Source organism: Toxotes jaculatrix, chromosome 21, assembly GCF_017976425.1.
Source record: "Toxotes jaculatrix isolate fToxJac2 chromosome 21, fToxJac2.pri, whole genome shotgun sequence".
In the NCBI taxonomy this organism is placed as follows: domain Eukaryota; kingdom Metazoa; phylum Chordata; class Actinopteri; family Toxotidae; genus Toxotes; species Toxotes jaculatrix.
In genome coordinates, this window is record NC_054414.1 from 9,681,132 (window position 1) to 9,753,220 (window position 72,089).

General features: G+C 43.9%; 2 protein-coding genes across 4 annotated transcripts; both read right to left on the reverse strand.

Annotated features, from left to right (window-relative positions):
* Positions 1-3,472: 3,472 nt before the first annotated feature.
* Positions 3,473-45,510, reverse strand: ntn2 (netrin 2). 3 transcript variants are annotated; one of them, XM_041029456.1, is made up of 7 exons: positions 45,487-45,510; positions 30,956-32,242; positions 19,480-19,668; positions 13,973-14,122; positions 11,459-11,512; positions 7,464-7,538; positions 3,473-7,322 (listed from the first exon to the last, which is right to left on the reverse strand). In XM_041029456.1, the coding sequence occupies exons 2-7, from the start codon at positions 32,004-32,006 to the stop codon at positions 6,937-6,939; spliced, it is 1,905 nt and encodes a 634-aa protein (XP_040885390.1). In that variant the 5' UTR covers positions 32,007-32,242; positions 45,487-45,510; the 3' UTR covers positions 3,473-6,936. The 3 variants fall into 3 exon arrangements, with proteins under 3 accessions (XP_040885390.1, XP_040885389.1, XP_040885388.1); XM_041029455.1 differs by lacking the exon at positions 45,487-45,510 and adding an exon at positions 44,236-44,312; XM_041029454.1 differs by lacking the exon at positions 45,487-45,510 and adding an exon at positions 42,667-42,896.
* A 12,517-nt stretch (positions 45,511-58,027) lies between these two features.
* Positions 58,028-60,412, reverse strand: nog2 (noggin 2). Its single transcript, XM_041066463.1, has one exon. The coding sequence runs from the start codon at positions 59,139-59,141 to the stop codon at positions 58,512-58,514; it is 630 nt and encodes a 209-aa protein (XP_040922397.1). The 5' UTR covers positions 59,142-60,412; the 3' UTR covers positions 58,028-58,511.
* Positions 60,413-72,089: the final 11,677 nt, after the last annotated feature.

Genomic DNA, 72,089 nt, shown 5'->3' on the forward strand with positions numbered 1-72,089 from the left:
CTTCAGCAACGAAGGATGTGTCTTTGTGTCCATTTGTAAAGTCCTTTGTATACAGTATATATTCCAAAAAATGAGTCAGATTTATTTTAAACACTGCCCCCTAGTTCATCACTGAATTATGCATATTTCATCAAATGTTTGGCTGAGACAACCGATGCAACTCAAAGCCAATTCAGCATGGATACTCCTCAAATGGCAAATTTTCACCAATCAATCTGTCATCACTTGTAAAATATAAATGAATAATGCTCTCTGAAATCCATTAATTCAGAATACATTTCTCCTGTAAAATGTGGGACTCATCATATGCTGTTCTTTGATTATTCTCCAGTTAATATTGATTTGATGAAGTGAATGTCCTGTAACGATGATTATTTGGATCTAACCAGTGCAAACAAAGTCTTCTCTATCTGTTATCCAGTCCAACCAAACTGTCTCTCAAAGAGTGTGAAGACAATGATCTTTTTGACTTTCCTTTCTCCACAGGCCTTGGCAAAATCAAAACCAAGACACTCTGATGTCTGCAGCCAGACTTCATCTCAAACCAAAATGCGTGCCCCAGGCTCGATCCTGAAGTAGCTCACCAGGATCAGATGGAGTGTTCACGGCCAAACACAACACTGCGACACACTGAAAGTGTTTTTTATGCATCACTCAAAGCGTTTGTGTGCATGTTGAAGTAAAAGTTTAATAATTACTCAGGCCTAAAGCCAGATTTGTAATTCTTGAAGCAAAGCTATAAAAATGTGGTGTAATAAGCGAGACCACTCACATAGGGGCTTATGCAGAATTTATCAGTGTAATTTCTATTTGTCCATCTGCACACAATCCGCTTTTTGTGATCGCATTGATACATGGGCAGCACATGCACACAAAAACACACACACATTCCTCTTATGTTACAGGCTTTGAAGAGGCAGACTCATCCCCATTTTCAACAGTACCCAATCAAACACAAAGCTGAGGGGCGGATTAGGAGCGGGCTTGTGCTTCAAAATGCTCCTATCAGGGACCACACTGGTTTTAAATTACCCCCTATTCCTCACTCATTTTCAATCACTCACTGGCCCAATAAAGTTTGTTTCTCCAATAAAGAAGACCAACAAAGGAACACTGAATTCTAGTTTTGTGCAACACCAGTCCCTTACAATCCCCGACACTGTGCGTTTGTGTCTGGAAAATTGTCCACGAGTATCATGGATGCAATTGGCCCCGTTTTGTGAGCTAAAAGACTGGATGAGTTGAAAATGAGAAGAAGACATTTCCTTTGCAGGAATGAAACATGTGTTTTTTAAAAGTCAAATGGAAAGATGGAGAGATTGAAGGATGACAGATGTGTGAGCGGAGGTGTGGTCATTGTCACGCATGTTGTCAGTTCCAGAGGGAGTGGTGTGTCTTCAGACGACAGCTGGTTTCACTCAGGGAAAAGACATGCAGCAGAGAGAGAAAGAGAGACAGATCAGACCTTCACCACTGAATATTTATGATCTCGGTCCACACAGATTTCTCGCCACATTTTTTGCGGTTTTCAAGGGGGTTAGTACTTGCTGACCCACACACACACTCACAAACACACAGACAAGCGTACATGAGTGTTCACAGATACATTCAAATATTCACACAAGCGTTCACAGTCTTTGAAGGAAAGAGTTGGGGAGAAAAAATAATTAAAAAAGGGAAATAAGGCATAGAGATCATTAGAATGGAAAGTCGTGAATGTGGCAAAAAATAAAAGAACATTAGGGAAAAAAGATTTAGGAAACAGATCTATACACACAGAGAGAGGGACCCTATGCTGGAAAATACCGTTGTTGAGCTTTGAAGCACAGTGGTAATGAGGCTCCATTTAAAGCCAATGAAGCCGCTTTGGCAGCTTATGAAAGCATGACTGGTAAGCCCCCCCTTCGTCTGCCGCTGGGTGGTGTGTGTGTGTGTGGGTGGGGGGGGGGAGTGTGTGTGAGATAGCATACGGAGGGTGGAAGAATGGACAGTCTTTGGCTGGATCTGCTTTGCTCTTTTCCAGCACTTTAAACAGCAGCTCTCTCCCAGACCAGTCACTCTCCAGAGCTCTGTTTTCTCTACAAACACTGAAGTGGTTTCCTAAACACGCTTCAAAAGTTAGAATTTTACTGAGTTGTAGAACAGAGACATCAACTGATATGACTCTTTCTTCATCAGTTTCATTATGAAGAAATAGTTATAACTGGCAACCAATCCAGGGAGAAGCCCTCCAATCTACACACAGCACGTTACCATTAAATATCCATTTATCAAGGTGGAAAGTGGGATAGTACAGCTTCAGTAGGCAGAGCCAGAAAGAAAAAGAAACTTTAGGTGTGTATTTGAGATTTTCCATGTCTGAGAACATCCTCAGGGGCAAAGTGCATCATTTGCCACTTGATTTCGTCCAATATCTCAGTCCTGTGACAAGCAGTACAGGAGATGGACAGAGAGGGAGACAGAAAGAGAGATGCAGAGGGTCTCTGATGGTTCAGATACTCACAGAGTTCAATCAGTCTTGCAATCTTCATCAAGGGGAGTGGAATCTCACTTAGACTGAGCCCTGAGGTCGACTCTGTTTCTGTAGCTGAATCTCTCATTGGACCATAAATCTGGATTTCCACTGTCTATTTGGTTGTAGGCCATTTAAACTGTTTCAGTGTAATGGGAACTGGACAGGAATGGCAAGCTGATGGGAGGCCAGGATGTCTAGGATGGATGGGCTTGATGCAGAAATATATGTCATGCTGTATGTGTGTGTGTGTGTAACCTCTATTCTCAAAGCCTTGATGGCCATGCTTGGGGAGAGTGATGATAAATGGTTGCTTTCCTGTAATTTACCTTCAGGAGGATGGATGGAGTTGGCCTGTTTGGTTAGAGTGTGGGGAGATGAGGAGAGAGGAGAGTAGATGAGGGAGGGTGGGGGGAGAAGGGAAAAGGAGAAAGAGAGTAAGGAGTTTCCTGCTTTGGACCTGACTCGGGAGTTGGGTTTCCTCAGAGGTGAGGTACATATTCAAGTGTGTGCGCCTCACTGTTTATTTACAGAGCTTTAGCTCTTGCTCTGTTCATACAGGAGAGGACCCGATATACCCGGGACTCTCCCCCCTTCAAACCCCACTCCAGTCCTTGTGAGTGGAAACACACCAGAGCAGTGGCCACTCCATGTGAGCATACTTTCCAATAAGAAACACACACATATCAATTGATATCATTTCCGCAGCTCAAGCTAATGACCGCCATTAGAGAGACAGATGATCAACACAACCCACAGCTCATTAACTAATAATTTATTTTTTTTTATCATTTAGATTAAAAAGTCAGTGGTTCATTGCCTCAGAGGAAAATGTACAAGGAAGACTCTGACAGAAGTGAAGAGCAGGGCTGAACTAAGAGAAGAATCCTGTTGTTCCCAAAAGGTAGGTGGACAGTTTTTGTGAGAGCGAACCATTATTCCCAGGTCACTAACAGAAAGTTCCCGCCTGTACCTCTATGGAAAAAGCAAAGGGACCGATCAGCCCGTGTCACTTTTTTTTTTTTCTTTTTTTTTTTTTAAACTCGATCCTCCTCAAAGTCATTTACAATTGGGCGGCTGTTGTCTGGCAACAACATAAAACCTAAAAGGAATACATTCTGTGTAATATCTGAACCACATCTTTCTGGTCGTGATCACAAAAGCATATGTTTCTGGTTTCTACATCCATATAACATCATCTGGTTTGTACATCCATACACGTGAGCCATCCCAGGCCGAGTGACGCTTTACATAAAGACAACATAAATGGCAGAGGCAGTTCAGTACATATTTACAACATTAAAAATGTGTCAAGACTCTTTAAACAAGGCAAAGGCGTAGAAGGAAGTGAAACAGAGAAGAATGACAATCAGACCAGGAAAATGTAAATGATAATTCTTTATCATAGGCCATCCCCCTAAAACACTGCCCTTCAGATGAGAGTCATCTCACCTCCCTGCACTTATAGTTCATGTGCGTATCACTTGTTTACTTGGGTAGGTTAATTAGACACACACACACAGACACACCTGTGAATGCTATAAATGCTGCAAAGGGGGGAGGAAACAAAGCAAAGTGAGGCAGTTATGGCCTCAGTTCCACTGCCAAGCTGCTGGGCTTGTTAACGTAAAACAACAGGACGGCTCTCCCTATGAGGCTCACTAAATAGCTTTCACAAGACTACGTTTCTACCCCCAAACAACATCTGGCTCACTCTTACTTCTTATCTTTTATTCCAACATTGAGGGTGGGCACTTGAGAGGAGGAAAACAGAGAGCCAACAGGAAGTAAAGAAGGCTTTTGTACGATTCCATGTGAAATAAAGTCCAGATTCAAGGACGCTACAGTTCCTCCGTGAATGTGTTGGGCGCTTAAGGAGTTGAGCGCCAGAGAGGCCTCACGGGCACGTAATTTGACCATACATCATAATGTGTCACGCCATACTCACATATTAGGGCGAGGAGGCTGGTGCCACTAACGCCACCTGTCTGACACACAAATAACTGACCGCTTGGTTCTGCATTTTTCTGAAATTCCATCTGCGGGAATTGTGCCCTGTGCATAGAGCTGTCAAAACTTCAGAGTCTGTTTTGTCCTTCTTTGCATTTTCTGACACACACCAGAAATCACGGTGGGCGATAACTCATTTTGGTTATGGGTTGTTTTTGGATGGGATTATTAAAATGTCATCCTAAAACAGACAGACAAGCATGAAGATCCACGACCATTTGAACACAATCTAATTCATAGCCGCAGCTGTCATGGAGACCACATTCTTGGACTTGGTGACATTATTTCATAAACACTTAAAATCAGACCATACACTTGCGTGAGTGTGTTCTTCACAGTTTGACATACATTCTCGTAAGACGTGAAAACAAGAACTACAGTACAGTACAGTTTTGGCAGCCTCGTTCTGTGCTGTCACTTATCTAAGACACTGAATACAAAACATGCAAAATGGGTTAAAAAGGGAGTTTGGGGAGGGTGGTGGCTGACACAGAGAAGAGAGCGGAGGAGAGACACTTTTGGAAGAATGACAAACCAAACATACCGCTGCAACCAAAGGAGCGTAACCATTAGCTGGCATGACATGCCTGTCGGCACACTCACTGCTACGCTAGCTTGATGTGCCCCTCAAAACTGTGTGTTTATCTTGTACTCTTTTTAAATAAATTGTAATGTGCTTTACAGGCAGATAAAAAGTTTGAGAGCAACCAGACGGGTTTTTCTGTGGTTTTCGTTGGTCTTGACTTTCATAGTCTCTTAATTGAATTTAAAAACTGACTATGCTTATTTGGCAAAGGATGACAGGGACTGCGTTCGGGTAAGCAAGTTGGGGAAGATGACTTGGGAAGTTTTCCTTTGGATCGCGATGCTCATATTGGTTTAGTTCTTGCTCTGCTAACTGTAAGGTTTTGATGGACCAGCAAAAAACACAAACATGCAAACATAACAAAGCACATGAGGAATGAAATATGATCCTCTCATGTCATAATACAATCAGTGAGCACTAAAAACTTTCCAGCCTCATTCATTTTGTCAAAATATACTAGAGAAAAACACGACTATGTTGTTTATCCGACTTTGTTTTCTTTTTACTGCATGAAAAGGAACTCTCCTTTCAATCTCTTATTTTGGCAAACACAAGCCTGCCAGTCACTAGACACATCAGAAAAATATTCAGACATTTTAAAGACAAAGAAATGACAGTGGCCACACAGCAACATCTGGAAGGCCACTACCCAGCAGAAGACATTACCCATAAAGCAAAAAGTCTCCTTGGAAATATTGGTATTGTTCTGAAATTCCAGCCATTTGTCCACACCGCTTAATCTGTCTTCCAGAAAAAGTGACAAGCAATGAGTCATGATGGTGATGCATGACTTTATAAACCACTCATGAGAGGGACTAGACGCACAGCTCTAGAGGCCTGGAATGTGACTCACACAAGCCAACAGGCTTTGTTCTGCTTAAAAATTAAACAACCGGATATATCTCAAATAAGGATATGCCTGGTACATGGATGGATGAGATAACAAACAGCCACACAAAGAATATAAATTCTATTATGAGCAGTGGCATCAAATAGTTGATATAAGAGCCTATATGAGCAGTTTATTCTGTGAGGGCTGTCTGGTGGCAGCAGCAGTGGTGGTGAGACTGAGGTTTGCTGTGGAAAATGTCCCTGCAAAGGGAGCCCTTGGTTCCTCACGGGGCAAGAGTTTTCTTTTCTTTTTTTTTTTTTTAAGTTACTGTCTGTAGAAGTTACTGCAGAGACCTGGAGCAAGTAGGCCCCATTTTCATGAACATTTTAACAGCAAATGTTGAAAGGTTATCAGGTGCACCGGCTTGTGCTGATCCAAGTCGAGTTTGTTTCATCAGCAAAACGTGAGGCAGCCAAGCAGAGGACGCGCAGCTCGTCTTGTTGCTGATTTTAGTTGGTCTCTGAAGTGACGAACACTGTGGCATAAAATCCTCAGAGAAGTATGTGAAGTGTGAGCACTGGTAGTCATATATGTGAGTACTGAAACAAAGTGGCAGGAGACAGTCTTGACAGGAGAAGGAGACTGGGAGTCACGGGGTTGTAGTTGGGGGGGAGGAGTGGACACCGCTGTCGTCGCTGAAGGAGGGAATGGCGTCTGCTTTTGTCTACACTTCATACCCTTTTTAATGGTCCCTTTTTAAGGCAAACCAATGGACAAAAAGACAAAAAGTGACATAAAGACAAAACTTGAAAAATAAAAAGGAAAATAATTATACACAAAATGTGGTCCTTAAAACAGGGATGGTACATGCAGTCTTTGTAATGTGCAGTGTTCCTGTGATGGGGGAGGAGAAGGGATTCATGGGAAGGGGATCACTGGGTCAGGGTTCATGAGGGTGGGCGAGGAAGGGAGGTAGGGATGGACACTGCTTTCCCATCATGCTTTGCTGCACTTCCCCTTCTTCTCTTTGCGCTGGAACTTCCTCAGACGTCTCGTCCAAATGTCCCTCCACTGGATCACCAGGCTGTTTTTATCAGCCACCAGGCCCACACGCTCCGCCCCTGCACCGACGGCTCCACCCCCGGGTCCGACCCCCGGGCCCGACCCTGGGCCCGTTCCGCCGTCACTGCCCCCCATCACCAAGAATCGTTTGCTCATCTGGATCTTCGGACATTTGCAGGCTAGGTCCTTCATGTGTACCCACAGGATGTTGTCGCCTCTCTTCAAAGGCTCGCCACGGCTCTTGTACACAGACACCACACTAACTGAGAATTTGGCCCAGTCCCCCACCGTCTCCATGTCCAGTACGTTCACTTGTACCGCTGAGAACACATTCATTAAAAAAAAAAAAACATATATATATATATATATATTTATAAAGACACACACACACACTCAGGTCAAAACAAAACTCTCAGCAATGCATATTTATTACTTCAGGTTAATTAATTCTTTTCTCTCACCATAATCCTTCTTGCAATATTTCTTCATGTTGATCTTCAGGTTGCCCTTCACCGGTTTACAATATGACTCACAATCTGCAAAAAAAAAAAAGGACAACCAACATTCACTCCTGTAACGCTGAGGCTGTAACTCCATGGACCTTCTTGACAATAATGACACTCAAATCACACACATGGGACACTTAAACACTTGAAATTTGAATGATTGTCCTACAGTTGCATTTTAGGACTATTTCACAGCATTTCATAGTGCGTTATGTGGTGCTGTTATAGAACATAAATAGAGACCAGTACATCTGTAATGAAAAGGTACTGTGCCAAACACTGTAAAGTGTTATGTACTGCGAAAACCAGCAGTAAACACACTCAACAATATGGATATAAATCACCATGTGCTTGCTTCTGCACATGCACACAGGCCAAGCTTGTTATACAAATATATGAACACATTCATACGTTTGTATTAAAGCTACTATATCTACCTTTTCGGATACTTGTATTGTTTTATAACCTCGTGGTGAGTAGGCCTATATTCCCATTTATCTTTACAACAATATATATTCACTGACAGGGCCAAAGGCTCCAAGGGAAATTGGAGCAGGTTGGACAATGTTGAGCTTGGTTCGGTTTTTGTGTGTTAAAATACAATTTCTGACAAATTGCACATCAAACCCCTGCAACAGACGGGTTCTGGGAGGCAAGTGAAACATACCAGAAGAGTAAAAGTGTTCAGCTTGACATGTTTTCTGCAGTCTTGAGAAAAGACAGAGCGTTGTGGAAGCAGGTCATGGTTGGATGGATGTGAATAGGCCTTGGCTGCCAGCGTGACGACTGAGACCACACATTGGACTGATGACCTCTACTGACCATTCATAGGTAGAGTTGCCAGCGATGAGGTGTTACAATTATGTGACAGTTAAAATGGACCTCTTGGCTGAGTGATCAATCTCAGATCTCAAGACTTGGTTCGGAATTCCCCAGTCTAACATTTGAAGCAACTACGTCCTTTTACACAAAAACATTTCTGATGGCTCAAAGTTCACCTGCAGCCTGAGTTAAAAATGGCAATAATAATAATAACTGACTTTATTTTTCATTCAATGCTGAGAAATGACTGTGTACAACACTTTCTATGGACCAAGAAAGTTGGAGATAAGTTAATTCCCATACAGAGCCCTTTGAAGACATGAGAGCACATGCATGTAATTATTTCTCCTGGTTTGCTTTCTCAAGATCATGAAATATTTATTTTGTCATCTCAACATTAAAAGCTTTGCTTCTCTGTGATCACGAAATGCATTTTCCATGAGCTGAGAGCAGAGAGAATGGGGAACAAACAAGACATGCAAAATTGAATGAACTTTCAAAAACGGATGAAATCGCTCATGTTAGAAATATATGAAAACAATCCTTGATAAGATTTAAAGCATTGCTGTGTGTTTTTAAACAGTGCTCATGGTAACTGCTACTGGAGCTGTGACAAGAAAGAAAGAGACACTGTTGATCATTAGCGAGGCTCTACTGTACTTGACTGGATGCCACTGGATTTTATGAACCGTCGAATTTTGGATCCACTTATTTCATTTTATGAAAATATGAGAAGGACACAAAGTAAAGAAAAAACTATGAAACCGATGGACTGAAATTGCAGGGAATGCCATGAAGGTCGTTTAACCAGCATAGTTTTAGTCAGTTTTAGACAGGCGACACGAAAAGCTGACCATGCTGCTCACTTGGAATGTCAGGGCGTGAAACTGAAAAACCACATGCTGGTAACTGGACTGGTATCTGCGGTCAGGCCTCTCATTGCCTTCAAAAGGAAAACCATTCAGTCATGTAGCTTTCCAAAGCAAACCAAATAAAATTGTTGGACATGAAATGTCCCGATTAGAAAAAAAAAAAAAAACAGTCGTGAGAGAGGGAAATTACACTTTCTGGGTTGCATGAGAGTAGGGGTGCAGCATCGTGTATTTTGGGGGGGAAGGAAGGATGGAGCAATGGAAGGAGAGCGGGAGGACTAAACGGGGGACCAAAGAGCCCATAAAAATGTCCAGGAGGTTTGGCTGTATATCAGAGCGCTGGAGATTTTATTAGCCAGAGAGAGGAGAGAAAAGAAAGGGAGAAGGAGAGAGCAGACGGCAGCTTCCAATAACCTCAAGACAGGGTGACGTTAAAAAAAAAAAAAAGAAAAAAGAAAAAAGATGGGTTGAGGTGTAGATGTGGACTGATGAAGAGGTGTGCTTGTGGATGGGTGTGTGTATGTGTGGATGTGTGTGCTGTACATTGTTCACTTTAAATAAATTATGCTAAATATCATAGCTTGCTAAAGGTCTTTTTCATTATAAATGACCGTGTGGTTTCATGAGCAGATCATTATCATGTAAGTGTGCATGCAACTGTGACAGGCATGCATTTATATGAGATGTGTATGGATTTCATTAGATCACTGCCATTGTGTGCCTGTGTGTGCCTATGAGTGTGTGTCCTTGTGTATGCAGTATACAGTGGCTGGCCTGGAGGTATCAGTGGTGAATCACTGGCTGGGGGACAGTGTGTGTGTTTTCCCATGAAGAGTCACTCACTGCTGGGTGTTCACCTGGAAAAGCTCTCGGTGAATCGCCCACTGACCCAGAAGATCGGCCCACTGAAACCACGCACAATTGGCTCTGGGGCTCTCGATGCCCTCGTTCCCTTGAGCCCCTTTCACTGTGCCATGACAAGGACAAATTGCATCCACCGCCCCTTCCACAAAAACATTTTGGGGGCCTTAGGTTTCTGATGGTGACACTCGTTCTATGGTAGTTTAGGAAGGAGAAAGATGGGGGAAATGCTCTGGTCTGTTTAGCAAAGCCTGAGGTGAATTGGCGATCAATGACTCTTGTGTTCTTAGACCCTGCAACATTTTCCCAGGGAAGTATTAAACACAAGAATGGGCTGGACTGTGCATTTTGTTCCCCCCAAAAAGACTCAAGGGCCCAAGTAATGAGAGGAAAACAGGAAACAGAATGAGGAGAAGAAGAAGTCATAAATGAGGAAAGAATCTGCAAATATAAGAAAATTATTATCAGTATCTATTAAACTTTAAAAGAATACTTAGATCACTCTTTGTCATAAAGCAAATAATGTAAAACAATTTGTTTCATTTTATACCATTTGATTTAACTAGAGGTTTTGCTGTATGTTCACTGACTGTGTGACCACATTTAGCCTTCAACTTAAGCATCAGCCATTCTAAACATTTTTAACCCTTTCTGCCAGACCCTCAAACTGCACAGTATTTACGCTTTGAAAAAAAAGCCCATAAAAAGACAAAAGTCTAATTTACAGCAAGCTTTCTGACAGAATATATATATATTTGTAAAAGAGAAAGGATATAAACAATAAAAATATATGAGTTGAAGAATGCAGTAGAGTATGACTTTCAAAGTGGGGGGTATAATCTGCAGCCTGAGTGATGATGTATGTTATAAACTTACTAATGAATCAACATTTCCAAATCAACACCACCATTTAAATCAAACAGCCACAGAATGAAAAATAAGGGCAGGGTAATTGACCGGAGCCTAAATTGGAGAGTTAGAGGGAGAGACTGAACAAATTTCCCCCCAGTCACTTGCCAACACTCTTTTCACGCCTCAAAACTCGCCCTCACACTGTATCTCGCAGCTATACTGTAACTAATCACCTCTGCTGCCTATCTGCTGGCCTTGGCTTTGAGCTGCAGCTATACTTTGAGCACAGCGAGGCTCCACTAACTTGAGACTAGTGGTCAGGGAAACTGTGCCAAGGACACAGGTCTTTAAGACAATGGAAAAATTCTGCCGGCCCCAATGCACTCGCTCTCTTTGCTGAACTTCAAAAGAGGGGGGACCCGCCCTCCATTAATATTTATTCCACACCTTAAAACTCATGTCCAGAAATATTAAAAAATATGTTTTTGTTCCCCTCATAAAGCAGTGGTGCTTATGGGTGAGGTTCAGAGAGCGTATACTAACCTGCTGGTTCTTCTGTGCTGCTCACTACAGCTGTGGGGTCAATCACTGGGATTTCTGAAACACACACAAGAAATACAAACTTATTTCACTGGTTAAATGTAAATCCATACCTTTCAAGTACGGCCTAAGTGATTTGGCTGTATGCCTGCCTGGAGTGCATGTGTGGTCAAAGAAATGAAGTGTGTCTGAATTCATTTTGTGTATATACTAACATACCCACAACAAAATACAGAGGGTAAGTTTAGTATCCAGTAGAAGTAGAAAGTGTCTTTCTAAGGCCAATTAGAGAAAACATCAGGGTTGTCTAACAGTACATTTGTGACATATGTCGACAACGCACATGAAAACACGTGGGGAATTGCAGACAGACGTGCTAGATAAACACTGACAGAGTGACAGGGATACTTATTGGTGGTGAGAGGGAAGACAGGCTCAAATAAATCACGCATTCCACGGACTAATGTGGCCGTTTCACTGTCATTTTGGAAGAATACATTGAAACATCCTCACACAGTGTAAGTGGAAGAAATAACGGAGGTCAGAGGACCAAGTTTAAGTCTTCATTCAAACTAAGCAGATGCACCACAAATACGGCCAGTAATCCAGATTAGATAAGTCAATCCATTCGAAGTCGGCACACTTGATACATCTGAGACAGAAGTTGATTCTTTGAGGCACAATGGTTAAAATAGAAAGGTGGCTGCACTAGATTAGTCTTGTCCTCCCCCAACAGATGCTAGGTTAACACTGCTGTGTAATCTCCATGCAAGCATGTATAGACAGATGGACAGATGGCAAGGGGGCAGTTTTGGTTGGATCGTCTTGAGACAGATGCAGCCCTCCCTCGCTGTGCCCGCTGGCTACACTAAAAAGTGCCTCATGGAATTCCTCCAGGACCACTCTTCTAATCGTATGCAACTTTCCAATACAAATGCTAATGCTAACAACAGGCCCCTCTGCTTTTACCGTAAACACAGTTACGGGAACGCCGGCTTAGAATCCACCCGGAGGATCTGCTTTTGATTGGATTTGGAGATTGAGGGTTTGAACCAAGCGAGTGGGAGTGTGCTGGCGGGAGGTAGGAGGGGTTCTTGGAAGGCTGTTTTGAGGCAAAAGCAGCAGTTGTCTCTCTCAAATTATGGACACCCCGCCAACAAAAACAAACAAGGGCACGGAGCTTTGTGGAGGCAGGCGCAGCTGCTAGAAGCTACTTTGAGTCTGTGTGCCCTCATGGCCACATCTTGTGAAGACAGACAGATGATGAAAGGATCATTCAGATGAGGGTTGCTGCCATCATACTAATTGGCTGCTTAATGGTCTTGTCTTCTGTCTTGGGGTCCAAGAGCCTCAATAGGCAGTAAGATGCTTACCATGAGGCCATCTTGCCACACACACACACACACACACACACACACACACACACACACACACACACACACACACACACACACACACACACACACACACACACACACACACACACACACACACACAGTTGTCATTACTGCTATTTGTAATGGATCCAAATGTGCGCATGTACTTGAAAGCACATACACAATTCTTCTTGTTCTCACTGGATGGTTCAGTAGCATTCAAATGAGTAGGGTCTGCTATCCATGACCACAGTTGTTTCCTCTATCTCGCCCATTCACCATCTGCTCCGGAGCTGCATGTGAGAGAAAACACAACATGGCACCATGTGGCACAGTGTGGCAGAGCTTGGTGAGGCAGTGGGCGGCCCGGCACGGTTTGCCGTGGTGGAGGTTGTCTTGTGAGCGCGTGCAATGTGTGCCCGTACCGCCTGGCACACATCGCAGTGGAAAGTTGCCCTCTATTACGCATGCCTGCATGTGCCGGGGCACTGGCAAATTTCATAACCCACATGCACACACACATGCTTGTCACAGGAAATTAAAAACCTGTGTAGTCGGCATGCAAACTACAGCAACTGAAGTACTCTCGCACATATTACACATTGTTGACAGCAAGTGGAACAACAACAGCCCAATCTTGGGTTCGCTACCAGCTTTCCACTGACTTGCACCAAAAAAACAACCCTGCACATTTACAGTGGTCCTCTCTATGTCGGCATGAGTTACTTCTCCACCTCACTCTTCAACTTTTCTCTGTCCTTTTAACAAATGTGACAGTTCAGTTTAGCCCGACAATACATCTGGATCCATGTCTGCGCACGTTTTAGAGTGTTCGCAGAGAAACTATCATTGCATTTTCAGCGGCCACACAAACCCACAGAACACATGTACTGTATGTGCAGCGTAGAGATCAGGTTGGGTGTGCCTGTTAGACAGCCAGAATGACTTTAGGCTACAGAAAAGTGTGGTTTCAATTATGTTTTTCAACCTCAATATTTTGCGTTCTGTGCTGCTTTTAGTGTAGCTCACAATGGAGATCGGGTCAGTTTTTAGCAGTCTGACAAGATGATAAAATTACAAAACTGAGGAATGTAAGTTATCAGAGTGAGAATGTGTGTGTGTATCTGTTTGAGTCACTCACTGATGCAGGGGGCCACAGGAGAGCGGCTCTGTTGGTAGCCCTTGGCGCAGCGGTTGCAGGTGATGCCGGTGACGCCGTCCTTGCAGGGGCACTGGCCTGTGGTCTGGTTGCACGTCTTGCCCGCTGCGCCCACAGGGTGGCAGTCACAGGCTGGGGTGGGGGAGATGGGGAGGGAGAAAATATGTTCATTATATTGACTGATTAATCTTGATGCCAAAATGACACACAGTAGACTGCAGCTTATTCCCTGGATTTTACAGTCTGGGCAGGATACTGGGTTAAATCTTGTAAAACAAAAGGGAGATGGATGGGTGAGTGGGGTGATGCATGTAGTGCATCACCGTCAAGAGACCCAGAGAAGCACACTGTGCCCTCCTCTGTCCTCTCTGCTCATTTCCTCTTGTCCTAATGCTGTGTGCACTCTGGTGCCTGCCTGGTCACACACGCTCTGCTGTTTCATCACTTCCCGAAAGTTCAGTTGATGCCCAGCAAATGCCAATAACAACAAGCAATGCTCCGGTCACTTCGCACTTGCAAGACTTTTACGACTTTTGCTGGTTCGAGGTGATTTAGTCAAGCCACCTTAAGCAAGCCTTTTTTTTGTTTAGTTTAAAGAGCTGTTAAATACAAGAATTGGCACGTTAGTCTGAAACCTTCTTGACAGAGCTTTACAAGATGTTAGAGAGGATGAGAGGGAGAGTGAGAAATGAAGGAGAGGATGAGACAGAGAGAGGGAGAGAGTGAGAGAGACAGAGCTTCAGTATAGTCCAAACAGAGCCTCTGGTGTGTTTCACAGCATAAACACCAGTGAATGTAACCAAACTGTGGACACTCCAACGCTACTAAAAAAGAAGAAGAAGAAAAAAGCAAACATTTGTTCTTTAAGTAATAAACACATGCTTAACATTTTACAGCAAGCCAGCTAGTCAAAGACATCAGTGACACATAGAATAAAAACAAATTCAAGACTTTTACATATTCTTGAGGAGTCCACAGGAGTGTGAGTGATTGGTTTTCACTTTGACATTCTCTGTCCAGAATACAAGAAGCTAGAGTACAGACAAGTATCCGTTCCATTCTACTATCTACTTATCTGCTGACTTGCTGCCAAAAGATACAACAAACCACCATGAAATTTAAGGTGAACCTTCTGCCTTTTCCCCTCATTTTCAGTCTTAAGAAAACAGGCACAGCCTAGTGCAAAATTACTAAAGCAAACTTAAAGTGACTCGACTGTAACATGATAGCTGTAATTGTCCAAGCTTATCAAGAAAAGACAAGAAAGGCCAAAATTACACTTGGGGGGAAAAACCGTGTAACCCAACAGTTTGTTACAGGGCTTGCCAGAGAAAGGCAGCTGCTAACATGCCACGGTTTCTTCCCACCACTTGACGGAACTGTGAATGTGTTTATTTGCGCCGGATATTTTTTAGCTGCTACAACAGAAGAAAGCCAGAGGACCCCGCCACCTGTTGACTGGGCGAAGGGAGGGTTTAAACATCCAAAACTGACCCAAGAGTGATTGTGTGAGTCTGATGGTGGAGTGGGGAGGGATTAACTGCAGCTCAGATGTTCCGAAACATGTTTGCCTTTTCCGGCAAGGCCGACCGATCCACAGGTGTCAAAGTGGCTGCACTTTGTTTGAAGCTGTGCACAGAGACATAAATCTGATGCTTCAGCGTGCAAAATCCCCACCATTTGAGTCATGCAGGCCCAACCAGGAAACTCAAGCTTTGATGACACTTGGTAAGAGTTTGTTACTGACCTAAAGGGAATGCACATCTGCATATGGCAGGGTAGAGACGCAGGATTGAGTGGGATGCCGGAGGTCAAGTCAACAAGGGTCTCCGGACTGTCCGTCTGTTGCTCTGTGCCAACCATGTAACATATATCCTCGCCCCCATAACCCCACCCTCATTCATCAGGCAGAGCTAGGCTTCCTGCCACTGGTCCCAGGTGCTACAATGTCCACAGACCATTTGGGAATTTCTGGCATTCCTGGAGTTTGTGTCCTTAGACATGTTAATCAAACCCAGCTGATTAGTGCACTAACACACTGATATGAAACCCTGATCTATAGAAGGATCAGATCTTATATCATGTAAAGATCAACATATGCCATATACTTCAACTGAAATGTAAACATGCTAGCTTTATCATAACCCAACGCTGATTTGATTTGAGCTTTATTCTTGTCTGGGAGACGATGTGTCCAATGTCAAAGCACATCTGGGATAAACCCCCTGTTATTTGATCAGTCTGGTACAAGTCTGGTGTTGGTCTGTCATGCCTGTCAAGACATGTGGCACAGCAACAGGAGGGGCGACGAGCCATTGTTTCCCAGCTGATCCCTGAACCAAATCAACTCGATCCAGTCAGTATGAGAGAGATGTAAGTAACGTTAGACGTTCTCACTTCCCTTCTAAACAATCGTAGGCTGTTAAGACATCAGAGTTCAGTAAACAACCAGCAAATAACAGATCCGAATGGGCTGTGAGGGGCAGGAGGGTGGTGGTGGTGGTGGCGGGGAGTCCTGGAGTTTTATGTGCAGGGGCTCGGGCCAGTTAAGAAGCAGTAAAAACGTCCTCAGATGTTGATGACTTTTCAAGCCTGTGTGACTGCAGACGTGACAGGCACCGTGTTGGGATTTGTAGTCCTCTGACAGGCGTTTGCTCAGTTTAACTGATTCCTGTTGCCTTGTGCATGCGAGTGTGCGCATATGGGCTTAAGTACTTGAGGGGACTGCTCTTTGTCTGCAGTTATTTGGCAGTTCCCACATTTGGAGAAGATGGTGTTACTTGGACCTTTAGTTGGAAACAGTTAATTATGTTCTGCTGGCTAATTCGCTGTGAAAAATAAATACAAGTGTTGAAATGTGCACATTTTACTGGTTCTAAATTATGGTTCTGTGGATTTACTCTGTTCATGTTCACAGGTCCTGGCTAAACTAAAATTATGTAATTCGCTCTCAAGGATCACATTTTCATGCTGCTATAGGCAAGGCACTATATTATTCACTTTAAATTACCTTAGTAAATTAGCTTGCGTAATCTTTTTCTACCCACAGTGTTTTCTGACAGAAAATATCCTGCCTCAGAAATGACGATATTTGAGACATTAAACCAGTGTGGCTTATATTGGCTGGCGTTGCTTCACATGGACTGTGGCCTCATTTTAATGCCCTTTATCAATGTTCCTTGTGGTCCATGGATACCAGCTGCACAACCTCACATTAAAACCTCATATTTCGAAGACCTCCTATAATGCAGTCAGGCCATGTGGTGACTGCCATGTTTCTTTAATTTTGCTGACTGTTTTAATGCTTGTGACATTGTAAAGGGCTTGTGGAGAAACTGGTGCCTGGGTATTTGAGCCAGAGCCCAGTAGATTCACTTTGAATTGGGAGCTTATTACTTAACAAAGACGACACAGTGTGTGTTTGGTGCACATGGGAGGTAAGTGGTGGATGTGATGGAGGCAGGAGAGAGGTGGTTTCTCCTCTTCACATACTCCTCAGATTGTGCACTGACACCCATCAGGAGCGGGGCAGATTAAAAACAGACATGGCTCATTCATCCTCTCAGACCTGCACTGCCCCTCAGCCCTCGCCACTCCTGTCTCTGCTTTAGAAAACACCTGTATTTTATTGTTGTAACTCCATTTCAGAGGTGAAGCTCACCCCCTTCAGCCACACCACACCTCTGGCCTTTATCTTGACCCTGACACATGGAAATAAAACAGAGGCAAAAAAAAAAAAAAAAAAAACCAGGGAAGTCACAGTGAGCGAAAAAGTTAAAGGTTTTAAAAGTAGTGAGTCATGGTGGGAGAAGGCAGAAGTCGGGGAAGACGAGGAGATGGTGGTTATAAACGAATCATGGGAAATGGAGATGAAAAAAAAAGAGAGCAAGGGCTGAGGCAAAGGAAAATGACGGCTCCTAGAAGGCTGTGGAATTGCTCTGATCAATCATGGAGGCAGCGGCTCAGCAGAGGCTTTTTGGACGTTGACTTTCATTTCCGTCACATCTGGGGCCTTTGTGAGGGAGGGTGATAAACTGTTTACCACCTGATCACTAGGCTGTGATAAGAACAGATTGTCGTGTCAGGGGGGCTTGCGTATGTGTGTGAGAGCACTCCACCTCCAGGTATTGCAGGAAATGGAAGATGAGGGAACAATTTGCACAGAGGGACACACATCTCAGGACAGATCTCCTGTCAGGATTGAGGCAGATCTCTTTCTGTCAGTGTTTCGGTGCAGAAACAGGTCAAGTGACTTAAGTTTTAAGGTATGTGACCAAGTCATATTGCAGTTTTTGCCATTATATGATGAATGGCTCGACATCTCAGCACAGCTAACACGGGCAACTGCGGCTTGATACTCATGCCATACTCAAACCTCCTGGTGTTGGGTTACAGCTTGGGTCGGCTGCAGAGGGAAAACTGATCGGAAGCCAGTGGGAGATTCTCGCCATGAAATTTCAGGCAAAAGATCTTCACGGCTAAGAGCGTTGGCAGGTCTCACCAGTGCTGTTTTTTTTTTTGTTTTTTTTAATGTTCTGGAAGCGATTCTTTACCTTCATCAGGATCAACAGGATGAAAAACATTCCCTCTCTGCTATTGATTTGAATATTTTCCTGAGCAACAAGTACAGGAAACTGGTGTTATTTTTGAGTCCAGCGAGAGGAGAGAAATGCTTCCAGCGTAGTATCGGGCTGAAAAATATTCACTGCAAATGTGAAATAATAAAAGGGTAAAATACATTCTTCCATGAGAAATGCCTCGGTCAAGTGATAATATTATGTGGTGTGTGTGGTATGGGGAAACGTTTGGTGGAACGGCCACAAAAGCTTCGGGCATTGTATCAATTTGTTTCTCCCTGTTACGGTACGGCGACTCAGACATGCTGATATTTTTTATTGAAAGTTACCATGACCATGTATGTTTCCAATCATAACTTGTTACTCCTTTTACACTTTCTCAGAAATGACATGACTACATTTAGAGTAGTATTAGAAGGGTTAGAACATCTCAATCTGCTTTTGTTTGAACTTTTTGTAAACACAGCCTATTGCCAAGTGAAAAGTCAAAGTGAGCTTAAAGTAATAATCCGTGACATTTTCATATAAATAAATATTCATTTTGCTACTCTGTTGCTGATTTATGTAACACAAAAGTGATCCGTGTTCAAGAACACTTTTGCATTAGTTACTGTAAACACATAGCGGTTGGTAATTCTTTCCCAGAAAAATACTCGTGTTTTATGTTTCTGACAGCAGAAGAAGAACTGGGTTGTTAAAACAGTATGATCATGGACGGATAGACAAAGAAACAAGCGCCACCTAGAGACACTCAAACCTTATCAACAGGTTTCTGCTTGATTACAAAGTGATTTCTAGGAGGTATATAGCAAAACAAAAACAACTAAAGATTCTCATGAATACCACTTTGAAAAGTTACAAGTACTCATAAAACTCACTTCTCAACTGTGTGACTTCTTGTTGGACTCTTACCTTTGCAGGCTCGTCGGTGACTGATCGGTCTGGCCATGTCTCTGTAAAAGCCCTCCTTACAGTAGTGGCAGTGGCGTCCTGCGGTGTTGTGGCGGCAGTTCATGCAGACTCCTCCGCTCTTCCTCCCTGACAGTTTGTACAACTCCATGTTGAAGCGACAGCGACGGGCGTGTAGGTTACAGTTACACGCTGCAGAGGGAAGAGGAAAGTTGCATCAACACAGGTGTAAAGTAGGACAACTTTAAACGTTTTACACCATCTTCATAGCATTTATCCAACGAGTTTAAATGCAAGTTAGCCCAGATGAAATGTTCACATTCAGTGTGTATTGCAGTAAAACATGTGCTTACTACCAAACAGACAGAGCTGGGAGAGATTTTCCAGTAAGGCAGGATAATAGTGAGTGGTTTATAATCTACACTGCGGCTGTGTGCTTGGCTGCTATTCCAGAACTCATCAATCAAAAGTGATATTTGCAGAGCTCATTTTCTCCATTTCATAATTAATGAATTCAGCTCCTCTCGGCCCATTAGTTATTAATCACAGGAAAGAGAGACATTAATTTCATGAATCACTGATGAGTAAAGACTCCTAAGATCTATTAAAAGCAAGGCTGATTCAGATAAAGGAGTGGGCTCGAGCTAGCTGTCTTCTAAATGAGGCGAGCCAGAATATATGGGACATGTGAAGTGAGGTTATATCTCTTCACAGTCTCTCTAAGTTCCACTTGAAATCCAACTGGTCCCTTGATGTCGCTTCGGCTAATAAGTCTTTCCATTGACTCCTCCATATAAGACCACATTAACCAGCTCTGACATTATTGATAAACTCTGTTCACTCTCTACATGTGGGGTTTACATTTGAGAAGTATAATGAGAAACCAGCCCTTCTTGTTTGTGTAACAGAGTTTAATCCAGACCCCTTTCTGGTTAAATCAGAGTCAGACCTGGGACCTGAAGACTTGGCCGTGGCTTCAATGTCACAGAGCTCAGTTCCAGTTCAAAGTTACCCGCAGATAAATTACAAAAGGGTAAACAACAGCAGGGCTGTTTAACCAATAATGTCAACAGTTATGGCAAAGGAAGATTATTAGGGGATCACAACAGAAGGTGATATTAATTAACTTTAATCCAATGGGAGCGTGTTTGAGAAAATAGATTTCACTAACAATGGATGTTTAGAGTAGAATAAGACACAACAATGGGGAGTAAGTAAAGACAGACTGACTGAGAGACTGAGACAGAGGTTTTTATGTGTGTGTGTGTGGCTTTGTGTTTGGGGAGTTGGAAGTTACAGAAAATCAGAACTGAATACTGACTGAGATATTTTATCTACATACATTTTGCAGGACATATACACATATTTTAATTCGGCATCTTAAGTATTTTAGCTTTGAAGAGCCTCCTTTATAAAAGATTAACAGTTGCTGCATAGCAGGTTACAAAAATGTGTTTACTAGCAATATTTGAAAACCATTTGAAAAGCTCCTCTGTAGCTGACACATGCCTGTTTGGTGTTTTAAGGTCAAGGTCAGTTCCACAGTTACATGAAGCTCAATGATCTGTACAATGTTAAATGAGCTTTTTTGCAGGTGATCAAAAGTGACTGTTAATGGGGCTGTGATGGCTCTTTCACAGGAAGAGAATCACTTGAACGTCAAGTAATAAGTGCTATGTTAGCAGTGAACGATATATAATCTCCATCCTCACTGAAAGGGAAGCCTGGCACCAGGTTGGGAAAGAGGCCCGCTTTTCCCTGGTTGCAGCCCTGGAAAAAAAAAAAGAGGGGATGGGGGGGGGGGGGGGGGGGGGGGCACATTCCCAGACTGTTTCCCAATTCCATCCGGTTATTATGCAGCCCAATTTGTATGGAATTCTGCAGTTAATGAAATACTGTTTTATGTATGAATACATTGGGACAACGCTGGATGCTTTGGTGTGCTCTCATGAACTGTTCAATGAAGGTATGTAATGTGAGGATGGTGTGGCAACGTAGGATACTGAGTGAAGCCTGCAAACAGAGTGGGATAAAAGGTTTTAGTGGTAGTGACACGGTTTAACCCTGCTTTAACTGAAAAAGCTACATACACCAAATCGATGACATATTGACTAAGTAATTGTGTGTGTGTGTGTGTGTGTGTTTGTGTCTGTATGGAGTGTGTAGCTGCATGTGAACGCCTAAACAGCCTGTCCAACTTCTTCTAAGGGGAATGTGACAAAGAACACACCAGCTCTGGCAAGTGGCTGGAGCTGCTGGGGGAGGGGGGGCAGGATTGGGGCAACTAGGTGGGGGGGGGGGGGTTGTGATTATGATCAAGCGTCTCAAACACACACACAGCTGTGAGCACTTGTGTCCATTAACACCTTGTAGCAGAACATGAAAGCGATGGATCACATTTTCTCCCCCAGCTGAAGTACAGACGGCCCTCTTACGGCATCCTCTCAATTTACAGCTATGCAACAAGATCGGCCAACAAAGTCTGAGGTAAGAGAGGATATGTTCAAGTGTGGAGAATGTAAAGAAAGCTGAAGAACTTAACCTTTAAATGATTTAACATGTGTAGCCGGGATGACTGGGAATGACTTGAGCAACAGCCAGACTTTTCGTGACAGACAGAAAACGAGAGTATTAGTATTTAGAAATGTCTGCAGAAGAGTGAAGAGTAAGAGATTCAATGAAAATGTGTGATTAAAGGTTAATGAAGGAAAAAAAAAGTAGAGATGACCTCAAATAGGTGTTTGTATGTGTACCGGTGTGTGTGTGTTTTCTATGGTGCACATGCTGCGTGCAGTTAACTTCAGCTTGGAGCTGCAGCTGCCCAAGGATCCTGGAATGTTTATGGGTTTGTTTTGAAGTGCTTGTGAACACCCCACCCCCTCCCCCCACAACCTGCTACCCCCACCACCCACCACCACTGCACCCCCTCACCCAAATTAGGCTCAGCGGGGATAACTGAACACTGTTGAAGGCCATTTTTCAATTCATTAACACATCAAAGCCTCAGCAAAAAAAGACTCACTAATTCTTATCTGTTGCAGGAGAAAACAGACATTTTGGTGCGGAAAGGAGTTCTGTGGGTGGTGGAAAGTCAGCAAAGAAACTGTGACCACTGAGTGAACGCGACTCCTTTATGGGTCAGTGTCCAATTCAGGGATGCGTTAAGCTCCTTGTGTTGTCGTGGAAATCAAACAACAAACACAAGCTATGGGCTTGGCAAACACAGGACAAAAATACAGGAGGGGATGGAGGGAGATGAGGACAAAACCCCTAGGAAAATATTAGAGTAGAGAATTGTTTCATCACTTTGTCATCACAATGAACAGTGCCAAATGCAAATTTTGGTGAAAGAGCTGCTGCAGTAAATGTTTTGCTTTCACCCAGTATCTTCCTCTACACAGTCTGTATATATCTCACTTTGTGATCTAGGTGGCACTTAAACTTCTTTAAAGGAAAAACTTAGGGAATATTTCAGGTAAGGCAGATTGACAGAAGAACACAACTCTGTTCTATTTCAGCTTTCAAAACAGGTGCCTCAACAAGTAAATGTGCTCTGAATAAGCTCACAGACTGTTCTGTCAAGCGTCCTATGACAAATTGGCCCGTAAAGACAGCGCTCAACAAATAAAATGCAAGAGTGTTTGTGGAGTGCACTGCCTCTATGTTCCCTTCCATATGTCAGGAATAAATCTAACCTCATTTTTCCTTCAGCTCGACCAAAGCCAAGCCGGTAAGCACAGCCAATTGATTTTGGATGCCTGTGCAAAACCCAAATCCCATGGCTAAAATTGGTCCTTGAAAACTGGAGGGCTGCTCTCCCACCACCACCTTTCCCCTCTTGGCCCAGGCCGCGGTCCAGACCTGCTGCAGCCCCCCTCGGGTGCCCTCTCTGCTTGGCCAAACAGGCTCAGCTATATGGGCTCCTGCCATCATGTGTGTGTATGGTGTGTGTCTGTGTGTGTGTATGTTTGGACTGAGTTCCGCCTGGCTGCTCCAGCCACCTGCTCAGGGCACCGGGGGAACACCCGGTTAATTAGCTCCTCATTAGAGCCAAGGCAGTGTACAGTGTGGATAAACACACACATACTCACACACACACACACACACACACAAGAGACGGCTGCTTCAAGAGGCAGTAACCGCTCACAAAACGACAAGGATCAAATGACAAAAGATCCAGTACTACAAGTACATTACTGAGACATAAACAGATGTAAAGACTGCTGGGTCTGTGCGCTGTAATGAGCTGTGGACAACAAGCTGAGACAAAGATTTAAGAACTCCAAGCTGAGAACTAACAGGAAACTACAACTCCTGTAGCCCTGCTGTGTGCATTACATGGACCGTGCTACGCTTCTTCCTCTTTGTAACCGAGCCACTTTAGCCGTACTTGCTCTTTGCTTCTCTTCCATACAGACGTATCTTTCACTTTTAGCTTTGACACCATGTCCGGGGCCTCCCCTCCCTCCACTGGTTTCTGCGGTTAGCCTCACGCCGTGGGCTTAAGAGCAGGCTCTTGGGAGCCCTTTTGAACTGAGAGTCCCCTTAATTCCTCTCTCACGTCTCCCCTAAGCCTCCCTCTCTCTACCTCTCTCCTCTTACTTTCATGAGACCCTATCTCAAAAACTCTCATTGGTTGCCTCTCCCTCTTCTTTCTTGTTTCCATCCCCACCCTTTTTCTCTTGTCCATCTCCCTTTCTCTCTCTGGATGGCATCGGGCAGGGAGAGATTTTATCGAGATTAGGCTGGAGGGTTGCCAGGTTGGGGGGGCCTGGTGTCGGAGGAGAGTTGAGTCCTTAGCTCTGTTCCCCCTGTCTCTGGTCCACTTCACTTCCCCACATCTAAACATTGTTATCTCTGTCCTGCCTTTGCCTTTACTCTCTGTCTGTGTCGGTCCACGGGTGATATTCTGCAGCCCTGTGGACAAGGACAGAAGCAGACGACTGCTGTGCGATCAAATCATCATGTAGAATCAGTAAAAACTGCAGTAAAAACAGATTTACTTTTGCTATGACTCTTGGCAGACATAACCATGAGGTCCTCTCTGGGGGATACGTGTGATGCCTGGGCTGGTTTAGAAATAGAAAGTGACAGATGGAATAAATTCACCACTGCGGCCAGAGATGGCAGTAGAAATGGTGAAAAGTATGATCAGGTTGTGATGCAAGCTTGTGTGTGAATGCACAGAAAGCCAAAGAGTCCTGGGCAGATGATGGGTGACCCAGAATTGAGTGGTGAAAATCACTGTATTTTTAAGCGAAGCTTTTTTGGCCTATCTGCAGTGCAGCTGGTATTTTGTAACTGACAACTTTCATCCAAATGAAAGGTTTTATGGACATGAAAATGGTATGAATCACACGCTTTGCAGTTACCAGATCTCAGTGAACATCTATGGGAGAGTTTGACCCAACATGTTAGATGGCACTCCATCATCATCATCATCATCATCAAAACACCAGATGAGGGTTAAAGAAGGGTGTTCATTTCTTTAGCAGACTTTCAGCAATTTGCACAATTATTTTCCAAGTAGCACTGAAACTGTTCTGACAGCTCATTGCAGCTCAGGATTCTTCCAACTAACTTATTTATTTATTTATTTTAAGAATGGTCAAAATTGATGCAACAGAAGCCAAAATATCCCGACTTCAAAATGTTGGATCCTATAATTCCCAAAATGCAACTCACTAATGCATTTTGTTAGGCACTCCATGCCTGGCAAATTAGTTTGTTTCTGTTAAAAAGTCAAAGTCTCTGAACCCAAATTCAGGATTACCCAGATGACATCATCAGGGTCTTTTTTTTTCCCCTCAGATCTTAAAAAGTCACAAAATACATTATATAACTGTTTGCACAAGCTGAGCTGTACTCTTCATGACAAGTAAGCCGATCTATATCTGTGCCCCTTTAATTCCCATCTGCTGATCAGTCTCATCAATCAAAGCTGAACTTGCATACACACATAAGGAGGTGATGTTAAACCTGTGGATTGAAAAGTGGAATTGGGTTGGCTGCTCCCCAACAGGACTGGTCCATAAGGATATGATCATGGACTGAAGGACAGACGGCTCCACATTTACGCATTTGTTTTCACTAAGCACACCGACCTGTCTGTTCACATACAGTAACAGACAATATCCATTCCATATGCATGGACATATGAAGAGACAAATACACATACACATGATTTCAAACAGTGACGGCAGCTCATCGGTTAGACGGCCTGTGTCAGACAGACATTACCACAATTAAAGGGAGCCAAGTGATCGTCATACACTCATCTGTAACAAACGACACAGACATATATTTTCTCTTGACAGCCTCTGAATCTTGCTGCCGCGAGCAAACACCAGCCGGTGGCCAAAAACCACATATTTTCTCAGGCAATAGACCACAGAGGCATGCAACAGCAAAAAAAACAAAAAACAAAAAGAGGCAAACTATTATCAAAACACAATGAATTAAATGAGAGAAGAAAAAAAGACCAATTTCAGCAAAAAAGAAAAGAAATAAAGAAATAAAAGAAGAGGCAGCAGAAAGAAAACGTCCAGGCAGAGAGTTAATCTTGTTACACAAGGACAGAGAGGAAGAGAGCGCCGGCGGTGACGGGCACCTCGGGAGGTGATTGCTACCATCTGTGCGAGAGAGTCGATGGGGGCCTGGGAGAGCAGGGTGGGCACACTGCAGCTCCACCAGTTTGTTTTGGCACCGGGATAAAACACCACATCGCACTTCTAGATTACATGTGGCTGTCGCACATGCACAAATGCACGGAGATGCATATGCACACACGCACTTGGCCTCAGGCACCCACAGAGCATTTCCCAAGGTTTTAACCCAGCTGACATTAATGCTGTTATTTGACTCTTTGCTGTCCTTAACATTTGTTTCACCGTCTTCCCTGCTAGCCAGAGAGCCTTTGTGAGTGGCTTCATAAAATTAGAAATGTATGAGTCCCTTGTGCCAAGGACCAAAGTTGCAACACTGACAGAGCAAATTAAAGCAAACTGACCAAACCCTGTTGTCTCAGCCAGATAAAGGAAGTTATTTTGCTTCAAGTACTGAGAACACAACACCACACAGCACCAAAACAAAAGGCGCACACCTCATGTTTGTTGGCCTCGTTGCCCCGTAGCCCCATCGTCTCTCACGCTAACTACCCCAGAGGCATCACTTCATAGGGCTGTTGATTTTAGAACAACATTCCTGGGCTGTGTAATTATTTGAAAGCACAGGAGGTTGCCTTTTCAAAATCACTTTCTTTCGCTTAGCAAATGTTTTTCATGTTATCCTAATCATGCAACTCACAAATTGTGCCTTGGTTTCATGTGTGGTGTGTTTAAGAATGAGGTAATTTCTCAATCACCAGGCCTCAAAAGTGTCTCAGTGAATCTGCTCTGTGCCTGGAACATGGGCCTGACCTCTGCTTGCCCTTACTAGGAGATGTGGAGGGAGAAAAATGCTGTGAAAGGATGGAGGCCTATTTTGAAATTCTAATCAGCATTAAATAACCATCTGCCCCTTGTCAGCGAGCGAAACGAAGAGAGGGAGAAATAAAAAAAAAAAAAAAGAAAGAGTTTGTACTTCTGCGGTCTTCAGAGTTTCCATAGCTCTGCACAGATCTGAGCTTATTCTGAGTCCTGTTCCTGAGCATGTGTTCCTGGCTGGCTTCTTCCTCTGACACACATATTCACACACACACATACACACACACACACCTCTGCTGGATAACACTGCTCTCCCTAAGAAACCCATCTGTCAATGTCCCCCTAATTCCAGCTAATAGTTTCCAAAAAACTGAGGCTGAGCCCACCGAAAACCACAAGCCCCCACAAAAGTTTTGAACGGGCTTGTGACAAGTCCTGCAACTTCAAAATCTGTCTGTTCCACTTCTCTTTCTTCTGCTGTAAAATCCATATTTTAATGCAACTGCTGCTTCATTAGAGTAGCAGACATGATCTAATATCTATTATATAACAGCTAATAACTTTTTTTTTTAAAGGTAATAACTAATTTGTGGGAATTTCCTTCAGGTGATGACATGGACTAATGTATAGTGAGAGTCTACAGTGAATAGTTATTGGGCTGATTGATTTAATTTCAAAGGAAACTTCCCTTCTTGTGCAAAAACATTGTACCATATCACTCATTCCCCACTGGATTCAATATGTCAAATTTACTATTAAAAATATTCAACACCACACCCAAACACTGCAGCAGAACAGGAACACCCAACTGCAGCTCACCTGCATTTCTGGCAAATCAGCTCAAATGGCAATTCAAACAGCCTTTACATGACCTCTGTTTTAATGCTATGAATGCATAACAGTGTGCCTGGTGCAACACTGGCAGCAGATCTGGCTTGGTGGGTCCATTAGGGATGGATGGTGTCTGGCCCTGGGCTAGAAGCGTCCCAGAGCAGTACTCTGGACTTCCTGCAGGCTGAGCCCAAATGAGGGAGAGGAAGGGCTGGAGAATAGAACAGCTTGGTGCTGCAGCCAAACAGGGCCAAGATGGCTGCAGACACAGCCAAGAGTGGAGAGCTACGACAGCACCATAAATTACCATCTACTCAGGATGTCACACTGTCGTTGACTCCACAAGAGGCCTCTTCATCTTATACAGTGACCTTGGCAGACTCTATTATGCCTATGATATAGCGTCTCACATTTTTAAGTCAACATTAAGTATTTACATTACTGCATCGACCATGCCAGCAGAAAAGCCAATACTCCATCACAACCAGTAACCAAATAGCTCTTATCCATCTGTTTCCTCATTCTGTCCTGTGGCTCAAACTCCGGGCAGATAAATCACAGCTTTTTCCATCATGTCTCCCTCAATGCAAACAGACACGCTCCTTTACGAGGCTGCCCTTTCTGACTACCAGAGCGGGGATTTGTAAACCAATGTCTTGAGGCAGGATTCATAGCGAAGGAGGCGGCAGATGGGCGTGTGTGTGCATGGCTTGTGTCTGGAGACAGTATGTGAGCTTGCCAAGAGCGCAGACAGTAATCTCGGTGCATGTCAGACATTTAGTAAGACCCGTGAACAATCAAACCAGCCTGTTAGAGACGATGTTCTCCTTATCCAGGGTAAAGATTAAAACCAAACTGCTACAAGTGAGAACAGAACCTTGCAGAATTCTTAAAAATCATCCTAACAATAGTGTTTCAAGTGGTGAAATCACACACACATCAGACACATTTCTCAAAAACTGACAGTCTCAGAGGCAGGGTGTGAAATAGCCATTGATTTGGCTCTACAACTGCCCACTCTAAATTCCTCATTACCCACAAACCATCTACCCGTCAACTTAACCTTGTCACTACCCCACAAAGGATCATGACCTCAGACCAGGCCCCTCAGACCCTCCCTCCAATCCAAACACCCCCAGGGCCTCACGAAGGCTCTGGTGACACCTAAGGGACTCCTCAGCTCTGTAACTTGCCACTCTTACACACTTTCCCAGTCTAAATACTTACACCTCACTGCCACAGTGGCATGCCTCGGGGCCTGCACTGCAGCCCCTTCGCCATTTGTGCGCCGTGTCTCAAAGAAAAGTGAGCTGAGAAATCAACAAGGGGCGGGTGCATTTTAAGAATGGCCTTTAATATACACTGGAGAGGCTTTTACAGGCTCTCCTGCTACTTTGAGGATATTTTGGTTCTAGTTCTACCGGAACAAGCTGTAAAGAGACTTTTGGAACATGAAATTGAGGACATCTGGGACTAACTTTTTGGTGTGTCCGGATGTGTGATCAGGTATAGCGTGCAACTTGCAATAAGATTTAACTGCCCTGTATCAACACTGGGATTAGGTCATCATAGTTGGCCAGTGCAGCCGGGCCTTTTAGTCCAGAAATCATGGATAGAAGTGACATATCAATCCCGCAGAGAAGAGATCTACGGGAAGCTGGCGTAACATTTCGGAAACAGCTACGGGACATTTGAAGGGGGTGTGTGCAAAGTATGAGTTAGAAAACGCTGAGGGATTTATAGAATATTGTTCTAGAAGGATCTAGGTGTATGTGTGCCTGAATCCATGAGCTGAGTAAGTGACAGCGTCAAGGACAGGTGAGAAGCCAAAGTAAGTCAGGGTTCGCATGGGACGTTTCAGAGTACAGAGTGAGGGAAGGTCAAGTTCACTGGACGGTCTAATGTTAAAATGGCCTTGCTCCTTTGGCTCTGTCACTCTTTGTCCCCTTTCAACAGATCTGGCATGGTTCAATGCTAAATATGATCTCAGGCCAGCTCACTGGGCAATTACAACATGTTTGAAAAATATACACTGTTTTTCAATGTTTTACTCCTGTTTTTTTCCTCTCTGGCTGTAATTCATTTCATTTTGGGGAAAGGTTAAAATGGGGACAGCGGTTTCTAATATGGTTTTATTTTCCTACACTAACAAATTTTTATGACAAGCAAAATTGACCTGAATTAAGTTCCACCTACGTCTATTTATACTAAAGGAGAAATACTGTAAAAATTACAGCCAAAGAAACATCCACATACTAGAGAACAAATTCCTGCTAAAAACACATTACTAACATGGCATGTGTCTAAAGCCCTTGTACAGCTATGAAGTTAATATACATGCTAAATATCCAATCAAAAGCCTGTTATCATACAAAATCCTAATCCAATACAAAGGTAATCCAATTACATTGACAAAAATTGTCACAGAAATTGCTATAATTTTACTTGGCAAGCTTTCAGAGCACGTCTGGATGACTTTTACAGAGCATGTCTTGAGGTAAAGGCAAACACTGCCAAATAACATTCTTGGATGACTTAGCTGTAGCAGTGTGCCAATGACTTGAGCTGTTGTCATCCACTGTTTAGACTTGCTTGAGAAAATGAGTTTTTTTTTTTTTTTTTTTTTCAGAGAAGTCCAGAAAACATGATTTTGTTGAGAGTAGGCCTGTTTCCCCGTAGGGGAATGGTAAACAGAAGAGGCTGATGGGAAATGAAAGGAAAAGACGGGCCTGTGTTTTGAGAGACATTGCCAAAGTTGCCAGCTCAACCACTATGGTTGCTACCAGAACTCCTCACCTGTATAAACACAAACCCTTCCGGTATGTTCTGGCAACGCTTCTAATTAACATTATGACAGTCAAACACTGCAGTTAAATCTCTCCATTTCTAACTTCCCTCTCTCTTTCCATGTGTGTAAATCCAATTTGTTGGCCTGACTTTACATTTCTGTTCTCATATCCTGGAATCGGGTGGTGAAAAGGTCATGGCTGTATCCGACAAAGAAAATGTGCAAACCTGTAGTTTTTCATACACTCATACCAATTTAATAATAATAATAATAATAATAATAATAATAATAATAATAATAATAATGATGATCTTTCAGTTCATCTTTCAGAAAACCTATTGTTCAGTCAAAGACAGATCTACAATACGTTCCATAGCAGGCTAAATGAAACATGTTAAAAGCACATAAAGAATGACAGATAGATGGAAGGACTTACGCAGACACTCATTGGCCTCGCGGGCATTGGCCCTCTGCCATGGTCGGTCATAGTGAAAGGGCTTGCAGCGGTCACATTCAGGGCCCTCTGTGTTGTGCTTGCAGTCACACACCAGTTTGCCTTCCTTGTCTTTCAGACAGCGTGAGGCATGTCCATTGCATTTACACCTCCCGCCCACCTGGAAGTCTCCCACTGCATAGAAATAAGTTGGCAGTGTTGATGTCACTGCCATGGGGTCATCGTCCCTCCCTCCGCTGTTGCTTCCAGCCCCGACTCCCAGCTCCCGTGGTAGCTGGGGCCGGTTGAAGACCACACGGATATCTGTGACAGTCACCCAGTCCTGAAGGACGGGGCTGTTGTCAAAGTCTTTACCAGAGGGCCGTCCGTCTAGTGTGCTGAAAGCAATGAGTCCTCCAGAAAGCGGGTAGAGGTCAGTGTGGCCATCTGTGCACAGAGCCTCCTGCTCGTTCTGCTTGGTAATGGTTGCTTTGTTGGGCCGATTGTACATACGCCTGCACTGTGAGGAGTAGAACTGATAGGGCATCCAGGTCTTGCCATAGTCCATGCTTTTGTATATGGCCAGGGACTCGGGTCGTGGTGAACAGAACTGCAGGCTGACATAGGTGATCTCAAACTTTTTACCCAATGAAAGGGTCAGAGTCACATTGTACGGAGAGGTGTTCAGATTCTCTGACTGCCAGCAGGTGAGGTTGTGGGCCGAGTTGAGGTCGGTGAGGTAGGAAGCAGGGTGGGCACGGCGAGGGTCAGCTGCATCACAGATTTGACATGTACGTATTGAGGGCCGATCATCGCCCCGCTCCACCACGCTACAGGAGCGGGACGGAGGCCGGCCACAGACGCTGGACACCGTCACCTCCTTTCCAAAGGCAGCATTGATAAACTCGGGGATACAGCGGCGGGCTGCACCTGTGTCGTCATAGCAAGGATCTAGATGGGTCTGTTGCCCCGCGAAGGGGTTGGTGGCACTGTGGGTGGAGACTGAGCATGCCAGGAGGCACAGGCCCAGCAGGCACCTCCAGGGTTCCCTCATCCTGCTCAGAGGGCCTGTTTGTGAATGTGTGTCTGTGCACAGATGAGTCCTTCTGTGTGTGTGTGTGTGTGTGTGTGTGTGTGTGTGTGTATACTCAAGGGTCTGTGTGTGTAAATGTGAGTAAATGTCGTGTAAATGTGTCTGTGTGGTTTTCCCCTATGTGTCTAATTGTGACTCAATGGATGGAGAGGGGCTGAGCCCAGTGATCCTTCACTTCAGACTGACCAGAGCCCTTCCTGCAAGAGAGAGAAATAAATAGAAAGGTCAATGTCATAGACAGATTTTTACCATAATAGGATATGAAATAGAAAATGACGATTACTGCATTCTAATGTATAAAAAACAAGTTTGTGCATCCTCAAAAGCAGATTATATTTGCCCTTATAAAGGAAACGAACTTGGATCTTTTGTACTGTATATTTAAGTGAGTGTTTTCATTGACTAAAAGCCTGTCAAAGGATAAGATAGTTAGATGGGAGGCCCAGGAGAAACGATGTGACCATTTAAAGAGAGACATTAGCAACTGCAAGTGACTGCACCGTGAATTTCAATGCCGGCCTCTCATTCAGTTCTTCCATTCAGGTCAAAACTGGCCAAGCCTTCTGGTCATGCTTGAGCTGCATGGCAGAAGTCACCCTGTAATCCCTAGTGATGCTGCAAAGCAGTGGACCGCGTGTGACCCTGGTCAAACCGCTGCTTTAAGAGCTCGTCCTGATAAATAGCAAACTATTTTATATGTGAGGACATGGCTCTAGTTTTGAGCTCTTACAGATGTCTTACAGCAGGAGTCTGATAGGAAATCAGCCACGGCAACACTATTGTCACGCAGTGCTAACCCCACAAGACAGCATTGTATCCACTCACTGAGCCAGAAAATTCACAAAAAAAGTGATAGCTATTTGAGGATTATGCTCTGTATTAGAAGAACTGAGGCTATGAGACTCCATTCAAGCCTTTCTAAATCTCTGGGTCAGGATAGGTACCTGGATGACATCATTGATACGCTCACAGCTAGGCGAGGGGCCTCTCGGTCCCAAAGAGAGAAAGACTGAGGGGCGCAGGGAGAGAAAGCCTCGGAGCAAAGAAAAAGACAGAGAAAGAGATGTAGATGGCCTGAGGCTTTTCCGTCCATAATCCCTTTTTTACTTCCCTGGGTGTCAAATCTAGAGGAGCCCCATTTCAAAACAGACAGCTGAGGGGTTGAGAAGGCACCCCGGCCCTCTTTGCGAGGTATTTATTAAATTACAATGAATCACACCCACCTCCTCCCACCCTCACTCTCCTTCTTATACTACAGCATCTCTCTTCATCTCGGTAGAACAAAAGGCCGCCTCTGTATCCACTTCAGTCTAGCAGGGAAGGCAGACAGACGGATTTAAGGGGAGTCGGAAAAACAAAAGTTTCGTTCTTTTCTTGTGCGAGGGGTCCAAAGCTAGCAACCCTCAAAAAGAGCCCAGTGGCCTGGTAAATAGGACCACTCTTCTGTGCTCAAGTGCTTAAACCCAGCCTTTTGGCCTCTTCTCAAGAACAGATCGGGTATTAAAGGAGAAGAGTGTGAGGGAATTCCACAGAGCACAAAGATAGTGAATGAACTGCTTCTTATGCCAATAACAGAAATTGTGGAGTAGCTACACATAATTTAAAAATCTCTTCATACTTCTCAGCTTAAATTTGAACTATACTTAGGATAGAGAGATACTTGTATAGTCCCTGTCATGCGGAGCTCTGAAGTAGCCACTCAAAGAAAGACCTGAGCATGAAAAACTCAAAACAAAAAAATCTCTTGCTATTATTCAATATTCAAGATATGAAAAATGGATTGCAGAGAATGGGCCTGCTCATAAATGAATGGAGTGAGAGTGGGCCTTGCCAGGACAGATAAGGACATTGATCAATGACGTGTGTCTGAGGACGAGGAGGTTAAAGTGGGCATGCTGGCGGGAGTTCATCAGCCAAGGCACTCCATCAAAAGGCTGGCCGTGGTAAATCTGGCGGGCCTGACACCCACTGGGGAGGGCATGGAGAGGCGGCTGATAGAATTAGCAACTCATTAGCATCCAGGCCCAGCTTCCATCAGCAGCATGTTCATCCAAGAAAAGAGACAGCGGGGAGGCTCTGAGAGAGAAGGGGTGGGAGGGGGTAGAGAGGAGCAGGAAGAAGGGGCAGAATTATGACAGGTGTGGGAAGAAAGAAAAAAAGATGGAAAGGGAAATATTCAGACGGACGATTTGAGGGGAATGTTGTTGAGGGAGTTACAGGAAGTTAGAGAAAGTTTTTAAAAACCAGGCAGGAAAATACTTGACAGACACCAGAGACTAGAAGAGAGGACAGACAGGCACAAGGAAAGAAGAGTTTCGGTGGATAAGAAGGGAAAGAGGGACACATGAGGCAGAGAGAAACGGTGAGGGGCACGACAGTGATAAAGCAGAAATGACTAGAGGGAGGGCGAGCGAGGACAGAGATGAATGGAAGCAGTAGGAGAGAGAGGGAAAGTGACAGAGACGGAGGGAGGGAGTTGAGGGAAGGACATAAAAAATGAGAGAGGGAGAGATGGAGAGGGAAACAGAGGGGAGACAGATTAAGGTGGAGGACTGCATTGGTCTGTGTCTGGACTTTGGATGACTAAATATGGTGCGGTCCGTGTGCTGCCGGGCCTGCTGGGAGATTCTTCCAGGGTCTGGTGCTGTCAGGCGCGTCTGGCAGATGAGCGTGTAGGTTAAACAGAGAGAGAACAGTGACAAGGCTGTTTAATTCCACTCTGTGTGCCCTCTGAAATAGATGCTAGCCTTGCAGCAAGTGTTAACAATTCTCTGAGACAGTCCGACAGCTCTTGCAGAAAAATCTGGTCTTTATTAAAAACTTAAGACTTATTCTATATCGCTATAAAAACTGCAAAATGTGAGCCAGTTCCACACAATCCTTCTGAATCTGCAAGCTTTGCCAGGATGTCAGCACAGTGGTGTATCTGGCTGACCTTTGAAATACTAAGAATCTGTTTCAGCAAGAAAATTCTCTGCTTTCAGCATTGACAGCGTGTTTAACGAGCCACAAGTCTCCCTCAGAGGGGGCAGACATTGTCTTTCATTAAATGTGGTTAAAGTAGCAACAGCTGCAGGCCCATGTCTCTGTCTCTCTGAAGAAGACAGCACGAGTACCACACAGAAATGCTGGGTTTTGGTTGCAACATTTTCAGGAATCAGACCAGGAGACACTGAAGCTTCTCAGACAACAAATTCATTTACACTGCTGACGTAAACAAATGTTTTCTAGTTCCAGAAAGCAATTGTCTGACATTTTGGAAAATACGCTTTCTTGCCAAGAGTTAGATCAACGCAACACTCTTGTCTGTACAGTAAATATGAAGCTTAGCTTAGCACAAAGACCGGAAAAGGGGAAACAGCTGGCTTGGCAATATCCAAACATAACAAAATCCGTCTACCAACGCCACTAAAGCTCACTAATTAACACAATATATCTTACACAATATATCGAGCTGTTTCCTTCCGTTTCCAGTCTTTATGCTAAACTAAACTAACTGACAAGTGGCTGTAGCTTCATACTGCAGAGAAGTAAGTGGTATCGATCTTTGAATCACATCAGCATGAAAACTATTTCTGTAAGAAGTTAAGCATTAATGTGTGATATCAGCGTCCAATCTAAAGATTGGATTTTTGACATTGGCTACCCTTCTGTTTACATTTCGCTCACTAATTGTGCCTTTAGAACTGGACCTGACCCCTGCACACAAACCTACCACCATCTGGTATATGAAAGACAAACTGTTCCTGTGGCAGCTAAGCCATTTCCAAGTGAATGGCTGCTTGCAGTGCAGTGACAAATACAAACTGCATGGCCAATTCATCACTGCAACATTCCTCTGTGGATTAATGGCAAGGAAAATGTACTTGTACCGACGTGCTACAATCCCCAGTGGTTAAGCTACTGCAGCGTTAAATAATTTGCCCATTAGTATTATAGGCACAGTAAGTGAACGGATGAAAAAATATGGGGCTTTTAGAGTGGAAGCCCCCCACATGAGAAGTTGCATTTGGCCACAAAGGCTACTCAGGCCATTTGGCAATTGGAACAGATTCAATGGTTTTAATCAACCAGTGACAGCCCAATTAGAGAAGGTAGATGACGGAGGGCAAAAGGAAGGGAAATTAGATTAAAAAGAGGTGGGTGGGTACCAGAGGGAGCGACACAGAGAGGGAGGAAGACAAGCAGAGAGAGAGAGAAAGACGGGAACAGGAAGACGACAGGGTGGTCTGGTGGTTTCAGCGGAGACATTCCGGGGAACGTTTTTTCAGCTTCTCCCTGTCACCGGGAGATCATCCCATGTTGAGCTGTCTCTCTTTCAAGCGTGGGCGCCTCTGTCAGAGTTCACAGATTAGGAAAACAGAAGTTGCTGAGAGGCTTTATTTGGCTTGGGTGTAGAGGAGGGCGCAGGGGGAGGTGAGGATAGGAGAGGGACAGCTGAGCCACTTTGTATCCCAAGTGGGAGCCTTTCAAGCTGCTCTAGAGTTGGCGTGGTGGCCCCACTCAGATTGGGAGTGAATGGAGGTCTTCTGGGTTGCCTCTCTCGGATGACAGCAAGCTGAGGCCCCAACTGGTGCCCTGCTGTCCCTCCAGCCTGCTGTACAGTAATCCCTGGTGTGGTTATTAGCGACTACCCACAACCCTGGAGGAGTTTTTAATAAGCTAACAACAGGGCCACCTCCATTCTCATTATCATCATGGAAAGATGCATTGTATGGATATAACAGAACAGTGAAAGGAGGAACAAAGTCAGAAAGCCCCCCTGTACACAGACTGCACATGGCTCTTGTTTTTCCTATTCAGGAATCATCTCTGATTTTTTGACAGAGAGTGCTGAAAATGCCTAGTTGATGTCTACATCTTCTGGCCTTCTTGTCCAAGACCCATATAAAATAGATTTATGCATCATTTACAATGATCTAAAACAGAGAGAATTAAAATGAATAATTAATTGCTGGCGATTAACTTTCTGTTGATCAAGTACATGATGAATGGACCAATTGGCTCAGAACAAATCACATCCTTACCATCTGTATCCTTACACACACACACCCACACATCTGATAGGTAAATAAACCTGTCCAGATGAGTCAACATGACTGACAGGCCCCAGGTAACGGGGGTCAGATAATAGTGGTGATGATGGCTGTCTCCACAGTGGTGACGACGATCCTGTTGTTTGTCTAAGCATGTGTGTGTGTGTGTGTGTGTGTGTAGGTTTGAAGCATACTCAGAGCACCTCACTGGCAATCATTAGGGACAGAGGAGGAGGAGGGGAGGAGGAGCAGGGAGGGCTGAGGGCAGGAGGGGGTCAACTCTCACAGCTGAGGGCGTCATTAGCGGGAGGATCACTGACAAATTTGTAAAGCCCGATTATATCTGCTTAGAAGCTCTGTGTGTGTGTGTGTCTCTGTGGAACATTTAATCTAAAAATAAATCTTAATTTTTTTCCTTGAGTGCCACTCCAACGTTCATCACCTCACTATTATATCAAGAGCAAACCTACACCTGAACTAGTTGCTACAACACCAACAGTCTGATCATGCACAGGTTCAGAAATGTCTATGAGGCTAAAGACAGCTGGAAGATTCAAACTGAATCATAAAACATATAAATGAGATTGTGTCTGCCTTTCCATCTCTGCATCTGACAGTGAGAGACACTGCAGGGAGAAATATTGAACGCCCAGCAGAGGAATGCAGCAGCTTCTGTGGCCCAGCCCACACGGCTGGCCCTGAGTCCGACAGCGGTTCTTTAGATCAACACAACCTGATCCAGAACCGAACAGGAGGAGAGAAGACAGACAGCGTGAGGTGGAATACGAGGTCAGGTAGGTTCTCACAGATTCATAGACAGGAAGTTGTGCTAAGCTACAACTCTCTGTATTTATTTACATATACACTTCAGTAGAAAAGCAGAGGGGGAAAAAATGCTGATAGGACAAGTTGTGGTGTATTTTTCTGTTAATGAAGTGTTCTGTGAGATCAGTGTTTCTGGTGAGAAAATGGGAGGTGTATGGGGGAGAAAGGACATGAGCAGGCAGAAAGTTCTGGGCAACATTGACTCTAAGGATTCAGTGTTAAACACGGTTAATTTGTGAGAAAAAGATCGAAGAACACAGTGTTGTACAATAAGAGTGGCTCTTTGTTTCACTCTCACAGAGATTATATGTCCCAACACATCCAGTCATTGTTGCGATTTCTCCTTCAATCAGAGGCTGTTAACTGCAGTTAATAGTAAATTGTAATAATGAGAATTGATAATAAATGTAGATGATGTGCAAATGTGATGCTCAGTAAATTTCAAATGTTAAAAATCTGAAAAAATTATTTTCACCAAGACCCGTCTCTATTTTTTTCCTCTATTAATTTATAAAATGACGAGTTCTCAGTAACAAAACTTAACTAAAAATAACATTACTAAGTATAGCAGCAGGATTGATAAATTGTATTGGGGTGTTGTGGAAAATAACTGAAAGCCATGATGTGCTACAAAACCGTGGCATCTTTGCTACAATCAAAGCAGCGGCTTGAAACTACTAAGGAGGTCCCCACAAGGCTTCAGTCCCAAATAACTATTTCATAAATGAAAAATACAGCTGTGAACTCCAGAGTGAGGGAGGACAAAGTCATACTTTGACTCGGATTTTTAACTGACAGAGCGATGGACTTGGGAGTGAAGGGACAAGAGTTCAAAAAATTTATAGCCTCCTATGTCACGCTGTGATCCGTTTTCAAATACGAGAAATATTTCCCCGACATGTGCTGTCAAGATGCGCCTGAGAAAGGGATGACACCCACAGCCATGCAATGCCAGGCAGAGCCATAGGTTCATTCTCAAAGTTTGTTACCAGATGAAGGCCATGCGGCCCGGTTATAAAGAGGATAAAGACATGCAGAGGTTAAAGTTCCCAAAGTGTACCATTTTCAGCACATGTGGGTGGACTGAGGGCTCCTTGATTGAACATATCCCATGGACCTGAACATAACCCTGACCACAGCTTTGCAGCAGTGTGGTTGGACAGTGGTGGTCAGGGAGAGGCAGGCGAGGTGTTCCTGGATATGAGAGGAAGTAGCTCGTTTAGTAGGATGGGAGGATTTAAGGAGAGGAGAGGTGAGCACTCCTTCAAAGCCCTTTGAAGGCTGGCTGCGGTAGGCAGAGCCGCGGTTTTCCCAAAAAGCCCCCCTAACAGGAAAACACTCCGTTTTTTTTCCATTGCACAAGAGCAACCTCTACCCCACAGCCAAAAGTAAGGGCCTGCTTTGAACTCACAGGGGGAAAAAAACACAAATCGTTTTATTAAGTGCTTGGAATACTCACACGCTTGCGTGCATTACACTTAAACACACGTTGCTGACGGACACATGCTCTCTAGTAGTTGGATTCACAGTATGTGCCCTCACTCACACATGAGGACACATTTTAAAGGATGCCAAAGCTTGTGACTCACCAGACAACTCCCTTTCCCCTCTTCCCTTGTTACTCCTCTCCCTACTCCCCTCCACTCGTTCTCTCTTAATGCACAGTAGGCTACATTTGCCAAGAGATCAGAGGTCAGCGGTCTCCCAGTGAAAAGGGGAAAGGTGTCTACTGTTTTACTTGACTGATATTAAAACATAAAGTCCTCCAAAACAGCAAATATGTCATTTGCTCTCCTGGAACATATAAGCAACACATATAAGCATTTTCTGATATGACTGAATGATTATCAGCAGGCCGACATCATTTGTCTGTGCCTTCCACAGCCATTAATGAATCTGTTGTATAATGTGACAACACTATTGCTAAGGTTTGGGGAAACATGGTTTGGCTTAAAACAAGCACTTTGTTAAGGTGAAGGGACTTTTGTGGTCATAATTACAATTGTGGTTGTGATTAAAACTTGTCGGTTTGAAATGAAAAACAAAATCCAGGAAGTTTGAAGTTTTGTTGACCCATACATCCACACGACCTCCTCACTTTGTCCTTTGTTCGTGTGATAATTACTAAAACCACCGGAGGGCTTTGTCACTTGAACGTAAACATATCACGCTTTAAGGCACATGCTGGTGCTACCGACACTCTCCGTACACAGGTTCGCATGCCAGCAAAGAGCTGGTCCAACTTTATGGCAGAAGTCTGCGATTTTGAGAGTGTGTTGCTTTGCCCTTTGAGCTCACATGCCAGCTAGCTGTCAGCGAGATGAGCAGATAAGACAGCCGCTAACATATGTGGCTGTCATAGCGCTGGAAGGAGCAAACATACATCCAGTCTATGGTCAGTGTGTAAACAACAGACAGAATGTAAATAAATGTAGTTCATCTGTTAGCCCATCATCATTTGCAGTCAACACAAAGGACATCAACTATGTGCATCCAAGTCAGATAAGGACAGTGATAGGTACTAAGTGGGCACAGACACACACATGTGGACCTCACACACACATCTCCCTCTGCATCTGGAGGAAATGTGTGGTTGACACATGCAGGCCTAGCAGGGTGTAGGGAGAGGCAGGATGAAGCATGTGAATCTCTGCCCCTGGATCCTCTTCCCACAGCGAGAGACATCTTGGGTGTCACGCCGACGAATGACAGGTATTTTAACAGGAAAGGTACGCATACACAGACACACACCTAATTTTTCACTCAAAAAGAAAACACAGAGCTACTTAAAGTGAGCAGTAAGACAGCATTTCGACTTCATTCTCACCCCTAAAGCGCAGACGATGAATGAGCGAACGTGTTGTGTGTGTAATGTGGGCACTTTATCACACCACATCCATCTCCAGGTCTGAGCAGAAATTCATGTCGGGGATGGAACTGATCCAGGACGGAGAAAAATACATTAAATCTCTACATGCAAAATTCCAGGTGGATTAAAGTTACTATATTAATCTTCCTTTCAAGAAAACTCAGACCATTGTATTTTCTGTGTTATTAGGTGCCAGAGCCTGATACAGTAGCTCCTGACAAACAGCTGTATTATGAAAGGTGATCATTCTGATATTTGAGCTCATTGACAGCTTCAGCAGGGTCATGTTTTTTTTTTTTTTTTTTAAATCAGCTTGACCCAACAAAAATAGAAAGGAAGGGACTGACAGAGAGAGAGATCTACCATTACTCTGCCCCGTCAAACTGCTGAAGCCATAGAAGAAAAATATATTAGATGTGTTGACTTTACTCGCTCAGGTGGACTGAGCCAAGAGTCCTAAGGAATCCTGCTTTTCAAAGCAGAAGAAAATGATCTGCCTGTGTTTCTACAGCTTTCTCCATCTCCATCCACCCGCTTTTCTCTGAAGTTCATAAATACCACATACAAGTACACACACACACACAGACACACTCCCAAGAGTGAAACAAAAAAAAAAAAAAAATCTGCACTATGATGCCTTGGATTAGCTTCCACATCATGTGCCTTCAGCTGCTCCTGGCTCTGCCTCACTCACTTTGTTACTGATGGAAGCAGAGTGTGATGCAATTAAATAATGATGATTAATTTGCACAAACAGGGAAGTGATGGCTGCGCTCCAGATGAGCAGCACCTCACTTCACCAGACATATTCAACTCAAATATTTCTACCAGCTAAAGCCTGATGTTTCATGTTCTCCCTGACCTCAGTGAACAGTGAGGATTCAGAGGCCTTCTCCATGGACTGAATCCAGTCATTTGCGGTGAGAGTGAGAAGTAGGTCAAGTGGCTGACACTGTTTCAGTGTGCAATAGGGACATACTTTAAGTCTATTGAAGCAGTTAAGATAAGCAATCTGTATGGGACTCGCTTTCACTTCCAGGCTTGTTCCTGCTTGAGAGCGGAGAGTAGATGAGCTTACGGAGGGTGGAGCTCATTATTATTGTTAAAGCTATTGTTTCCTGTCACACCTTGCCCACAATGGGCTATAGTGTCAAATCAAGCCTCAATCATCGCTTTAATTCTCAATAAATCACAGAGAAGACGCAACTTGAAGCTTTCCACAGCTGGACTTCGCACGGTGCTACATTTCAAGGTTATTATAGCCTTTAACAGCAAACAAAAATATACTTTTTTTCACACAAATGTTTTTCAGTATGCATGTGGCGGCGTCAAAGCGAAAAAGGAAAATATTAGAAGTGACAAACGCATTGGGAGACTTGGCGAGGGCAGTGCCGAGGACGACGGGAACCAAGAAGCGCGCTGCTTGCTTTGGCATCCACACTTGGCTCCGAATCCAAGTCGCTATTAAAGCTCACTGGCTCCGTATAGCCCACCTCTTGTACCACGTATTAAATCCTCGGCGCTGGTTGTTTTTCTTGCCCCCCTTTCTTTTTTTTTTTTTTTGGCTGCGACCCACAGGCCAGTTGTAAACCGAGGAGGCTGACACCTGTCTGTGGTGTCTGCCGCTCTGATCCAGCGCGTCCCGGTGATTCAGCGACCCAAACACCTACTTACAGTCACACGACCTCAGCCTTTAATAAAGTAGGCTAATGATAGTCATTGCCTTCATTTAAAACAAATGGACAGCCCGTCACAACAAGCGCCGCGAGTCACTTACTTCTTGTTTAAGAAAATTAGTGGTGCGTAAAATTGAAATCTGCTATCCAGAAAAAACACGAACACGTTGGTTGTGCAATAAACACGCACAGGCATCCAAAAATTCTAAACTTACCCCGCTGTCAAGTCGTGACTGTCGCTGTCTCTGAATTTAAAAAGACGTCCCCTGGGAGATATCCACATCAATTAGCCTTTAGGTTGTCTTCCGACAGAAATCGTCCTGTCCAAAAGCAAAAGTGTCTCACGCTCGCCGCGTTAAAATATTTCAAGACAAGAAAAATGCCTGCCACATAGTCTAAAGAGCGGGGACACCGAGAGGAGGTGAACCACTGCACCCATCCGCGCCCGAAGCTCAAACCAACTGAAAGCCGTCCAGTACATCCATAGGTTGTAAAGCGAGTCCGGGGTAGGCTACTCCCCATTAAAATGAAACCCAGATTTTCCCAACCATGTGTGCGAGTGAGAGAGAGGGAGAAAGAGAGGAAGGGGGGGGGGCAGAAGGAGGGGTGGGTGAGTGTGTGTGTAAATATTCCAAAAGCCCACTGTGTTTTGTTAACTAAAGTTTCATTTCACCTGTAAATTGGTGATGCGCATAATTTAGTTGTGTAGCTAAAATAACGCGCAAAAGAAAATAAACACTTGACCAAACTACCACTTGCTTCAAGATTTCGTTCCCCCTTCAGACAACACAACTGGTCTCACTTTTACAACAAATACCTCCGCCGCTTTACGGACTGATTGTTACTGTGCTGCTTGCTCTAAATGCCCCATGGCTCGATGTGTTCACAGGCAGCCATATGGAGGTCGTAATGAGAACACAACGTTGAACCTGTTGAAACAGAGTGGGCCTAGCGGGGCTCCGGAGCCCACAGAAACAAGAGGCAGATGCAGAGCGTTATAACTTATTAATCCTAATAATAGTCCAACACATGTTGGATTTATTAGCGTACGTCTGTGCGTCAAGGCACCAAAAATGTTAACATTTTAATGGTTTTATTAACATGCAATGATAGAAGTAGCATTAAATTAAATATATCGTGGTATTGGCTCGTCGTGGCATCAGGGAAAAAATCTGCTGTGTGTGACTGTGGTATGGAGAGAGAAATTAGTTCGTTTTGGCACAGAAAAAGTGGCCCTGCGCCCTCGGCCATGACAGCAGCACATTAACTCATTAACTGCATTCATATGGCTTTACATCCCTCGCTCTTAGTGTACAGGTTAAAGAGAAACAGCTAAATGTGGTTTGTCATGATGAGTATTTGCATTTTTACCTAGCCCGTTAGGAAGGAGTGTGCGTAAAAGCGCACTGGAGAGGCCAGTGGTTTACGGTGACATTAGAATTAAAACATCTAATTCAACTGAGGTGAATAATACTGATTTACATTCATAGTAACACATATCTACACAACACATTCAGCGAATAGGAGAGGTGACTTTTGCTGGAGGCAATAATGTGTTTTTGGGTTACAGCCTTCAAATTGTCTCAGCCAATCACGTCTGAGCACCAGAGGTAGGCTACTTATTTTGTAAATGCGCACAGAAAAACATATGTTACACTTGTAAAAACCAGTTCAGCAGAACCGCGAGGACGGCCACAATCCGTTTTATAATTCCCGTTAATTTATAGGCGACAGCCCGCGTGTTGCTGTGTGTGTATGTGTTGTTGCAGGTGCAGCCTGCTTACCGGGCGGGTCATTATTCGAGCATCACTGCCGATCAAAATCCCGAGTACCTCCTGGCTCCGCTGTAAGCTGATCAACATTCCTCCTGTATTTATTGTACCATCCACTGGGGGGAACGGCCCGGACCGGCCCGGCTCGCCTGGACTCGGCCCGGGACCGGGCTGCGCTTTGGTGCCTTTATTCCAATAACTAATCTCAAACAAAGACCGTTAAAACACGCATTCATACTCACGGATAATACTAATCAACCCCGAAGCTGTGCACGTGTGCGCGCATGCGTGCATGTGTGACACCTATGTGAGGACACACCTGCAGTCTCACGCTAATTAACGACGTCAATGAGCAGAATGGGGAAATTAATGGATTTAAACACAAAAGGGAAAACTGGAGCCAGTTTCATTAAAAATAGAATAAACTCAATTAAATTTCATCAAACTCGAGCCAGGAGAAATGATGAGCTCGTGAGCAGCTTTGAAATATTATGTGTGAAAGCAATTCCAGCATAAAAAAAAAAAAAAAGCTTTAAACCTCTGCACATTTATCTGCCTCCATCTGTATTTGTTGTTATTACACCTTTTGCTCCTCTGGCCTTCTGTCCAATTACTTTACTGCTTTACTTGTCTAAGCCCAGTTCTTCGTTTGAAATTCTTCCCTCCTTCCTGCTGATTGTCTCACGTAAATCAAAACCTAAAATAAATTACTTTTATAATGAATCTTCATCATTCTGTTCTAATTTTATTTTTTTCATTGTTCCCTGATTGCCCCCCCCTTTTTTTTAATCTCCTTTACTATTAACTCTCTGAAATTCCTTGTAGACACACTTTTATCATTTGCTTTCCTGTTTCCAATTAAGTTGCTTGAGTTTTAAAGAGAAATGAAACACTGGCCGCAGCAGGCTTTCAATAATTTGGTCCAACAGAGTTTCTTGGAATTGAGCATAACACTGTAAATCTTAAGTTCAGTAACAGGACAACAAACTGAAAGCTTCTGCTGTCAGCTTCAACCACTCAAATGCATTATGCCTCTAGCACAGTCATACAGTCCTGCGTCTATTCATAATGTGACAGTATGGTACATGTTAATGCATTTTTCCAGAGAGGGCCAATCCTGACGCATTTCTGTGAAACAAAGAAGCTGCGCAAGTAAGGCACTAATCTTGGTAGATTATCTCTGCAATTACAAGTGGGAAAGATTTAGACTGAATTAAAGACAGAATGAAAGAAAGCAAGACTAACACCATGCAACACACTCACTTGAAGTCTGATGGGATTCAAGCGGGGAGCTCTCCTCGGTGCTTTAGAGTTGTTGCACTTGGATCAGTCTGCTGAATTTGTCCGCAAAACAAGTCTCAGTGTTCTGTTTGTCCAAAGTCCGGGGCTCTCGTTCCCTGCAGCGGACACCCTGGAGAAAATGTCAGCATCCGGCTTTTTCCTCGCTTCATTTTGTGGCACCCCTGCTGTTGGACGCAAGGGGAGATGCTTACCTTGTCCAGAGGGAGAACCCCCTCTCCCCACACGCACCACCACCTGGTTTTCAGTAGGAGAAGGGTGCCCTCTTGTGGCGAAATACTAAAGCTCAGTCATACTACTAACACTGGATCCACCCATACTGTTCAATTCAGGTTTACACTTTACAAACTCCCTTCGCCCTGTTGTCTTGTCCTTCTTGTCCTAATCATCACAAAAAAATAAATAAAGCTACATTATTTAAAATCCATATCTAAAAAATCTAATATATTTTCTAATTTCTCAATGCAGCTATGTGTAACTTATAATATTAATGATGCTCTGTCCCATTTAGTTGTCCCAATAAGTGTCTTTTTCTTTTTGTGTCTCTTTCAGTCTGCAAGATTTTTTCTCATAATCCATCTCCATGATTTGTAATGATGGACCCACTGGTGGCCCAGCAGAGTCCAGCTTGTTAACACTTTTTAATGTATAAATCCCCTCCACCTATTCAACATGTAGACAATCTTCAGACTGCTTCTTTTATAATCCTTCCCTAAATTTTTCCTGTTAAGCTGGAAGCTGAAGTCTGTATCTCACAACGGACCCATGTACCTGATATTTCTCCCACTGTGAAGGAGCTGTACCTTCACTATTCTGTGGGCTCCTGCTGATGCCCTTCCGTTCAGCACTGAAAACACTGTCACTGTACAGAAATGTGAAACATGCTGCACATCCACTTGCCTATAGAGAAATGGGCCAAACACAGGAGCCCGGTGGAACCCAACCGACTGATAATTAGTTGCCGCTGCTGGCAAGAACCCTATAGAGAATGGGTGGGTGGTTAGCAGGGAAGGTTATGGCAGGGTTTTGGGGAAAATGGGAAAAGGAGGTCAAAATAAAAGAAAGAGAGAGGGAGAGCGAGCACTTCAAATGACATTGAGGTCTCATGTAAAAATAAACAGCTTTAGCCCCTCTCAGCACACCCCCTGTTTATAGCGACAGCCGCTTGGGGAACCCCGCCTGTTTACTTTCCCTCTGCCGACTCATCTTAAGTCAAGATGGCGTGTTGGCGTTATTGTATACATCCTCTCACACACTCACTCATTCAGGGCTCAGCTGCCACTCCACTTCAAAGACACGGGGCCTGAGTGGGAACGGAAGAGATATTAATGGGTATAATACCAGCACGTCCTTGTGAGATGCATGTGTGTGTGTGTGTGTGTGCAGGCTTAGAGTCTCTCTATGTCACACACACACACACACACACACACACACACTCCCATTTCTTGGGGTGTGCGGTATCAACATGTCAACATTAAGGAAAGAGAGCTATCAATAGCTCTTCTGCCAGTATTATGGTCCCATCCATCATTTTGACATCACACCACTGAAGGTGGTCTCTTCCCAGCTCGCACTGATGACTCAACCACAGAGAGTTTTTAAATGAGGATACCTTGAGGCCACAGCTAGGAATCTGCTGTAACCCAATATGCACTCCTGAAGACTCGGAGGATATGTGCCGGACTCAGTGTGTAAGTGTGTGGGGGGGTTACTGTTGACTTGCTGTGGGATTATTTTTGGGTTAGCTGCTTACATTTGACAGCAGTGACTGTCCAGGATGATGGTGGGAAACTGGCTTTCCCGCTTGGCGCGCAATGCGTGTGTGATTAACCCACACAGAAAAAAGTTTGCTTAGAAGTCTGCGTGTGTTTTTACATACATGTATGCATGTCCATGCATTGAGGAGGGGGTTCAGGTAACTCTCTGGTGGTATTTGGGTCCTTCATTTGTGTGGAATCCAGCATCATTATCCCAAAGTGTTGCCAGCTGGAAGTGCTGGAGTTCCCATTTGAACTCTATGTGTGTTCTGAAGATGTAGAGAGAGCGAGAGAGTCGAAACACTCTAATGAAAGCTCACGTTCTGGTTCTCATTCCACCCCGACGTTCATGAGCAGCAGAATCTGGCACTGTCTTGCCGATTAGCTAATAAATTGTACGGCCACAACAATGCCACCCAAGGCTACAGAGCTGCACTATGAATTAGTTGTAATCCAGTGAGCTGGAAGTGGATGATGGTGAAGGTTCAGTTCAAGCACACTGATAGTAAATAATGACCAAATAAATCTGCAATCAATTAGAAGAAAACTTTAAATGTTTCAGTATTTCCCTCTTGCCTGTCAAAGTTCATCAGGATCAAAAAATGGTAATAATTACCAGTTTTGATCGGTGGGTGATCATTCGTTTGCTGCACTTGTGGCAACTGGAGAGAGAGAACACACTAAATTATATGGCATCCCTAGATACTGATACTGTTTCAGTGTGTTATTTTATGTCCTGTATCATGTTTCATTCATCTGTGAAATTTCTTAACTTAAATTATAAGTGGTACAATATTTGATACAGGTGTGCATGGTCCCCAGAGGGGGCATCCTCGTGTCTGATGCCATCATGAGGTTGACATTTTTGTTTTTTTGAAATATGTCTCATTAACCGTTGGATGGATGGCCATGAAATTTGGTACAGACAGTTATGCCCTCCTCAGTCAAAATTGAATTGTATGCAAAATTCTGGTTTCTTACAAAATGGCCAGAAAACCAATGACTTGCTCATCTTCCTCAGCTGTGCTTTGTGTACAGAAATGTTACTATGCAAATGTCAGCTAGCATGTATGCTACCACACTAAACTACTGTAAGATGATGACCATGGTAAACATTACACCCGCATGTTAGCATTTTGAACATGATAGCATGCCGATGTTAGCATTTAGCTAAGTACAGCCTTGCAGAGGCACTATGTCTGCAACTGTTGACTTGTCTTGTTTAAGTAGAGCACATTTATAATTGTCTTGAAAGTGGTGCTTGTGTGGAACTTAGATGAACCACGATAAGTTTACATGCAGGACAGTTCCCAAGAGTTCTCAAAGTTAAATCGAGGATGAGTTCATTAATATATTTGGAAATGAGTAAGATATGAGATAGTAAATCAGATTATAAAACGCCATGTGATCCCTAACAGACCAATTATGTACAAGTTAACAATCCTTTTAACTGGTTCATTCTAAAACAATCATGCAAACAACATGACATTATTACAAACCCCAAGCTTGTAAAACTTCAAAAGGTCAACTTATTTTTTTTTTTTACTGCTCATTTGGGATCATGGGAACCACAGTGTAATTGCACAGGTTTGGAAGCATACCCAAGGGAAAAGGATAACGTGATCTCTTAACCACTAGATGGCAGTGTTGGTCTAGTTTGTCTTGTTCCTCCACCTGTTACAGTGTTTGCCAAGCAGGTCAAAGTAGGAGTGCTGTACCACATGATTGAGGCCACATCCACAAAGTCAAAATTTTCTAAATTGACACCAGGCTAGTGCAGAAAAACTGGCGAACTGATCCCAGGTGTCCTGTAGCTGCAGGGATAAAAAGTTTCAGCGTTGTGATTTGGGTCTCTATCATCAATATAGGACTCTGCAGGTGTAAATCCTCAAAGACGGATGATTGTTTTGTTGGATTTACAAAGAAAAAATCCTGATTTGAGTTAAGGAACAAAAAAAGTAAAGGGGGGTCTATAATGAATGGCCAGATTCCAAAGTGTGTGTGTGTGTTTTTTTTTTCCAGCTTCAGCAGGTATATAAATATTTTCTAAATCAATAACTTAACATCATCTATAATCAATGTGGTGTTGATGTTTTCTGTAGGTTTAAGTCTCAGGTATCTATGGAGAAGAAGTATTCTTTGTCAGGCTCAGTGGTCAGCTTTCCATAGTCATTTCCGCTCACAAAAGGGGTATTTACCTTCAATATGGTTTGCATAAGCTGTAAGGAGGCTCGAGGTGGGTCACTAATTACAATGCAATTCAAAACCAGCCCTCCCTATACCTAAAAGGATGTTTCTTCTCGCCCCTTGAATAATATAAATTGGGCATAATGGGCAGTACAACACATGCCTTTTCTCTGGAAATTTTAAAATGTCTGTCATAAGAAAACTCAAGTTGGATTTTTAACGTTGTTTTGATTTTTTTAAAGGCATGAAATCAATATTATCATTCAGTTTCAATCCATTTCACTCAACAAGAGAGTGTGATGCATTTCTAAAGTGGCACATACAACGTTTTGGGTAACACTATGGGAAATTCACTTGACAATTGTCCAGCCAATTTCCATAGTATTACATTGTCTTGTTCATTATGGTCTCTTTCAGTGTAACATGAACCATTCCTAAATGAGACTAAATGCCCTCTGATTCAAACAAGTTCATAGCAGTGTTCCCATGGGGTCAACCCTTGTGCACTTTGAGCTGAAAAGCATCCCATTTGGCTCTCCTTTTACATTCAGATCCTATTGACAAGTGCATGCAGGCAGGCAGGCATGCAACAACACACACACAGACTCTCTCTCTCCCTCACACACACACTCACACACACACACAGAAACCTGCCCTCTTTGAGTCTAAACTTCTATAGCCATATATGTCCAATCCCTAATTGGTGGTTCTTCTTTCAAAGGAGTGATTATGTGTGTATGTGTTTAGAGGCGTCCTCTCTGTGCAAGGCTTGATTCAGTCCATCTCCAATGCCAGGGGGGACAAAAGAGACACCCGTTCCTCCTCTCAGGGCGAGGGGCCGTTGACACCAATAAATCCCCCCCTTCCACTTCCTCCCCGGTGTGTTGGGGTTATGTCAGGAATGTCCTGGGTCCTATTGTCCCCTGGTGCTCTGTTTTTGGTAACCCATCACCAAGCATTCTCTGCTGCTCACAGTCCCTCCCCCTTACACACCAACACACACACATACATGAACACATGCACACACACACACACACACACACACACACACACACACACACACACGTCCACACCCCCTGGGCTGTGTGTCCCCTGGTCCCTCACTCTGAATAGACCACCTCGGCTGAATACGACAGACAGGCAGGCGTCAGGACATCAGGTTCAGCAGCCCAAGTCGTGCAGTGGGGAAAATAAAGCCAGTTATTTTCACCTGTTTGCTTCCCTCACGCTCTTTGTCTAATGGGAGAAAGAAAATAAAACAATAGGCCAAGTGTTTTAGACTACACTCTTAATGCCTATTCTGTCCTTTCAGTGGGATTGAGTACACTGCCCCCTTCACCCCTTTTATGGTGACCAGTATAAAGGGAAACATTAATTTGATACTCTTACACTGTTATATATTACTATCATCGTCTATCATGTTTATGGAGTGCCAGGAGTTATTTTGTAGTGATTTCAATTGTACCTAACATGTCTTATGTCCCATAATGGCTGTGGTCAACACAGAATAGGGCTGAGGTTGTGTGTAGATAGGGCAGTAGTAAAGCAAGTTTCTCAAGCTTGAAGCAATAATTTATACACATAGTGGCTTTAATCTGGCATTGGGAGTCCAAATGCACAACATCCTGCTGGCTCTAGTGGATTCTGATCTACTGAGTTTACAGTTTAGGATATGGCACCTCTCCTTCTTCTACAGTGGAAATTACTCTGCATGGTGACGTCACTGACCATAAGATGTACTGGAAATACTGTACGCCAGCGCATAATTGTTGTACCCACTCATGAGCAGGAACAGACAAATTGCAGCACTAAACAACAAAGTGGAAAACGTTTGTTTTGCAGAATTGGCTTCTTGCTCTGAGGCTGTGTGTATGTGATGACGGTGTGCTCTGATGTGAGCTTAATTTTTAGTTTCCATTCCCATGTAAACATCACTTCTCTCTCATCTCACCAAGATCCAAGATCAAGATAAACATGAATCACCTCAAAATTCAGGAACAAAAACAGAGCAGAAAAACGCCCAAAGACGCGATAAAAATTGAAAGTACACTTCCACACTAGCTGGGACATGAAAACATCGTTATCAAGCTCGAGCACATCCAGCTGAAATGTATTGCACATAACCCTTTGGAAGCAGCAGTTTCATTCATCGTTCAAACACTACCTTGTTAATTAAATAACCTTATTGCTCTGGGGACAAAAGATTAAATGCACTTGTTCTCACTTTTAATTGCAGGGTCCAACCTGTTTTTCTTAAACTTTTTTAAACTGAGGTCTTTACATGGCTCAGCAACTGACATATAATCATGACCCATAACCCTGCTATCTATCACCACCATGCACTGCAACATTTGCACAGCACATGTTGCAGAAGCAAAAACCAAAGCATAGAACAAGACAGTCAATGTTAAAACTGCAGTTTTCTTTAAATGGAACACTTCGCTTGGCTGATTACATTATTATAATAATTTATTTTTTAGCTTTGTTTTGCTTTCAATAACCATTATTGTTAATTGACAGGTTCCCCATTTCTTTTGTGACAAGGAGTTATCTGCAATCAGAAATCTGGATATCCTGCGTGATCTGTTTAATCTAAGTACGCCTCATCATCTCTCTCAATCTCTTTCTCTCTCACACACACACACTCACAGACTTGCTCACACATGCTGTACACACATTCACAAATCTTTTTGGTTACCACATTTCACACACACAACCATTCAAGACATCATGTGTCCATTCATTGCAAGCCCTTCGTGCATTCATTCAGCCTCTCATAGCACACATACTCTTCTCTCTGGCCTTATTTTTAGCTTCGTCTAATCCATTCACTCCGATCACAGAGGAGGTAACATCACGTTCAGATGTTGCTGCTTCCTTGTGTCACCTGGCTGCATTAGAGTTCGCACATCTGCCAAACCCCAAATACCAGAGGTCAGATTTTTTTTTTTTTTGTTTGGTGGGGAAGATGTATGTTTTCTGTGTGTGTGTGTGTGTGTGTGTGTGTGTGTCAGGGAGTTAGAGGGAGTAGGTGGGTTGTACACATGTTACGAAGCGAGGCGCCATTGCGGCCTAAAAAACTATTAGGCTCTGTAAATACACACTGTGGCGAAAGTAAACATTCTCAGCATGCCATCCAGGCGCACAGAGGGGTACTGGGAGACAGCCGCCGGACAGGCTGTGAGGGGGAGGTGTACGTGTGAGTGTGTGTGACTGTGCATGTGCATGTGTGTGTGTGTGTGTAGGCAGTGCAACAGCAATCAGTGAACTGAGAGGGGATGGATATGGAAAATATAGATTTTACTTCGGGGAAAACTCAAGTGTGTGTGTGTATATAATCGAGCCTGCACAATCACGATCAAGTTGAGTAGTTAAGTAAACAACTTAAAGATAGTTTACCTGTGTGTGTTGTTATGATGACCAGGGACCAATTATGTATCAGGAGCACTCTGGGAACACCTAGTGTTTGTGTGGGCTGGTCAAACATTAATGTCTATCTTGAGATTTTGTGTGTGTGTGTTATATAGAGAGCAGAAGGTGTGTGTTGTTGTCTTTTTTTTGGGGGGGGGGGGGGGGGGGGGTCAGTGGACTCAAAAAAATTATCAATTTTGTGTCACATTTGACAGACAAGCCAGGTTTCTGATTTTAGTTTAATGAGGTAAAGATGGTAAAGTCAGTAGTGGTTGATGGCATATTTGTGTCCATACATTTTTAGACCCAGGCCGAACACTTTCACAATTCACGGTCTGTGACACTGGCGTGTGCCGCACATGGTTCGCAAACTTTAACGCGTGCTTCCTTATTGGTGAGGAGAAAACATGATAAAAATTAAAATTAGGCTGTTCTTAAAGGGATAAAAACACGGCCATTGATGCATAGGGACTATTTTCTGATTTTGAGACTCATGCCAGCAATGGGAGAAAGCACAAGTAACCATGGAAACAGAGCTCAGAATATGCACTATTCCCAGCCCTGCGAGTGCCACGATACCCACAGCTCTATTTTTAGGCCTTACTTTGGGCTTACAATATCTGTTACATCTAACAAGAGTTAAACTGAGTAATCAGCGAGCATGACTACAGAAATGTGACTCTGACACTATGCGTCTGATTAAAAGGGTAGCAGCATAAGAACATATACAGTAGGGCAACAAGGCTCTCACTGCAGGCTTTTTGACTGCTGTGTAGTTAATGGGAGCTCCAAGGACAAAAACCGCAGAAAATAAACATAATTTAGCTGATTATTACTTCTCAAATTGCTGCTATAAAGAGATTAAGAGGATAAAATAGACAAGACAAATATGATTAATAAGATAAATTGGGTTCAAGAGGATTTCAACAGGCAGCAGCAAGAGGAAACATATAAAAATAAACAATTGTGTGAATGGAAAAATGTTTTAAGACATGATTTCAAACCTGAAGGAAGGAGCCTGGATCTTGAAGGTACGGTCAACTTTGGCATCACAAGCTGCTCTTCACATTCATCAGATTTACAGCGTACTGACGTTACCAGCCAGACATTTCCATGTGACAAATAATCCCTAAAACTAACTGGCAAGCAGTGTTGAAAAACTAAGATTTAAGTAATACGGCCCTGTGAGTGACGAATGTGCTCATGACTCTTTGTGGGCATTGCATGCATTTCCTGCCAGTCTGCTTAATTGTCATAAGCGCCGCTTGTTTAGTGATGATTGGAGTTTGATTACAATCACCTGTTATTTGACTACACTCACCTGTTGTTTGCCAGCAAAGATGGCCGCCGTGTTGATGTAATGGCATGTCATGAATTCTGTGGCCGCCGCTGCTGACTCCAGGTCCGGTTTGTCGGCTCTTGCAGTGATGGATGGTTGAGATGGGGAGGATTTTGGGCATGTCTCGAAGTACTGGAAGAGGGCTTGAAGATCTCTGAACACTCACACACATAAAAACACAAATATGAAATTCAGGCATGAACCTTGGTGAGAGACGGCTGTAATTAACCAATCAGGGCCGTTTGGTGGTTTAGAGACTGACCAATCAAATGAAGACCACCAGGAAGACTGAAAAGGAGCCGTAAAAACACACATCCATGCACTCTCACGGCACAGATACATCTTCAGCTCCTCTCTGTCCCACATACACACAAACACACACTACAGGCACACTCACTTTATACAATATGAATAAATGCTTGACGCCCCTACACTCACACACACACACACACACACACACACACACACACACACCCCCAGACACCACAAACCGGGGGCTGGTGGTCTGACGGAATGCCGGGTATCATCTGTGGTGACTCCATTTGTGTGTGTGTGTGTGTGTGTGTGTGTGCGTGTGCCCTCCCTCTCCTCAATGCTCCATCTAATACCCTGTCATCATCAATAACCTCAGCAGTGCTGACTCACTGGCTTTTACAACCATGGGGTTTGGGCCTTACTTACAGCCACAGACCCTTGTCTCCGTCTCTGTCTGTCTGTCAGCCCGCTGCACACACGCCCCGAGATGTGTGTGAGTGTGCACACGTGCCCGTGGCTGCATGCACGCAATCAGCATACACTTACACACACGCTTACTCACACACGAGTGGATTTGTCCACACAGGTATGGACGCTTCTTTCACATGTTTGCTTGGATGAAAGTCACCACAGACCTTTTACCACTCACCCACTGATGCACCCCAATCATTCCCAGTGGGACCACAACCCATCATAATAATTGACTCTCATCAGGAGACAGAGCCTCATCATAGGCTCTAAGCATGTCACCCCCTCCCCCTTCCTTCTACCCCATCATCCCTATCCTAATTGTCTCCAGGCCTTTATTTAATTCTCCTTACAGGCAGTAAGCATATGCTTTATCTTATATTCCCCTGTGGGTATCAATATATATGAAGCTTCCAAATGTACAGAACAGTATTTAGTATTGTGGGATCATTGCTGCCCACTTTGTCAAGGGTCCACGATGATGAGTGTGGAGACAGGCCGTGTCAGACAATAATGACGCAAAGCGTCTGACAGGGTAAAGGCCACCAGTGTCTTGACATTTTTATGGACAGTATATGAATAAAGGCTGCTCATGCTTTACATGTGGCACTCTGATGGGGAGATTTTTTCTAATTTTTCCCAGCATAACATGTCATTCACAGGTTTGTGTGTAGCCACAACGACTGTAAATTTACCTCAAGTAAGTTTTATGATGATGTTTGGTGATTTGTTGATAAATTGAAGTAAAGATTTTATGAATGGCGTGAAGCAGCGAAATAGTCAACATAGAGGTTTTGCATAAAGTGAAGACAGGAGTCTCTGACAGTTACTCATTTGAGGACTGGCATTTTTCCCTGGGTGTAAGAAAAAAAAACCCCACATGGTCCATGTTTAACCTCCGACCGTGTTAGATGCTTCTATAATAACTCTGTATTCAAAAGGTTTCTATTTCTAGGATGGGATTGATTTAGTGGATGTACAGTGGATTTGAAGCTGGAGCTGGATTTTGAACAAATATCCAAGGTTAGAAGAACAGTGAGCTTATCAAATCAGACAGCGCAGACAGTGATAGTGAGGGTTTCATAATAACAAGCCCAGAATATATAGTTTAACAAGTGTGCTGATCATATTTATCTAACACTCTTTATTATTTGAATACAAAAGGACAAACATTAAATCCTGCTCTTTAATCAGATGTCTGAGCACCTTACTGAGGAGAGTGGTGTGTGGGGTCATTTCTAGCGAATTAAGTGCTTTGCTGAAATTTTACTACTAATCATTTTTGCTGAGGACCCCCTGGAATCCCCTCAAGGATCACCTGAAGGTCCCCGGACCCCACTTTGAGAACCACTGATCTGACTGGCTGGCAGGGTCTGTTTCTAAAAGGTGCGCACCTAACTGGCTGGAGCCAGGGCGGCGTATTGCCTTTCACACGCTTCTAAAATACTCTCCGGGCAGAGCCTGAAAGGGTTACTGTTTCCCAAAGTGCCTCATTCTGCGCAGTCGAGAGGGGGCGGCTGAGTGGCGCCGTCGAGTCAGAGACGCAGTTTCTAAAAACCCCGAGACATCATCAAGAAAGAAGCTGACAGTAAGGAAAGCAGCCCCCCTCCTGCTCCTTCTCCTCCTCCTCCTCCTCCGCTGGCATGCTGCCGTTCTTCTCCTCTGCTTACCAAATCCCCTCTGTGGTTCTGTCACAATAACCGGGCGGCAAGTGTCAAATCCAACTCTTCCCGCAAAAGCACAAATCACTTTAACGCACACAAGATGCGCTCAGTGGAAATACTACACACGCTGCTTTTAGCTTTCAGACATTTGCTCATAGCTCTGTTTAAATCGTTGATTGTATTTAAGGAATAATATAAACACTATTAAAAAAAAAACCCTACTTACAGAAAATGACTCCTCGCTTAATAGGACTTAATTTCCCTGACAGCATACCACTGCTCTCCAATTAATAGTCTGCTAACGTCAAAAACAGCTGACCATTGTTTTATGGGCTTTGTGTTTTTTTCTTTTTTCTTTTTTTTTTTTTCTCCAGGGCGGTCAGACTTGAATAGGCGCCGGTCTGCTCCAGTCCACCTCTATACAAATACCTCAGTGGAACTTGTGTGGAGCTTCCAGAGTAAAAAGCACAGACCCCAGACGCCCCTGGCTCGCGCGTATACGCTGGCCATTTCATCATCTGACAATGTTTGAAATGTCTGAATCATATTTTACCCATTATGTTAACACCTCTGAGCCCTGAAACGAGCGTGTGCGTAGACGGGGGGGGGGGGGTAAATGTGCGTGGTCTCTCTCTTCTCTCTCTGTCTCTCGCTCTCTGGCTGAGACAAATGAATGCCAGTTCTGTGGAGGCGCTTGAGGTATGTGTTGCGCATTACACAGCGTAGTAAATCAGTCCTTTCTAAAATCACTGTGACGGCGTGGAGCGTCAGGCAGTCCACACAGAGCCACTGAAGCTTGGACTTACTGTGCAGTTAGTAACTCCACTCCACTTCGGAGCCCGACCGTCAACACTGCAAAAAATATCAGTCTGACATGGACTTGAATTTTATTTTAAGAAAACGTGGCTCAACTTCACTTGTTTCCAACTCAAGAAAAAACATTCTCTTATACTTTATCTGAATCCAACAACACTGTAACGACACTTGTTTATAGGAAATGCTGTAAAGTAAACTCTATTGGAAACAAATGAAATTATCATAGCCATCAGCACACTTTTCCTGCAAGGAAAGATGTTAAAACCAAATGAGACAACATGTTCAGGTGTTATTTTTTACAGTGTACACGCCCCCCTGGATATAGACAGTCGTAAGCAACATGGCTTGACACTAATACATGTTGAAAAGATAGACTTTATTGCTAAAACGTGTAACCATAACATGTACACTGATATGTTTTACTTTTTTATTTATTTTTTTGTCATTTTTAGAAATATTCAAGTAGACATCTCCCATATTTTTTTTTCTGGTATACTCTGCTATTCTCTTTCCTTATGCTCTATACTCACAATCGTTAAAATAATAAATAAAACGTACAGATTTGTTTATTTCTACAATACTATGTATTCCAAAAAAGCTGAGTTCACGCCTTTATATATATCTTTAACCTCAACTTCTTTTTTTTTTTACAATTTAATTATTATTGATATTAATATTATACAAAAACTCTAGGCAGCACTGCAGTGAAATAACAGTCAGCATCAATGTTCAGTTGAAGAAAAAAAAGTTCACCTCTTGGAGAAGTGTAGCATTTGCATTCCATCTTCAATGTCTCATAAGAAATATCAAAAAAAAAAAAAAAAAAAAAAAAAAAAAAAGCTCTTCCTTATGAAGTGCTCGTGTTCCCCCAAAAACAACGTTTCAGGGCTGAGAATAAAATATGGTCCTGGTTCAATTAGAAAAAATAGCTGCATTTTTCTTAAATATGTACAATGTTGGTATTTCACTTAAAATGCTATATAAAAAAATAGATTTGCTATGGTGCCCACCTCTGTAGAGAGTTAACAGTGCAATAGAAACCGTATTTCCAGTCCACTCCCCCCTCGACCACCGCTACTTCCTTAGAGAAAATCAGCACGAACACTTGCACTCTGAGATGATTGGGTATTGCACCTGTATCCACGTACAGTATTTCTGTCTTAGAAACCCTTGACAATACCACCGGAGGAAAATCTTGTTGATTGACTTGACGGGCTTGCAAGACATCCCCTCAGGGAAGGAGCAAGAGCGCTCAGAGAAACAGTGTCCCTCCTTGATGTAACGTGGCCAGAACCTCACGCCCAAATCCTTCCAGGTGTACACTACTGGGCAGTGCGTATAGGTCCACAGCCACTGAAGAAATTTCCTACGGGCTTTCTTGCCCACTTTTACCCGCTTTCCATAGGGGGTCTCTGTGAGGTCCAGTTTTTTAATCTCGTTAGGCATGGGCCCCTGCAGCTTCACCAGGTTGTCTGAGATGTTCACCGTCGTGGGTAAGCTGATGGACATGAAGTTGGGGTCAAAGTTACTGCCGAGCCTTTTCCTCAGAGTCCTCTCGACCAAGTCCTGCTCCCGGGGGTCGTACTCCGGGTCGGGGTCCTCCTTCAGGCCGGGCACGGGGAGGTGATCACTAGGCGACGGACGGAGGCGAAGGTAATGCTGGGAAACTCCAAGGTGAACGCACACCAGCACGTAAACGAGTAGCGTTTGTGAGAGGCCCATTATTCCTGTTGTTATATGCACCGGCTCTTCTCGCGTTAATAGTATTCAGTTCTTTTCCCGGTTACTGTGTTGTCTGCAATGACTAGCCCGGGGCTTCATAAATAGTAGAAGTTCAGTCACAAGCAAGGCGATACTTTTAATAGACCACGTCGGGTTTGAATGACATGGAGCGGAGTGCTATGCTTTTTAGGGCTCCTTCAACTTTGCAATTTGTCCGCTGATGCAACTCTGCAGCACGAAGCGGTGCCCCTACTTTGCAAAAAGTATTTAGTCTAAACCAAAAAAAAAAAAAAAAAAAAAAAAAAAAAGCACAAAACAAAATGGGGAAAACTCTATTCACGCTCTCTCCGGCCTCACCCCGCTCCCTTGGATTCACTTTGGGTTTCTTTTGGTTGTCATGGTTACCCCGGGGACTCGAAGCCACGACGAACTGTCTACACTGGATGACAGCGGCCGAGGCAAGAGCTGCATGGAATGAAGTGTTTTCTAAAGAGACAGGATAGATCCGGAGCGTCCCGAGAGAGAAAGGGCGCACAAAAGAGTACCTCACCAAGTTTTAAATGTCACGCGCCCCGGCAATGAGGGCTGCCTTGGCCAATGTTATTTTTACGCACGGCTTTTATAAACGTGGCTTCACTTAACGTCGCCTGACGCTCTCAGGTTTGACAAGGTCCCAGGGCGCACGATCCATGGACTGAGGAATAAGTCTATGCAGCCAGTCCCTTGTGGTATTCCAGCCGTTGATATGTGCACCTTACTGAAAATGTCCAAAAAAAAAAAAGAACTTTGAGGAAAATGCGCCGCAGCGGGATGCAATCTCAACTTATGAAATAACAGCCATTTATCTTTCCAGGATGTTCCAAATCGCAGAGCAGTTTTTTAAAACATGAAAGTCTCAGGCTGTAATATTCCCACAGAACTCTCGGCTGTGCATGTAATAAAAAAAATAAAAAAAACGCTGAAAAGTGGCTTTACAGCAAATTGCAGTATCGGTGCATACCAAATGCGAACTGCAGAAAGCCAGCAAACGTTGATAGTTCAGAGTTCCTTTCTCTGTGGCATTGCTGAATCCTCTCAGAAAAGCTCCAGATTCCTCTTTCGCTGCATGACGAGACAGTCCATAATATGGAGTCTTTTGTTTTTTGCCCGGTCGGTGCAAGCGGTCAATTCCTGAGGGAGCCTTTCTACTCCTTTGATAACTGGTACAGAAGCTCCTACTGAGTCGCTCCTACTTCAGGAGTCTGAGAGACTTGGCGCTGGAGCGTTTCTTTGCTTAGGCACACTGTGTGTGAGTGTGTCTGTAGCGAGTGGTGCTCAGTCCCAAGTTAAATATCCCCCTCCGACGGTACAAAGTGTCAGAGGGGCCTGCCCACCCCGGCCACTTTCACTATGATTGACAGCCCACCCCCCACCCTCCCTCCGGGCCACCCCCCCCCCCCCCCCCCCCCCCCCCCTCCCCTCACAACGTGGAAAATATCAGCCACAATCAGGAGGATCAACTGGGTCCTAAAGCACCAGTTTTATCCCGTATTATAGAGTAATATTCCACAACATGAGCAGTGTTATTCATATTAAAGAATTTCTGAAATCCCACACGCACTTTAGGTGCCATGTCAACTGTTTTCGCCTGTGCTTTTCGTCAGCAGACTGTGATGCACTAATAGGTTCAATACGCTGTCAATACTCCAACGCCGAAGCGTTTTAGAGTTTCCTTGGCATGAACTTTCCCATGAAATTGATGGGAAACGTTTAGTAGCTTGTCTACGGAAAAGGGGGCATCACATTCCACCTTTGTTCGTCAGGATTTGGGTCTACACAGGAATTGGCCCGTTGAACTCAGGGGTCACAAAATAGGCGCGTAATTAAGGGCTATAAATGGCCATGGATAACTAAGCGGTACCTTTCCCATGCTAAGCAGTCATTAGGCCATGCTGGACTTCTTACTTTTGCTTGAACTATATTGGTGCTCCTATAATGCCATTGATGTTTCAGGCAATTTTAATTTATTGACAATCAGGTTAATGTATTTAAACGTCTTGTTTAACCATAATAACCTATAAAGGATCCATGATAAGCCTATTCAGTTGTAGTCGTTTTTTATCTTAATGCATGAGAAACGGTGGTGAAGTTGACCACCAATCAAATCAAACAGGATTAAATTCATTGAAACTAATTCAACAATTGAAAAAAAAAAACTCATACATGAAACAGTTTTGCTCATAATGTCATAAAAATCATCAAGTCATTAAGATGTGTTTAACCTCTGACTTTTATCCTGATTCCAGATTGTTGTATTTATCCTGCATAGTTTGGATAGGCTGTTCATGGTTATTTGTGCTTTAGGCTTGTCATTGTGCTTGTCTTTTGTAGTGGTCACTAGAGGGCGTTGATCCAGCACAGTGTGGACCTGCAACACAGGGCCTCCACAGACTCTCTCCCTCACTGTTTGTCTACTCATGTTTGAGTGCATGTGGAAGGAATGTGCGCTCATAGTTATGGTACAACTCAAGTGAAATTGCTCATCAGCGTTGCGATCAAAGATCTGAAAACCAAAGTTGGGACAATTATGACAAAATAAAGTCATAAACCTGAGTCATCCTCAATATGAGTATGATACAAAAGCAAAGTCTCCTGTTTATCACAAGAAGTTTGGTGTCTGGCATGATTAAGAGACTTCACTGATCAAGCCTGACTGCATGAACCACATGCAAGGAGTTGCCAGCAGTTTTGCATCCTGTCAGTAAATTTTTGCTGACCTCTCCAACATGAATGCAGACACACAAAGTCATAATCTGGTTAATGATTAGGGTGCCAGTGTAGACAGAGCTCAGTGGGCAGCGGGGACAGTAAGGCTGAGCTGGCTACTGTAGAACTGGTCCTTTCCATTGTCTTCCTCCATGGGTCTTGGGGTGGTGGACTGAGAGAGAAAACCCCATGCAGGGAAAGACACTTCCCTTCCTCCTAGTCTCGAGCACTAATACTGTCGAGTAACCCAGCAATGAGTCCACCCCCATCCCCTGGCTAATTACAAGAGATAAAGACAAGAAGAGGAGAGAGGAGGGGACCGGTGAACACAGTGGGGAGGGATAGTGGTGGTGATGATGTTGAGTAAGTGGGGGTGAAGGCAGAGGAGGTGGTGATGAAGATGGTGGTAGTTTCAGCAAAGAGAAGAGGACGAGGGGGAGGAAGGGGGACAGCGGCAGTGGTGGTGCCGGATGGCAGTTTGCTGTGGAATGGCTAATTAAATAAAGCCATAAAAGGAACCCGGCTCGCTTTAACGAAGCCCGTCAACCTCTGACGAGTGGGGCTGGGGTGCTGGGATGGGGGGTGGGATGCACCATGGAGGAGAGAGGTGGGGCTGCTGCTCAAAACTGGGCTTGTATAACAAGGGGACTTAGCTCTTTGGTTTTGCAGTGATTGTTCACGCTCCCTTAGGTCTGAATAGGGCACATGGTGAGGGTGCGTTGGGGGGCAGCCCTTAGGCACAGATAGGACCCCCTTCTCCCTTTCTGCTTTGAATGCCATACACACATACACATCCACACGTAACACATACACACACACACTAACACCCCCCACGTCTCTATACAAAGGGCTCTCCCTAAGGTCCAGGTAGCTTATCCAGTCCAGGGGCACAGCAAGGGGCAAGCCTGGCCAGACTGGCTGACTGTGCCCACTGGGGACTGGTAGAATGACGCAAGGGGGTGGATGGAGACGGAGAGGAGAGAGGGGAGTAAACAGGAGAGACTCAGAGACCAAGACAAAAAACATCACCAAGCAGAGCTGAAACAACAAAATCAACATTGTTTCTTACATTTCATATCATTTTCTTGCACCATTAAATGAGCTAATGTCAGCAGATAAGGAAGGTTATGGAATTTGGCAAGGTGCTGTGGCCATTTGGAAATGGTCTGGAGTGGCAGAGATATTGCAACTCTGAAATCCCCAAGCCTTCCTCCCTTCAAATCAACAGATACGCCTGGAGAAACGTCTCCTAATTAGTTTTGCGTTGTGGCGTCTCCAGCAGAACGCTCACTGTTGGCTCTTTGGCAGGACAACAGATTTCAGAACCAGCCGGAGTCTTAACAGGATTTTTGGAATTGTCAAAACTGCAGAAATATTTTGAACAAAATATCTCCAAGAGCCCCAAGATTGGAACCACAGCATGTTTGTTTCTATTGTAAAATCCAACATGATGGCCCACTTAAATATTTTTGTTGTAATAGCTGTATGAACAAGACCAACTTATTATATCTTTGGACTGGCAAGATAGATATCTTCTGTCTTGCGTACAAATACACCTCATGCCACAACAATTCAAAACAGAAAGGTTTGCAAAGCAAATAAATAGCTCTCCACCATTGCCTGTCAATATTATATTCCCTCTATTCCCTGTTGCCCTCGCCATCTTCTCCAGTCTTACTCCCCTCTTCTCTCTCCCCCATATTCGACTCTGTCTCCGAGCCTTAACCCAAAGCAGATGGCTCGGGAAGCATGTCAAAAATCTGTCTCCCGTTAACACTACTTTTGAAGCCCCCTCTCTATTTTTTTCGCTCCTCTAAAATTCATCATAAAGTTATTTTTGCAAAATACCCAGTAAACAGCATCAAAGTGATATTTTCCCCCTTTTCTCTGATGACAAGGAGAAGAAAAGAAAATGGCACTAAGTGTATAGCTTGTCCTTGTTATTGAAAGAATTCCACACTACACTGATGTGCAATCTGAAGTCAATCTTAGTATGGCCCTGCATCCTTTGTTTCTACTACGGCATTCCAGTCATGATGGAGAAAACGCTGCTCGATGCTTGATCACAAGCTGTGATTAATGGTGATCATATCGTAGACGGCTCAGTGGCTTTGTGATGTGAAGGCGGAGCCGGCTTTGAACTCAAGGGTTGATGAATTCAAGTGAAGCCAGGAAAACATCACTGTGGCACACACACACACACTCAGTGAATATAAATGTTTTTCTTTAGATTTTGTACGTGTTCAGTCACTCATTACTGGAACTGAACAATACTTAAATTTGCCTCTTAAGAAGATTCTGTAGAGTCGAGCATATGTAAAGACCAGGGGTTAAAACATTCAGCTGATGCATGAGTATCGTTACTTGACTACAACCCTAGGTTTGACAGCTAAAAAGCAAAACAGGAACCAGAAAAAACGGCAGTCAGATTTTCATGTTGGTTTTAAACCAACCTTAGGCTTAGCCAAACATATTTTGAAGATAATCAAAAGCCAGTTACTACCCAAATTGTCCGCAGTTTACAGCCACTGTACTTCACTAAAGCAATTTTCCTTGGTGAGAACATTGTTATTATAATTAATGGAAATGATATCCAAAACTGTAACAAGACTGAGAGTCTGCAGTGTCTACCACGTACACCATCTTAGCTCAGCTTCTTGGCATTCTAACATTTGCTAATTAACACTTCACACAAAGTACAGCCAAAGTTGATGGAAATGCTATCGATGTTCAGTCAAAATGTTAACATGACGGCACCAGATGTAAAGTAAAAGGATCATCAATGTAAATACAATTCATCCTTCAGTGTCTGGACCAAAGAGTGCAAATGGAAGTGCACAGAAGTACAAAAACACCTTTGAAAAGTGTGAAAAGTGTGAAAAGTGTGAACGTGTGTGTCTACTTAAAATTAGTGTTTTGGGTTGGCGGGGTTACTTGGAGTTAGGGACTGTTAGTTTCCGTAAGCCATTCCCCTCTTTTCTTCATGAACCACTACTATTCTTCTGTAGTGATGCCCAGCAACTTTTAATTGGGGAGCTTGGTGTGACCTCATGGAATTCCAGGGTGATTACCCTTTTCACATCTTACAAAAAAAAAAAGATCCCAACAACTCAGAACATCCCGTGCTCTTCCTCTTTTCCTCTCCTTTCATTTTATTTGTCGCACCCCATTTTAGTAGAGCGAGAGAGTGCCCCATCCTCATTCTATTCTCTGCATCTCCTCCTCCTCATGCCCTCCCTCACTTCTTCCCTCGTTCAACCACCCCCCCCCCCCCCCCCCCCCCCGCAGCAGGGAGTGATGAGGGTGGAATTAAATTGATCACCGCCTTCCGGAAAACAACAGGAAAAAATAGTGCATTCCGAACGCCAGGAGGGCGTTCCCCCTGGTCTTCCCTATGGCAGGATGACATCATTGGCCTGCTGCCCAATTCCCACCGTTCACAATAGGGTCACTGTTGCCTTCTCCACGGTGGCACATCAGCCAAGAGAGGCAGAGGGAGCAAGACACAGAGAGAGATAGAGGAAGAAAATGGAAAAGAAAAAGGATGCCAGCAATGCTAAGACCTAAAGGCCTGTGCTTTACACGCTAAAACACAAACACACAAACGTCTTCAGACAGCCACGCGGACCAGTGCTCCACATTCCTCTGGACAAACTTGGCCGGTTTAAGACGTCAAGCAGTGTTTGAATGGATGCCATGGCTGAGATATGAGAACTGTGATAGTGGAACATACAGTACATCACAGTTTATTTGGACAGTTAAGTCATGTGTTTTCACTACTCACGAATACTCAAGATTCGATCTGTCATTTTAATCCGCTTTCTCATCAGTGAAATCATCGTTGGCATGCTCTATCAATCACACTCTGCATGCTCGTTGTTATGAAATAACGTTCTACGCTCCTGGTTTACGAAAGATGACAGATGGAAAAGTAACTACAATGGAATAAAGACATGAGACAAAAGTAATTTGAAATGAACAGGTTACTTCAAACTCCACAGTTCCACTTGAAAATATCAAAATTTGAACCACAGCTTTGTATGTCATTCTCCTTTTTTATTTCACTAACTAAAGAGTAATTTGATGTAAAATGTGACCACATGTCTTTCAGAAGCTCTGTCCAACTTAGGTAAACCCTGACCACAAGTCCTGGCAATTCGGTCATTCTCCCAACCACTAAGCCATTGTGTTGCCACAGGCCATCTTGTCGAAATGAAACAGTTTGCCCGCAGCCACTGACCACAACAGATGTTCCCTTGCCTGACACTCTCCTCAGCATGTGTGTTCTGTTGAGTCTAGAGCCAAGATACTCATAGACTGGCACTGCGTAACAAAAACAAAGGGAGGGAAATTCTACGATGGCGTCTTCACTGGTGTGTGACAGGATTCAGATTGAGGTTGCCCTGTTTAAACCTGGCAGCCTGTTAAACCGCATTAAAAACTCCTGTGTCCTGGATGGAATGCAGTCATATAATCACCGCAGGTTGCAAAGACACGATGGACCGCATCAGTGTCGCGACCTGAGCGAGTCCTGCCGCCCCCAACCCCAATCAAGCATGTCGACAAACGGGCAGCGCTGGCCCCTGCTGCCCTTTGGCCCTCTGGTATGTTTGTGGAACACGCAGGAGGGTAAGAAGGTGACAGCCTGTTGAGATGCCAGGAGGACTGGGAAGGCTTTGGGAAATGTCTCGCCAATGTGCAAGCGCGCACTGCCGCCCAGGGGGTGCCTGTCTGCTTGGGAAATGGACGAAAAGGGACGGGGGTCTGACAACGGGCTGAGTGTGCGCTGAGAGAGATAGTTTGTCCAAGGGATGTACCAGATGTTGACTCACACTGGTTTGCTAATCGGGAGCCACAAGCCCCTGGAGCCATGAGTAAACAGGAGCGTCTGCCTTTCTCTGTCACCACAGGGAAATGGAACTGGGCTTGGGGGTGTCCCGGGGTACATATGAAAACTGAAAGAGAGTAATGAAGTGACAAAGTCATGAGAAATTGAAGCAGTGCTGTGGTTAAAGAACAGCAGAACAATAAAGCGCCCTTAGACCTCAAGCTCAAACTGCTTATGTCTCAATCAAGGATTAAGGTGGTTTTTTTAACTGGGAACTCAGTGGGAAGAGGGAACACCCATTCCCACCCACCTGTCATTGTAAATAAGAATCTCTTCTTAATTGACCGCCTGCTGAAATAAGTGTTAGCTTGGGAGACGCTACAGACAGCACAATTAAAATGACAGAGCACTGCATAATGAACCCAAGAAAATTATGTCAAATCGTTTTTCTGTGATGACTGTAATGCTAAAAACTGATTGATACAAAAATAGGTGTAAAATGGGTATAGAAATCAAGAGAAATATCCTTAAGTACCCCTTCTCCTCTCACAAGTCTAATGCAATCTTTTATTCAGTTAGAGAGATTAAATTATTATAATTTAACTAATCCGTTCCCACATGTCGACAGACTGTCTTCGGACTGAATTCGAAACCTTAAGCTACTGGCACAGATGACTATGAAGCAGGAAGCAGACAACAGATAGCACTCTCCATACGCGGAGCAGCAGACAGAGGCTGTTAAACGCATTTACACTCCAATAACTTTCACAAGTCAGAGGGCCCATGGAGAGAGAGAGAGAGAGAGGAAGAGAGAGACGGCAAACTGCCTGGCCAAGTAGATCAACAAGGAGCTATTGATACCAGAGATCTGTGCTGGTGTCAGTCTGAGACCCAAACAGGATCACAATTGTGGCTTGTGCCAATAACCTTGTTGACCTTATTTAACCTTGGATTTGGCCAGTTGAGAGCTCAGACTACAAGTGTCCATTCACAAAGAAAATTGGGAAATCCATGTTTGTGCGAGAGCACTCTGAATCTCACTATTGATTTACGCTCCGTGGCCAAAAGTATGTGGACATCCAGTTTCATGTCACGGTTTGGGCTCAGTCCCTCAGTTCAAATGAAGGGAAATCTCACTGCTACAACCACATATGGGTGTAATTTTTGTGTGTCCACATACTTTTGGCCGTTCTGTTTATAGTTTCTGTTATTTTTACATTTATCTGAAATGCACCTGATGTATCACAGCTCTCTGTTTTAGTTCACTTCTCTCAAACTGCTTGTAAATGTGGTTCCGAGGCGGTTCAGGTGTGTGCTTGAGGATGTCATGGTTGATATAAACTTGTAATGAGATAGACGGACAGAAAGAGAGAGACAGAACTCAGGAGCCGGGCACCTTTCTCAGTCTGTCTGGTAACAGTGCATGCATGAATATATGTGTGTGTGCGTGCGTGTGTGTGTGGTGTAATTACAGCCAGGTCCCCGGCGTGGAGCCCAGTAGAAGTATCGTCAGTCTGTCTGTGGCATGCGGTGGTGCTGACCTTCCCTCTCTCCTCTCCTCTCCTCAGGCCTGGTGACTCTCTGACTGGCTCTGGCTCCACCAGACACCCCACCCCACCGCACCACTCACACACAGGTGCTAACAGGACAGCTGGTTGCTCACTTTGTGAGTATCATGTCCGGTGAAGTCTTCCCTATGCACATATCAATAATCATATTGAAATGAATTGTGTACTGATAATGTTTTATGTTTATTAGATGTTGATGTGACAGTTAAATTTAGAGATAGAGTAGCTGCTTCCTGCATTGTTCCAGGATAGACATATCTTCCTGATTGCAGTTTAAATCAGTTCCAATTACTGTGTCAACATGAGCTTTTACTGAGCCATTATATCACAATATGAACATTTTGGATATATGTGTGTGTGAGACATGAAGAGTACCCTGTGATCCTGTCGGCTCCAGTCACTGTTTACATGTCTGTTTGTCTAATATTTGGTCAGTTGATCCAACTATTTAGCTCTTACATCTTCATGCTGGGCCCACATGCATGCACACACACACACACACACACACACACACACACACACACACACACACACACACACACACACACACACACACACACACACATACTGGTATTTATATCTTTGTAAGGACCTTAATTCCCAAGCCCTCTATGCCTAACCTGAACCTAAACCTAATTCTAACCTTAACCTTAAACCAAGTCTTAACAGCCCTTTAAAACTGTGAGGACCGACTAATATATCTTCACTTTCCCAAAATGTCCTCATTGCTGCAGCTGGACCTCACAAAGACAGATCTACAAGTACACACACACAGCATTATAATGAGTGAGTCTGGCATTAACTTGTAAGGGTTTTGATTCTCAACAGGGCAGGACTCAGGGTCTGGATGATGAATTTGAGGTGGACATGTGTGATTTAACACTAGAGAAGAAGAATGGAGGAGCAGGACGGAAGATTTATCAAGCAATCTGGTTATGAGTCATGAAGATCCTCTGAAGAAATAACTTTCAGTTAAATTCACATTCTGCAGAGCACTGTTTTTAATGTATTTGAGTGAGTGCTCATTAATTTGCATATGTGAGCTTGTTGCTAGCAGCGCACAGCAGTGTGCGTGTCAAAGAGTGTGCCTGTACAGTTTTGCATGTCTTTGTTTGTGTATACAGTGTGTCGGTTAAAGTGTGTGTGTGTGCAATCAGCTAGTCTGGAATGTCTCAAGACATTGCGAATCCTGATGATCAATATCATGATCCTGTGTTACATGTGCTGCACGCTCAGGGCGCGTTTACCCTAAGTGACCTGCGCCGCCTCCGTGGTGATAAGACGAGGGTCTATTTCGTGTCAGACTTTGTACAAAAATCAGATGAAAGTACTCGTGCTTGAGATTCAGGCGATATCAAGACAGATGTGACATTTCATGATTAGGGATTTTGGAAGCTGAATCAAAAAATGTGTTTCTGTCAAACTGCGGTGGAAACATTTGAAACTGCTTAAATATCTTAAAATGTTTTACGTTTTCAAGACTGCTTTTGAAAAGTATTCATCAGCAATATATAACAGATGAATCTTTAAAATAAACAAACCTCCACAACATTACATAGTGAGACAAAACACAAATCTCAGCAAGAAAATACAAAACAACACGGGACACAAATAACTTACTGGTTCAACCCCGTGACTTAATATCTACACATATCACACATTTAAGTGTGAACATGTGACATAGCTCAGGTAAACATGTTCAGTGTGTATGTGTGGTGTGTCTGCAACCCCCCTGTCTACCCCTCCCCACCACTCCTGCCCCCCCCCCCCCCCCATGCATCCAGGGGGATTTATTTGACCCCTTATTGCCAGCGGTGAGCCTGTGGTGGAGATGAAAGCATGCCTTCCCAGTGTGGCCCCAGTTTCTATAGCTATGGACACAGACTCACACTGGTCGGGGACAATAGAGGGGCCCTGCCACTCGCCCCTGCCAGAGCCCTCTCCTCTCCCCACCCCATCCGTCACCGCAATCATATTTTCAAAACAATAACACAGCCGGGGGGGTGGGCATGATTGAAGTGTGTGCGTGTTTGATCTGTTGGTATGTGAGTGTGTGTGTGTGTGTATGTGTGTCGTTATTTTTAGGCACGCGTTTGTTTCATCTGAGTGTGAACATGCTCATTTGACTTGTGTCAGAGTGAGTGTCTGTGGGTCCGTACATGCAGTTGGGAAGCAACTGTGTGTATGCATGCCTTTGTGTGTGCAGATGCAAGTGTGTGTGTGCATGTGTGTTTGTGTGCTGTGAGCCGGGCCTTTGATGGCGTGGCCGGAGCGTGCCTAATGTGACTGCTTGCTGGGGTGGGGTGGGATGGAGGGCGGGGGGTGGCAGCGTTGAGCCTCCTGCCCTCGAACTGTCTACCCTGCCGTGGCCCAAGGCTCCTCCTGCAAACTTGAAAGGACCAAAGGAATCCCCCCCTAAACCCCCCGACGCTGCCCCCCACATGTTTTCAGAAAGCATGACATCATCCTTTGCACAAAGGGGGCTGGAGCTGGGGTTAATATGGATGTATGTGTGAATGTGTGTATGTGTGTGTGAAAGGTACAAGCGCATCAGTCACTGCTGAAACACTTCTTTCCTTTTTCTTATTTCCTCACATTTTCTGGGTCTGCAGCAGTTCAACTCCTTGTTGCATTTCCAAACATTTTATTCTGAGATACCTGAATCCTCCAAGTCTCCACTCACATGTACACACACACATCATGCCAAGCTGGTGTTTTTCTCTTCCCTCTTTCCTTTCTTTTTGAGATCCTTTTATGTGAATGACTAACGTGGATTTGATCCTAAATGTCTGGGGAAAGAAAATAAATTGCTTTCAGGTTGTTTGCCAAGCACAGGATACTGAAAGAGAACGCAGAAAACCCTTGGCTGGTCTTGTACTGCCCCGTCCTTCTCTCATCTTTGTCTGCTTCTTGGAGTTTTTTTTTTTTTTTTTTTTTGAGGACCAACCCTCTGGCTCCTCTGCATACAACAAGCTTTCAGTGCAAACCCAAACTGTTGTTGTTCCCAGCATTCAAACACAGAGTGGGTGAGGGAAGTTTGGTACACTTTCGAGTAAATCAGTGTGGTTCAAAACTGTGCAGACAACAACAAATGGCTGACACGGGAAGCATCGGGGACTACAGTTAGACTCCACAAGGATGTTGGGTGACTTGTTTTTCTTTGACCTCCTAAGGGAGAAGTTTGATGGCAGCAGGTAAAAGCACAGGGAAGAACACAGCAGCAACAAACTTAGCAAGAGAGCAGACAAACTGACAAAGAGACAGGGGAACAGCTAGACTGATATACACAGAGGGTAACTAGCCACAGGTGATTCACATTAGAGTGGGGCAGGCAATCAGCAAGGTGGGAAACAAGACAATGACTGGAAGTAGACTAAGAACAGATACACAAGATTAAACAGAAATTAAACACAAAATTAAACAGAAATACTAACAAAACCAGGAATAGGTACACAAGAAGCAGGATTTCAAACTGAAACAAGAAACTCTGAACAAAACCAAAACCAAAGGAACCAAAGCAAGAGTCCTCAGACCATAAACATTTAACAAAAATCCAAAAGGCTTCAAAACTCGCCATGGGCTGAACATATGAAAGATTCCAGCAAGAGAATCCAAATAATTCAGCACTATCCATAACAAGTTCATCCAAAGTCCAAAGAAATCCAAAAAGAGTTCCAACACAGCCACCAAGGGGCTGATCACAGCAGTTTAATGATAAAAGCAACTGAAATTAATACATCAACAAGTGATTTAATCAAAAGTTCCCACTTACTACCTTCCACTAAAGCAAGTAATCAAACTGGGTTA

Coding starts and splice junctions, on each gene's coding strand:
- ntn2 (XM_041029456.1), bottom strand. CDS start 32,006: ATGAGGGAACCCTGGAGGTGCCTGCTGGGCCTGTGCCTCCTGGCATGC. Junction 11,513..13,972: donor TCCTGTGGCCCCCTGCATCA/GTGAGTGACTCA, acceptor TGTGTGTTTCAG/AAATCCCAGTGATTGACCCC. Junction 7,539..11,458: donor CAGCACAGAAGAACCAGCAG/GTTAGTATACGC, acceptor TTTTTTTTGCAG/ATTGTGAGTCATATTGTAAA.
- nog2 (XM_041066463.1), bottom strand. CDS start 59,141: ATGGGCCTCTCACAAACGCTACTCGTTTACGTGCTGGTGTGCGTTCAC.